Below are 72,089 nucleotides of genomic sequence, written 5' to 3' on the forward strand. Positions count from 1 at the left end.
ATGATGAACACCAACTTGCTTCCCTGCTTGACATGCGCTACAAACCCTGTCTTTCTCAAAATGAACATTTGTTAGTCCCAAAATGTGCTCTCCCTTTAGAAGCTTATGAAGATTCTTCATCCCAACGTGGGCTAGTCGGCGATGCCAGAGCCAGCCCATGTTAGTCTTAGCAATTAAGCAAGTGTCGAGTTTAGCTCTATTAAAATCAACTAAGTATAGCTGACCCTCTAACACTCCCTTAAATGCTACTGAATCATCACTTCTTCTAAAGACAGTAACACCTATATCCGTAAAAAGACAGTTGTAACCCATTTTGCATAATTGAGAAACAGAAAGCAAGTTGTAATCTAAAGAGTCTACAAGAAAAACATTGGAAATAGAATGGTCAGGTGATATTGCAATTTTACCAAGTCCTTTGACCAAACCTTGATTTCCATCCCCGAATGTGATAACTTGTTGGGGATCTTGGTTTTTCTCATAGGAGGAGAACATCCTTTTCTCTCCTGTCATGTGGTTTGTGCACCCGCTATCGATGATCCAACTTGAGCCCCCGGATGCATAAACCTACAAAAACAAATTTAGGCCTTGTTCTTAGGTACCCAAACGGTCTTGGGTCCTTTGACATTAGAAACAAGCACCTTGGGTACCCAAACACAAGTCTTTGACCCCTTGTGTTTGCCCCAACATATTTGGCAACTACTTTGCCTGATTTATTAGTGAACACATAGGAAGCATCAAAAGTCTTAAATGAAATGTTATGATCATTTGATGCAATAGGAGTTTTCTTCTTAGGCATTTTAACATGTGTAGAACGCCTAGAGCTAGAAGACTCATTCTTATAAATAAAAGCATGGTGAGAAACAAAATGAGTTTTCTTAGCATGAATTCTCCTAATTTTATCCTCAGGATAATCAGCAGGGTATAAAATGTAACCCTCATTATCCTGAGGCATGGGAGCTTTGCCCTTAACAAAATTAGACAATCTTTTAGGAGGAGCATTAATCTTGACATTGTCTCCCTGTTGGAAGCCAATGCCATCTTTAATGTCAGGGCGTCTCCCACTATAAAGCATGCTACGAGCAAATTTAAATTTCTCATTTTCTAGTTCATGCTCGACAATTTTAGCATCTAGTTTAGCTATATGATCATTTTGTTGTTTAATAATATCAAGGTGATCATGAATAGCATCAACATTAACGTCTCTACACCTAGTACAAATAGAAACATGCTCAACAGTAGATGTAGAGGGTTTGCAATTATTTAATTCAACAATCTTAGCATGTAAAATAGCATTCTCATCTCTAAGATAGGAAATAGAAACATTGCAAACATCTAATTCCTTAGCCTTAGCAATTAATTTGTCATTCTCATACTTAAGGCTAGCAAGAGATCCATTTAACTTGTCAATCTTAGCAATTAAACTAGCATTATCATTTCTAAGATTAACGATTGAATCATCACAAACATTTGATTTCTCAACCTTAGCAATTAATTTGGTATTTTGATTTCTAAGGCTAGAAATAGTGTTATGGCAAGTGCTAAGCTCATTAGTTAGTTTTTCATTTTTCTCTACCTCCTGAGCATAAGCATTTTTAGTCTTAACATGCTTTTTGTTTTCTTTAATAAGGAAGTCCTCTTGGCTATCCAAAAGTTCATCCTTCTCATGAATAGCACTAATCAATTCATTTAATTTCTCCTTTTATTGCATATTAAGATTGGCAAAAAGAGTAAACAAGTTATCCTCATCATCACTAGAATTATCCTCATCACTAGAGGTTGCATACTTAGTGGAGGATCTTGATTTTACCTTCTTCTTCTTCTTGTCGTCCTTTGCCATGAGGCACTTGTGGCCGATATTGGGGAAGAGGAGTCCCTTGTTGACTGTGATGTTTGCGGCGTCCTCGTCGGAGGAGGAGTCGGTGGAGCTCTCGTCGGAGTCCCACTCCCGGCAAACATGGGCATCGCCGCCCTTCTTCTTGTAATACTTCTTCTTTTCTCTCCTCTTTCCCTTCTTGTCGTTATCCCTGTCACTATCACTAGATAAAGGACATTTAGCAATAAAATGACCGGGCTTACCACACTTGTAGCAAACCTTCTTGGAGCGGGGTTTGTAATCCTCCCCCCTCCTTTGCTTGAGGATTTGGCGAAAGCTCTTGATGATGAGCGCCATTTCCTCGTTGTCGAGCTTGGAGGCGTCGATGGGAATCCTACTTGGTGTAGAATCCTTCTTTTCTTCTTCCGTCGCCTTGAATGCGACGAGTTGCACCTTGGGTGTTGAGGTGGCACCTTGCTCGATGATTTTCTTGGAGCCTTTGATCATCAATTCAAAGCTCACAAATTTTCCTATCACTTCCTTGGGAGACATTAGTTTATACCTTGGATCACCACAAATTAATTGAACTTGTGTAGGGTTAAGAAAAACGAGTGATCTAAGAATAACCTTGACCATTTCATGGTCATCCCATTTGGTGCTCCCGAGGTTGCGCACTTTGTTCACCAAGGTCTTGAGTCGGTTGTACATCGCTTGTGGCTCCTCCCCTTGGTGAAGCATGAATAGACCGAGCTCCCCCTCGATCGTTTCCCGCTTGGTGATCTTGGTCACCTCATCTCCTTCGTGCGCGATCTTGAGCACGTCCCAAATCTCTTTGGCACTCTTCAACCCTTGCACCTTATTATACTCCTCTCGACTTAGAGAGACGAGGAGTATAGTAGTGGCTTGGAAGTTGAAGTGTTGGATTTGTTCGACCTCCTCTGAATCATAATCCTTGTCCCCTTCCTTTGGTACCTGCGCTCCATACTCAACAATATCCCATATGCTTTTGTGGAGTGAGGTTAGGTGATGCCTCATTTTATCACTCCACATAGAATAATCTTCACCATCAAACATAGGTTGTTTGCCTAATGGGACAGAAAGTAATGGAGTGCGTTTTGAAATACGAGGATAGCGAAGGGGCATCTTACTATACTTCTTGCGCTCATGGCGCTTAGAAGTGGCGGATGCCGATTCCGAGCCGGAGGTGAAGAGTGACGAAGAGTCGGTCTCGTAGTAGACCACCTTCGAAGGGCCTGTTTGGTTCAGCTTTTTTCTGACTAGCTTTTCCGAGAATCTAGCTGTGGGGAAAATCTGGCTGTGTAGAGAATCTGAGTATCATTAGGATTACGTGCAGAGGAAGATAAAATTGTCCATGGGGCTCAGGATCTATAAAGTGACAGATTACTACTATTGCGACGACTCAACCGATTATATGTTTATGTTGATTTTGAATGGTTTTTTCCCAAACAAATTTTATAGAAGCTGGCTAAAAAGCTGAGTGTTTGGCAGTCCGCAACAGCTTTTGGTGGCCAGAAGCTGCGAAAAGCCGAAACAAACAGGGGCTTCTTCTTCTTGTCACCCTTCCGTTGGGACTTGATGGAGGAAGAGGATTCCTCCTTGTGCTTGTGGGCAGACTCCTTTGAGTGTGTTCTCCCCGAGCTTGCGGACTTGTCGCCGATCCCGATCTCCCACATGGCGGATGCTCCCGACATCACTTCGAGCGGTTAGGCTCTAATGAAGTACCGGGCTCCGATACCAATTGAAAGTCGCCTATAGGGGGTGAATAGGCAAATCTGAAATTTATAAAGTTTAAGCACAACTACAAGCCGGGGTTAGTGTTAGAAATGTAAATGAGTCCGAAAGAGTACCGAGGTTCGATTCTTGCAAACATACTCCCCGTTGAAGTGGTCACAAAGACCGAGTCTCTTTCAACCCTTTCCCTCTCACACGGTCACCTAGACCGAGTGAGCTTCTCTTCTCAATCAATCGGGACACTAAGTCCCTACAAGGACCACCACACAATTGGTGTCTCTTGCCTTGATTACAATTGAGTTGGAAACAAGAAAGAAGGAAGAAGAAAAGCAATCCAAGCGCAAGAACTCAAATGAACACAATTGTCTCTCTCACTAGTCACTATTTGATTGGAATGATCTTTGGACTTGGGAGAGGATTTGATCTCTTTGTTTGTGTCTTGGAATAAAGTCTAGAGCTCTTGTATGAGGTTTGATGGCTGAAAACTTGGATGCATTGAAGTGTGGTGGTTGGGGGTATTTATAGCCCCAACCACCAAAAGAACCGTTGGTGAGGGCTGCTGTCGAATGGCGCACCAGACAGTCAAGTGCGCCACCGGATACTGTCCGGTGCGCCAGCCACGTCACCAGGCCGTTGGGTTCTGACCATTGGAGCTTCTGACAACTGGGTCACTGGACAGTCCGGTGGTGCACCGGACAGGTCCTGTTCACTGTCCGGTGCGCCTTCTGCGCCTGCTCTGACTTCTGCGCGCAGTCGCGCACTATAGCATTTCACTGTAGCGTTACAGACGACCGTTGGCACGGTATAGCCGTTACTCCGCTGGCACACCGGATAGTCCGGTGCTACACCGGACAGTCCGGTGAATTATAGCGGAGTGGCTCCTAGAATTCCCGAAGGTGGCAACTTTGGAGTTGGGTTCCCTGGTGCACCGGACATTGTCCGGTGGCACACCGGACAGTCCGGTGCGTCAGATCAGGGCAGCCTTTGGGTTGTCTTTTGCTCTTTTTATTGGAACCTTTTCTTGGACTATTATTGGTTTGTGTTGAACCTTTGGCACCTATAGAACTCATAATCTAGAGCAAACTAGTTAGTCTAATTAATTTGTGTTGGGCAATTCAACCACCAAAATTCATATAGGAAAAGGTGTAAGCCTATTTCCCTTTTAGAGACCAAACGACGAATCCACCTCTTCACAAGGTTTGTCTTTCAAATCCACTTCTCATATGTGCTTTGTCGCTAATGGGAGTGACAGTGAAAGCGAAAGTGAGGGTGAGGAGGAGCATGAAAGTGATAGTGAAGATGAGGATGATCTTCAACAATTCTTCGCTCAACTAAGCAAGAAAAATCCGATGAGCTTGTTGTAGCATCCCAAAAATTCAAATCCTGAAATTTTCTCAAACTTGCTCTAAATTCAAAATGAATTTCAAATTTCATTTCAAAATATTTGTTTGCGAGTTGATATCAGCAAATAAAATATAGTGGTCTATATTCTCTCCAAAATCCTCCTCCAAATATCCTACAAATATTTCCCCAGTGACCCCCCTCAAATTCTTTCTAGAAATATTGCCCAAATATTCCACCAATATATCTCCAAGTATTTTCTTCCTAAGAAATACCTTCATAATCATTTTTCAAGTCCCTACAAATATTTTCTTCATAACTTTTCTCATGCTCATACGTATACGTATGCCTCCGGTGTCATACGGTGAGCTCTACAAGCTAATCTCACTTATACAAGACAAATACATGCTAATCTCCCACTAATCCTCTCATCCTCCCACTAATCCTCTCATCCCTCCCCCTAATCCCCCACCATGGCTATAAATAGAGGGGCAAGGGCCTCCTCTCATCCCACCCCAAGCCATTTCATGGCAACTCTCTTCCCCCCACACACACCCACTCCATGTTCCACACAAGCACACACTAGCACAAGGATCATTCGGTCGTTCTTCGATCGTTCGTCCCCCTGTTCTTAGTTTGTTTGTTCGTTCGTTCGATCGTTCGATCGTTCGTCCGATCGTTCATGGTTCGTTCGTCCGTTCGTCCGATCGTGCGATCGTTCGTCCAAATAATCTTTTTCCTGCCGTTATGCTGCCGAAATTCTGATCGTTCGTTCGTTCGATCATTCGATCGTTCATCGTTCGTTCATAGTTCCTATTCATCGTTCATCGTTCGTTCATAGTCCCTATTCATCGTTCTTCCAGATAATCTTTGTCCTGCCGTTATGCTGCCGAAATTCCGATCGTTCGTTCGTCTAAATAATCTTTTTCCTACCGTTATGCTGCCGAAATTCCGATCGTTCGTTCGTTCGATCATTCGATCGTTCATCGTTCGTTCATAGCTCCTATTCATCGTTCATCGTTCGTTCATAGTCCCTATTCATCGTTCTTCTAGGTAATCTTTGTCGTGTCGTTATGCTGCCGAAATTCTGATCGTTCGTTTGTCCGATCATTCGATCGTCCGTCCGTTCGTTCATAGTTCCTATTCATCGTTCATCGTTCGTTCACCGTTACTATTCACTGTTAATATTCATCAACATTATTCACCATCATTACTATTTATTGTTACTATTCATCGGCCATCCGAACACCCCAGATTTCAACTACTCATCCATCATGCTGTCTAGTCCACCTAAGACCACCCAGACCCATATTCTAGTCATACGAACTCCGGTGACTGTGATTTTCCTTCCAGTAGGGAACTTCCCATCTGGTCACCCATCCCAGGTTTCTCCAAGTTGAGCACGCTTAACTTTGAGATTCCTTCGAACCAGGCTCCCAAACTCAGATTCCAATAATTCTTGTTTCTAAATTCTTATCAAACTATTCCCTATCCAACCATGTCATCCCTTAAGCATGGTTCATATCCAGAAAACTCCCAAAATACTCTTGTCCCATATTCTGCATATAACTCTCATGTTCATACTAAGTCAGACGATTCATTCGTCATTATTCTCACCAATAGTGAACTTCACTGTGCTACACCACATACACTCAGCTATAAATACACCCAGCTACCCTCTCCCTCTCCACACACACTCAACACCCTCAGCCAAGGCAAACAACCCACCCACTCAGTTACTCCGCTCTGCCGGCTACACGCATAGTGTCGCTTCGCCTATAGTCCACCCTCCTGGTAAGCACCTCCGCTCCACCACCAGTAATATCACAACACCACATGACATAGATTCTACTCAAGACTCTACCCATCCATATATCGCTATTCTGACCACTATACTAAATATTTGTTGGTATACTTGCTGGTTTGTATGTTTGCTTGTTCATGTTGCATAGTTATCGGAGCATTTGTGCCGTCTCGTGGAGACCAGATCTGCAAGTCTACGCCAGGCGGTGGAGCCAGAAGCCAGTTCCGTGAGCTCTCCTTCCCCCTTCACCGGATAAGCACGGCAAGCTCACTGGATCCCTTTGATGCATAAATTACCTATGATTTTTCAACCACAACCCTCAGCCTATTATTTTATGCATGATATGATTTTGAGACAAGTTATTATGGCCACCCAAGCCGCTTGCCGCAATCAATCCTTGATATATTTGTTCCAAATGATTTGAGAAAAAGTGTGAGTTTTCAAAAGAAAATGCTTTTCAAAATGTGTATGATGAAGGGTTTTCACCCTTATCACCTTGTGAGTGGGATAATCAGGGACTCCCTGGTTTAGGGGAGGGCCTAAGGTGATGGCTCAACTGGTTTAGGCGTGTGCAGAAGGATTGTCCCCTCGTATAAGGACCGGTTTGTCATCTTTCACTACTTGTACTCACACTACTAGAAATATGCTTATTTAAGACATACATCTTAAGACAAATATCAGTGCATTTTATAGAAGTGTCTTTTATCATACGGTGATGAGTAAGGTAAGACGGTTTGTTGGAGATCCGTCTTTAATGAAGAAGGTTTTTGAGACAGATATATGGTAGGAAATGTCTTATATTGATTTAATACAAATTGATTTTGAAAACCGTCTCAAATAAATATACCTTTTGAGGCATTAAGTTTACAAGAATTGTCTTATATTTTGGTTAGTATATTGGACACTTATGTATATGAAACCATCTCAAATAAAGATATTATTAGAGTCATCTAGACTATACAAACTATCTTAGATGTTAGTGAGTATACTAGAAACTTGTAAACATAAAACCATCTTTGTATGATATTTCTGATAAGACATATTATGAAAAAACGTAGTAAATAGTAAATTATGCTTAGATTGAACTAAGTATGTTCCATAGTGTTTATAAAGCGCTAAACATGTTTGAATCATGTTAATATATCCTGTAGAAGTCCCCGTAATTATTCGATTTTTTCGATTAGTTTTTTTATTTTTTAAAAGAAAAAAAAAATCTAATTATGTGTTTGTAGGGATGACCTATCGATCACTAAAAGTTTAGAAATTTAACCACTTATGATCGGTCGCTATAGAGTTAAGTGTGCGACTGATGGTGGGTCGCTACAGAGACATGTTGGATAATAGAAACATCTCTTTACATTTAAAACCGAGAGGATTCTCTGGAGCTGTCCACGTTGCCCCAAAAACCACAGCCGTCCATGCGATTTAATCCATCTCACGCGGCCATTCTTTCACTTTGGAACGAACCCCCGTGAGGCCGCCATCCCCTTCTGTCTCCCTTCTTTCATCTCCCCTCCCCATCCGGATCCTCCGCCGCCGGTTCCCCATTGCTGCCTCCACCGCCCCCGCTTCGAGGGGGGCCACGACGGCCGGATCCCGGACTTGTTGGGCCTCGGCGAGGCGATCCTCGTTGTCGCGCGCCAGGGCGAAGTGAGAGATCTAATCCTTGTTCCCGTGCGCCCGGCGGCCGGCTGCTTGCCCCGCCGACCCATTCGGCTGCTTCCTGCTTGAGTGCTTATCCCATCCGGCGGCCCGGCTGCTTCTGCTTGTGAGCTTGTCCTGCGCTCGCACGGCTGCTTTTCCCGCTCTGCACTTGATTTCCCCCGCAATAAAGGTGTTCTATGAGCCACCTGCAGAACTACTGAAGGGCTCAGGTTCTGGGCAAGCATGTTTGTTGCGTTGGGTGCTTGTGCATTTGTTCTGATTCCAGTAGAATATTTCCTATTCGGATTAGCTGGTGGGAAGCTTATGGAGCGCGTACGATCACTGACATTCCAAAGTTTAATGCGCCAAGAGATTAGCTGGTTTGATAAACCTGAACACTCAAGGTGTGTTGGGTTTTTTTATTCTCATCATTTTTTTCAAAACAATCAAAGATTAATTTGTTCTCTAAGTTTGATATGGATAAGCTTGCTCGGCTCGCGGATATCTATTCTGATGATTTTTCTTTTGATGATTGCAAGACTATAAAAGATTAGATAAGAACTTTTATTATTCATGTACGAAGAATTGAAGAGTATAAAGCTTGTTGTGATCTTGCTACAAATTGTTTTAAACTGTGTCATAATTTTTTTAAACTGTGTCATATTTTTTTTCTTCGTTACGACAGCTACACCTAAATTTTCTGGCGGCCTCTGCCACTGGTCATGAGGACTGCTGTCGATTTTTGACGTGCCCTCCTCTTCAGCGCCTGACCATCGCACGGGTCCTCCTCGTCGCCACGCGTTGCGCAGATGACTCCGTTAGCGACTTCGCGACCGCTGCACGCGAGGAGGCGGAGCGCCGCGTCGCCGAGCCCGAGACCACCACGTCTAGGAAGCGCTCATGGGATATGCTCGACGCCGCCATCCGTGCACTCGAGGTGGAGGCCAGGGATGCCAAGATGAGGCTGGACGCGATCGCCCAGCTCCCACGAAGAACCCAGAGGATGTTGGGGTTTTGCCGTGGTGGCTTGCTGGATTTGCTGCCTCTCCGTCTTGCTAGATGTGCCGTCTCTCCATCTTGATGGATCTGCCGCCTCTCCGTCCCGTCTCGTCCTCTTCATCTGCCGGTAATTCCTTTGTGTGTGAACTGTATGCTACATATATATTCTTTAGTAAATCCAGACTATACAAGTCCAACATGTTGGCTAAGTCCCTTTGAAGCAATAAGAAATGCCTTGCAAGAAAAATATTTGAATTCCCTCCCACTGATTACTTAGCAAGAACTCGTCTCGGACAACTGAGTGGGATGAATTTGAGTGGTCAAAAAGGGTCGTCCATGTGAGTGTCACAAAGCAAACCAAATGGTGAGTTGTTCTTTTGTGTGTTTGCAATGATCAGGCCCCCATTAGAATGCAGGATGCCGCCCCCCTCCATTCTTGTGTTTTTATGGAAATGAACCGGTTCCTGTCATCCTGTGAATTTCCTAAACAATTCCTATAAAATTTCTGCGTTCCAAAGGGGCCCCTCAGTCTTTATGCATTTGTCCATCAAAGGTTGCAAACTTATTTCTCATTTACCCAAGGTGGTATGCCAAACAATTTCTGCATCCTGACATTGTTGCCCGCTACGACTACATATTTATCTGGGATGAAGATCTTGGTGTCGAACATTTTAATGCAGAGGCGTAAGCAGCAGCACATCCTTATTTGTTTTTTTAATGGTGTTCCCTCAAGAAAGATAATCTCAATTCTCAAAGTATCTTCTTCAGGTACATTAAGCTTGTTAGGAAGCATGGGCTTGAGATCTCTCAGCCTGGTTTGGAGCCTGATAAAGGTTTGACATGGCAAATGACTAAACGAAGAGGTGATCAGGAAGTCCACAAGTGAGCTCCTGAATTAATATTGCTTTACCATTGTTTAGTAGCCACACACAGCTATATTGGTTTCTGGAATGGTATTTTGCTTTTTCACAGAGTAACTGAGGAGAGACCTGGCTGGTGTAGCGACCCTCACCTGCCACCATGTGCAGCGTAGGAGTGCAATCATTTATTAGATTATTTTCTTATCGAAATTTCTGTTTTTCACATGTAATCTGATATGCAGGTTTGTTGAAATAATGGCAACTGTATTCTCAAGGGATGCATGGCGCTGTGTATGGCATATGATTCAGGTGGAGTGGTATCTCCTACTGTTCTCTTAACTTCATTTGAAGCCTGTATTCTTACATATTGTTTTCTGCAGAACGACTTGGTCCATGGATGGGGCCTTGATTTTGCTCTTAGGAAATGTGTGGAGGTATAATCATCATCCATATTACTCTGATGAATTGCATTGTACGTGGATACTATCTTGCATAGTTGCAGCATACCTTGGGTTGCTTATCGTATAGAATCAGTTTTTTTAAACTTTATTTCCTTTGGGGATCATGGGGTGGCCAGGTGTGATGTATCGTTAGGGATGGTTAGGTTGGTAGTAGAGAATTAGAGATGAGAGGATGTTCGGTATGGTAGTATATAAACAGAAGCTATTGAAAATATATCGAGCATCGTTTGAGGATGTTCGGTATGAGGGCATCGTTTGAGGATGTTCGGTATGGTCAGATATCGAGCAACATAACTTTCAAACATTTATTGAAAAATTATAGCAGCCTTTTAGATTCACATGATAATAACAAAGTAGTATCAAGGAACTAAATAATGTATCCACCTATAAACAAAATATGCCTGGTCTACTGGAGCACTTGTCTCGGGATATACTCCCTCCGGTGCAGTAAAAGAAGTCATCCTGCGCGTGACCGAGCGTGCACAAAAAAAAGTCATAGCGCGCATGGGTCTGGGATTTGGACGTTGTTGCCCCTAGTAATTGCACAAAAAAAGATGCATTTAAGAGGAATTGAACTTGAGACCTCCAGTCTAGAATACCTTAGAGCTGCTGCAGCAACCAATCAAGCCTAATTGTTTTAGTGACATTAATGCACCCATATCCCTATTTAATAGGGGCAAACAGGGAAAACTCTATGATAATTAATCACTCCTTGGTATGCACAATCATATCCTAAACGACTACCTTTACTGCACTGGAGGGAGTACTGAGGCAAAGTTTGGATCATGATATTGGTCTAGCTATTGCTTGATTAGATAGCAAATGTCCGAGAGTGGTTGCTCGACTTCTTCATGAATGAGGTGATAGACATTGGTGGATCATGCAGGGTTGAGGTTGTTTCACATAACTAAATTTAGAATGGCTTCCTATGTAAGATGTTACATCCATATGACCTTTGTGATATGTCATAATGTGAGGTGTTCAACTGTGTCTAACTACTAATTATTGTCTTCTCCTATTTGTTGTACAGGAGAATATGGAATGGAACTCAAATTTTGGTGGTCGCACGAGTGTGTGAAGACTTGAATTCATATATACTTAGGCTCAACTTTAGCATAAGTTAGCACAAATAGTTGATGATCAAGTTTTTAAATTAGTATTCTAGTTTGGATTTAGAGTATACTTATGCATGAGTTATTTTACAATGCTTATTTATGAGACATTGAATAGTATTTTAGTTTGGATTTAGATGTGTGTATGTGTATTTCTCTTTCAAATCTCTACTACTCTATAAGAGTGTATTGGGGGCGTCCACACTGTTACACCGTGCCTCCGCCTCCATGATTTGCGTCCTCACACTGTTTCCCCTCCATCCGCGTGATATCCTCGCCCCCGCGCCCCGCTCGGTCAATGGCAGGCGTGCCCGCAACCCGCCGAGCCCCCGCCTCCTCATCCCCTCCATCCACGCGCTCCGTGATTCGTGTGACCGGGACCGCGTGACCGACGACCGTCACCCATGCTCCACGCTAAACAGCCCTTGCACTTTCTAAAATCGCCTGGGGAATTTGCACACGCCAAAGTGCCAAACACGCTGCTCCGCTCGGCCGCCCGCTTCGTTTCGCCTGATGTTGAGGTCTCCCTGCGGCGGCTGTCACGACCGTGGTCTGTGGCCTATACCGCGGCGACCAGCACGGGGCGACGGAGTGCGGGGACCTGGGAATCGTCGGCCTCGCGCTCAGCTCCGGCAATGCTCTCTCCAATCTTTTCTCAAACCAGAGTACGAGAGTGTGAAGACCTGTGCTGTGTGAAGACCTGGGCATCACCGGCTTTGCCCTCTGCTCCGATGCAAAACTGTCTTTGATTCTGTTAGGGACCAAGGTACGCCCAATTGAATGTTGTTGCAATACATGCTACTGCAACGTTCATTGGCTTGTGCCACTTTACTGCTGCTAAGGGATATTTCCCCCTCCAAAACATTTGCTTCTATGTACTATAATAGAGATTAGTCATTTGGACACCATCGTAGCAAGCAGATATGTACGAAAGTAACAGTGGCCTTTGCCTGTTGCCGGCTCACGGTTGTATCCACAAAAAAATATAGGGCAATCCATAAACAACATTACCTTATGTGCAACTTTTGAGCTAAGGCCAAATCTCAAATCTTACGACACAATTAGCATAGGTTCATAAAGCCTCCAGGAATCCAATAAATCAATATTGTTGCCCATTTCATTGTTTACCACAAAAGCACTCTCATTGGGACTGCAAAAATGAAATAATCCGAGGAAAACCTAGAGTCCATCAATCCTTAGTGAGCTAACCAAGAGTTCTAAAACTTTAAGGTCCATTAAGTGGGTCTCCATTAGTTTGTAGTCAAACACAGGCCGACAGCATTGTGCCTGAGTACATTGGTGACGACAAATGTGTTTGGGCTCACGGCTCCCCTAGGTGCCTTCTAGACCATGTTGTTGGAACTCTGGTCATGTTTCATACTAATTTTTTACTCTCGTAGCATTGCACGAGCACGCAACTATCTATGCTTAATCACAGATTTTGCCATCACCAATGTACTCACGCCGCCTGTCGTCAGCGGCTTGAGCCATTGCAGGCTCGTCAATTTGTGTTCCGTGACATCGCACGGGCACATACCTATTATTATAATGTGGTATCTCAAAAAATGATTATAAATTGAAGAATGTACTGCCATGTAAGTTATTTCATATATATCTTAATAAGACAGTTTCTAAAACATCGAATATCAGTCTTCTAAATAAGACAGATTCTAAAACGTCGAATACCAGTCTCCTAAATAAGATGGTTTTTCTGTTGTAAGCGTCTATTATCATAGAGTATTCTAGACAGTTTGATAAATACTTTGTGACTTATAACTTTCGTATTCTCGATGGTTCTTTAGAAGAAGTGTCTTAGACAAAAACCAAATTCAAGACGGTTTATCGCACAAAATGACTTAAACAAATACATTTTTAGACGGTTATAAATTAAAAATTGTCTTATATAATATCTTTTAAGACAGTTTACAACCATCTTAAATGTGGGATATTTTTTGCGACTCCATCAAATTTGGACACTTCATAAGTGTCTTAATAACTAAAAATTAACCGTCTTATATAACATGATCTGTAGTAGTGTCATGATAAGTACAACCACTCGAGACTGTGTGGGCAGTCACTCAGTCTGAACTCGTACGGTCTAACCCCAGGGTTATGAAGGCTAGGAAGCACCGGGAGGATAAGGAGGGGGAATGTTTTGTCCGGTTTGGACATGGCGGTGGCCTGACTCCTTCCGGTATAACCGTTAAGGTTAGGACGTGCGGGGAAAGAAAGAGATTCGGATTCGGATCTCATTGGCCATGAGACCGCAGAGCCGGACTAGTGGGTAAAGTGTACCCCTCTACGCAGAGTTCAAACCTATTCGAATAGTCTGTGTCCACAGGAATGGACGAGTCTGGTGTGGTATGGCAATTAGTGTTTTGTTTTCAAAAAAATAGGTGCGTTTGAGAAAAGTGGTTTTTAAAAGGTCCGACGGTTGAGCCGTGAGCTATGGTGGACGGGAAGTCCAGTAGCTATTTTTGAAAATGAAAACCAGTGGGAAACTGCTGAGATACCTAGATGGTTTAGTCTAGGGGATTTTGTTCTATATTGAAAAACTTCCTGCTCCTTTGGGAGAGGATGCGCTTTGAAAAATACAAAATGTTTTTACAAAATAACCCCTGCATAAAATATTGTTGTTTCTGCAAAATATCCTGAGCTCCACATATTCCATGCATTATATCTGTTTTCCCCATTCCGCGGGTGAAGGTGGGCTACTGAGTATGTTTGTACTCACCCTTGCTTATTTGTTGTTTTTCAGAAAAAGGAGATCGGGTAAGAGTTACGACTGTTCCCAACCTTGCTTGTGGCTGTTGGACCGCTGATTTGCTTCGCTGCGTATATCGGACTGCTTCAGCCCCACTCTGATGATATGTCCCGAGTTGTGGACCAACTCTTAAAGTTGATCGCCACCTTTATAGGTTTGTCTCGTTTAAGCGGATCTGGAATCATCTGATGTATAAATGTGTTTACTAGCCTACTGGGACTAGTAATTGTATCACATTTGAGTCCCAGAGGATTGGGGACGCTTCAGGTGGTATCGGAGCTGTTAGGTTGGCCGCAGGACGTAACCCTTAGCCTGATCCAAAAGTTTTTGAGACAAAACTATTTTTTAAAGAAAAATTCTTGCTCTTATCCCTTCATTTGAAAAATGTTTTCCCCTTTCCTTCTCTCAGAAGTCAGATGGAGGTCCGTTGCCAAACCAGCTTTTGCCAGAATGAAGATGGTTTCCCCAAGTTGCTGAGAGCATGCACAGTTCGCCTCGGAATCAGGAGCCAGCCAGAGTATGATGGTTGTGAATTCGTCGAGCATGGCACAGAGAAGTGTGTCATGACTGTATACATTGGATCCAGTCCGCACCATGTGGAATGGAGTGTCACTGCTGCTGGGCACATATTCAAAGACACCTGCCAAGTCGTCGCCCGCAAGGCATTGAGGGCCCTGTGTCAGATCTATGAAGAAGAAGTGGCCGACACCTGTCGGTGTTTTGGGTCCGACCGCACACCCGGGGTTGCCCCTCAAGGTGTTTTTAGGAGTAGGACGGTGTCGACGACTGTAGCAAAATGGTTCGTGCCGATCACACGAGGGACAGTGGACAAGATTTACAGGTTCGGGCCGCTTAGAGATGCGTAACACCCTACGTCCTGGTGAGTATGTGAGCGTGGTTACAAGAGGGCTCTATGGATTGAAGACACAGAGAGTTGCTGTGGGTGGCTAAGTAAGATAGGGTCGATCGTTCTGAAGGGGTGCCCCCTAGGCCTTATATACTCGACCATGGGGCAGTACATGTGGATATGATAACAACAAGTAGCTAAAAGATAGTGAACCTTTTGAGTTTATCCCTACGTAACCCTCGCCGACTTATCCTCGCATGGCTCCGTTGCATGGGGGCTTCGGCGCGGGAAAGTCGGGTCTCTGTTGCGATTTACTCGTTCGACGTTGTGGGCCGTCCGGGTTTGCACCAATCCGGTCTTACGTCTTCTCTGCTTTGTTGGTTGTTTCTCCCTAGGCCCACGAAGGAATGACCTCATGATTTATTGGGCCTTTGGGCCTTTCGTGAGGTCTTTTACTCCTTTAGTGGACTCGGGGGATATCTATCCCCACAAGCCCCCGATCTTTGGGTTAATTTAGAAGTAATCAGCACAAAGATCCCAAGTCCAACTTGCGGGTGTTTTGAAGAAGAACGTCTTCCTGCTGTCTTCTCTTGCTCCGATCACTCATTTGACCGAGGCTTGGTTTCATGCTTGTGCCTTAGAGGTTGGCATTTCAATTTGTAGGATTCTGAACTTCATTGGGTGCACCGGAGGTGCACCCAATGGGTGTAGCCCCCGACCTTTGAGTAGATTTTAGAAAACAATCTACTCGAAGGTCTTTCCCGGAAATTATCTCCATTTGTGCTCCTGCATCTTGGTTGAGGGTTGGTCTTTTAATCTTGTCCCTCGCCTTAGAAGTCGGCACTATCTCGGCTTGGAATGATAATCCATGGGGTGCACCGGAGGTGCACCCAATGGGTGTATCCCCCGACCTTCAAATGGATTTTTTAAGGATAATCCATTCGAAGGTCTTCCTTTCGTTTGTAAAAATTGGCATGAAGCTATTTGCATTATGCTTTGGAGGTCAGCATTATGTCATCAATATTTTGCTGCAGAGGTCAGCACATATTTTGTCTTTAGCAGCCGAGTTTGCAATCCATCCATATCTTGCTAGGTAGTGCAATTTATTTGCTTCTGCGACTGATTGGATGTTTGATGGACGTTCTCTGTCTAGTCTTCACGTCGCTTCTGTCGGCCATATCTTGTACTTTGCTGGCTATATTTGGCTTTCCTCTGATCCTTACTGATATCTCATTTTTGTCTTGAGGTATTCACTGCGTGCTCTGCACGGATGTGACCGTTTTGAAAAATATACTGATAATTCCTGGGCGTCCCCCCCAATGGGTGTGGGCAAGGGACCGCTTGGTACGCTGAGTGTTTTAGTCGGCTGCTTCTGAGTAGTAATGTGATGGGACGGCGAGTGTAATCATATCCTTTGCGCTGTTGACTGGAGTCCCAATGGGTGTAGTGTTGCATGAAACGGCGTCAGTCGTCTGACGTGTCTTCAGGCGGGTGGAAGTGCTTATTGAATGCTTTGCGACTGTTCAGTGACCACGGTTGGAGGTGAGCGGTTGCCTTTCCCTTCTATAAATAATGTCGTTGCTCCTCTGGTTTTTTCACATCTCTTCGCTGTTCTTTACTGTATCTTTCTCTTCCCTTCTGTCTGCTTCCGCCATGGGCAAGAGTAACAAACGCAAGCGCGAGCCGACTCCTCCGTCGGAGGACTTCGGCGACTCGGAATACTCGGAGGAGGAGTTCTCCTCGGAGTCCGAGGGGTCTCCGGCTCCCGTCTCTCCCCCGACGTCGTCTGATGATTCAGACGACTCCCAGGGGATTGCCGCGGAAGTCTGGACGTACATCCGGGTCGTCGAGCGCTCCGGGCTCGAGGGCTCGGATGAGTCGGAGTTCTCCTCGGACGAGGAGGACTCGGACGGCGGCGAGGACGAGGATGACGACGACGACGACGGCGACGACGACGACGGTGGCGACGGCGATGGTGACGGTGACGGCAGCGGCAGCGGCGGGGGCAGCGGCGGCGGCGACGGGAGCAAGGGCAGCACCAGAGGCGGCAGCAGCAAGGGCAGCACCAGGGGCGGCGGCGGTGGCAGCAGCAGCAAGGCCAGTGGCTAAGCGCCACTGGTCTTTAGATATTAGTATAGTGTAGTTAGAATAATGTAGTAGTAATATAGAGTAGTATAGTGTAGTATAGTAGTAGTAGTAATGTAATGTAGTAATAGTAGGGAAGCATCAACTCGCCAAGAGTTGATTTGTAAGCTTATTGTCTTCCTTTAATGAAAAAATGACGTTGGCTCCTTCTCGTTGACTCGCTTTCCTTGATTATAGAACTGATTCTTTTGAGACAGTAGATGAATAACTTGTGCTTCACACTGACGCTTCCAGAAGTAGCTGCCGAGTAATCTTGTAGTCGGTATCGGCGTTTTAGAAGCAACGCCGAGCGATTGAAGGTCGACGTCAGCATTTTAGAAGTAATACAGAGCAATCGAACACGAGATCAGCATTTTAGAGGCAACGCCGAGTGGTTGAAGGTCGACGTCGGCATTTTAGTGGTAATGCCGAACGATCGAACACGAGATCAGCGTTTTAGAGGCAACGCCGAGTGACTGGAGGTCGGCATCGGCTTTTAGAGGCAATGCCGAGCGATCGAACACAAGATCAGCGTTTTAGAGGCAACGCCGAGTGACTTGAGGTCGGCATCGGCTTTTAGAGGCAATGCCGAGCAACTGAATATGAAATCAGTATTTTAGAGTCAACGCCGAGTGACTGGATGGTGACGTCGACATTTTAGAGGTAATGCCGAGCGACTGAATATGAAATCAGCGTTTTAGAGTCAACGCCGAGTGATAGCCGGCTGCATGAGTTATTTTAAGGATGATAACCGAGTGATGAGGTGGCACATCGGCTTTTTAGAAATAACCGCCGGATGACCACGTGGCATGCTGGGGTTTCGGAAATAACCGTCGGGTGATGACTGGGCACTTTTGAAACGGTATCTGGCTCGAGAATATCCCATAAGAGCTGCGCTTTTAGCCGCCTTTGCTTTCCGTGCCCTAGTTCTTGCATTCCTGCTTCCGGATCCTCTCTGCCATTCGCCTCCTGCTCTGTTCGCTGGTGAAAATCGAGATGGCGCCCAAGAGGAAAACTGCGAGCTCGTCTGCTGCGGTGATCCCTCCAATCGACCCCAACAGCCAGTTGCCTTTCGCAGGTAACCATATGTCCGTCATTTTTGAAGCTGAACTTCTCCATCTTGTATCTATCGGGGTTCTTCCTCCGCGGGAACTCTGTTCTTGACGGATTTGCCACGGGACTACTGTCCCGACAGAGGATACCCACGAGTCTGTAGTTTACGCTCCTTTTCTTCTCCGCGGCCTCGGCCTTCCCATCTCTCCCTTTTTCCGCGGCCTCCTTGATTTCTACCACATTAACTTGACCCATTTGAACCCTAATTCCATTCTGCAAATCTCCATTTTCGTCCACTTATGTGAAGCCTTTCTCGGCGTGCTGCCGCATTTCGGTTTATGGAAGTACCTGTATCATTGTCGCCCTGGGATGGCCGGGGGACAACATCAGTTGGTCGGAGGTGCCAGTTTGGAGATGCGCCATGGACGGAAAACTGAGTATCTTGAGATTCCCCTCAAGGATAGCATTAAGGGGTGGCGTCTAGAGTGGTTCATAGTTGATAATTATGGAAATTCTCTCCCCTCCCGGTCGGGAAGACAGCCAGACATTCGCACTCCGAGCTGGACCGAGTCCCCCACAGATCAGGAAGTGGCTGAGGCAGGTGTGTTGCTAGCTGAAGTTGGACTGCTGAAAGAGAGAGGTCTAACTGCTGAAGCTGTGGTCACTGACTTTGTTTTCAAGAACATTCAGCCACTGAAAGGCAGGGCCTATCCGGCATATCTGTATCGAGGGCTAGCCGACTCAACTCGGGTTACCAATAGGAGAATTCCTTCTGTAGACTTGGTAAGCCGACTTGAAATGATCCTCAGGGGTAAGGTGTCAAATGTTGGTGCTCCAGTGGCATACTCAGCCTGGAACCTGCCTCCTCCCAAAGCCTTCACCCTTTTTGTGTCAAATCCGCCTGTGACTGATGGCAATTTGGGCCTTAGAGTGCGACCCTCTGCTGAAGAAGTCAGTACTTTGGTTGCTTCGCTTGGGGAGATTCCTGATGATGAACGGCAGGTTTATTTTGAAGTGCCCCTGAACCCTAGTGATGCGGACATAAATGACATGCTTGATCTGCTAGCTGAGGATTCCTCCGACGCTGCTCCTACTGGTACGTTGGCAGTGGTGCCCCTTCCAGAGGTTGGTACAACTTTGGATGTCCAGAAACCAGTCAGTACTCGCCCGAGGCGCCCTAGCCGAACCAGTCAGCCTGAGCCTTCTGCTGATGAGCAAAAGAAGAAGAGAAGACGCCTCCGGCGAGTATCCAGTTTTGATGAGGACGCCGGTACCTTAGTTCCTGCTGCTGAAGAAGTGCCTGCAACTGGCCTTACTGACGCTGACCCCAATGGGTGTACCCAAACTGCTGCTGATCCCAATGTGGGTGCTCCATCTGTTGCTGATCCCAATGGGGGTGCTCCATTTGTTGCTGATCCCAATGGGGGTGCTGCTTGCGTTGTTACTGTGGAGGATGAGGAGGAAGAAAATGAAGCTCCTTTAACTCGGAAAAACAGTCGGCAGTTCATCGCCAGCGGTGGAAGTAGTGGAGTTCCTTCTCCTGCTTTGTCTGCCCTCATTGGTCTGCAAGAACTGTCCCTGGCCAACTTTGATCAAACTCTTGAGGATATGGTCCCAGAGGACTTGTTATCAGAGCCAGTGGATGATGATGCAACAGAGACTTGCGCTGTCGTGCCCGATGCTGGGTTGAGGTCATCCCGTGCCTCGTCGACCTTAGAGCGCGATCTCGAGGGTCGGGATGCTGACTTGGATTGTCCTGATCCCATGGAAGTGGCTGAAGGCCCGTCAACCTTAGAGGTGGTTACTGCAGAGAGCCTGGACCCCAGGAATGGTGCTGACACATGCCCAGCCCCCGAGGATGTCGCCGGGGATGACTTAGCTCGGGTGAAGAGTGTAAGCCACTGCCCAGCCCCCGAGGGTGTTGCCGGGGATGATCCGGCTCAAGTGGGCAGTGCCAACTATGACCCAGCCCCCGAGGGTGCCCGAGCAGGGTCTCCTTCCTGCACTTCCATGGACGTTCACGCGGGTTCACCTCCACACTCTGGCTGCATGGTGGTAGCCCAAACTCTGGACCAGGGAGTTGCTTTAGAGGGCAGCGTCCCCGCTGATCTGGCGTTTGGCTCTGTTGAAGGCACTGAGCTGATTCCTACTGGTCCGTTGCAAGCTGCTTCGGGTGGTGGTCTTGCACCTGGTTATCAGCTGATTTCTCCTGATTTGGGGATCCCTCCGTTCTTTTCCAACCTCCAGGTACTGTGCTGTACTTTAGCTTGATCTTTACGTTGCATGAACTTTTGTCATTATGTTCATTTGTTCTTCTCGAGCATAGAATTAAGACATAGTGTCTTCGTCAATATACACATTTTGAATTTTTTATATTTAAACGTGTAGATACAGTCGAAAACACAACTCAAAATCTATACTATACTTAAAGCACTAGTTTCAACGGTCTTCATGCGTCATCTTTTATAAATAACCCCTCACAACTATTTCAAATTAATCCGCTGCACGTCTATATATATAGATGGCCAAACGGCGTCCGACACGGGCTAGACGCACGTGGGCCAGAACTATGGCCCAGACACGTCATGCCGGCCTGCTAACTGTGTCGAGCCAACCCATTAGCCCGTCGATCCATTTAATTAAATCAACGTAAAATGTTAAAAAATGGTGCAGGAGGTGGGGTTCGAACCCATGTCCTGATGGAAGAAGGACGGGAGACACTGGGTGAAGCTGTCTAACCAGTAGAACATCATGCTAAGATATTTTTAATATTGAATATAAATTGTATATAGATATATACTTTTTTTTGTAAAATAAAAAACAATCGTGTAGGGTCGGGCCAGCACTACGGGCTGAGGCTACAGTCCAAGCACGACACGACGTTCTTGGCTCTTGCAAACATTAGGTCGTTTCTGAGACCATATTGGCGCAATGGACTACATGGTGTTTGAGGTTGCTGAATTGGAGGGAGCAACAATGATTTGTCACACTAACAACAAAATAAAAGGTTATTTATTGGTTTTAAACGTTAGTAATTGCTACGAAGTAGCATAATTTATATGGAGCGTATCCGGTTTTTATTGATGCCTGACTTTAGCAATCACTCCATATTTTGATCTATCTTTTTTGTAAGTTTGACTTCATGAGACTTATTTTAAAAACTTGAGCTTACAAATTTTGTCTTATTTGGTCCCTGTATGATGGAATTATGTTATTTTATAATCTCTGTTCATTCATCAGTCATTGTGAACTCTTTCTAATCGCTCACTTCATTAGTCGTATTGTACCAAGATATATTGCATGGAGTAAACAATAACATCAATTAGTCAAATCAAAAAAATATTATACAAAGAGCGAAGATAATCAATAAAAAATCTTAAATTTTTTTATGGATAATTTACGTGAGTATTATTGTAAGCCGTCGCAACATACATGCCCTATTGTCCTGGCATGGAATTGATATAGAGTGGACAACACGCGCGCGAAAAAAAAAAGCCACCAACGCAGCTGCTTCTCGGACACGCGCCTCGGAGAGGCTCGCGTTTGCGCAATTGCGCTGCCAGTGCCACCGGCCCCTGCCCTTCCCCAGCCGCTGGTCCCACGCGCGTCCAGCCCACGGGCACCACCGCCGCACCAGGCTTTTAGCTCTCGACGCGTCGCCGCCGACCACAGCACGGCTAGCGTGTCGATTCCTCCCGCTCTCGTCGCCGGATCCCCCCACCCGACGCGCCCACCTCTGAGTCCAATGGTGGCAGAGATCCGTTAGGGCGAGGACTGGTCCCAGCTTGGGTCGGTAAGCAACCATCGCTCACTTTCTTGGATGGATTCCGTCCAATCAAACCCAAATTCTTCTCCCTGTCCATTCGGTGTTATCTCTGGGTATGTGTGGTACTAACCCGATCTGTCCGTTCACTACTCGATTAGGGTCTCCTTCTCCAGCTTGTGAGATCGACACTGGTTGACACTGATTGTAGCACTTCGTGGCGCCTTATTGGGTCGCGGGTGCGGTTTGCGCTCTACAAATTTTGGGTTTGGTTTCGCTGAACCCTCATGACCCAAGCGAAGTCCACTCCTGGGAGGAGGGAGATGGGCCGGGCGCGATCGCCGGAACCGCTCGATTTCTTCATATGGACTGTCGAGGTTCTCTCATGTGTGCCCCCCCCCCCCCCCCCCCCCCCCCCCCCCTTCTGCTTTGCTTCTGGAAAAAATGTTATTGTTGCGGGAAGTAGTGCTCTTTATCTTGTGCATTGCTGCTAAGTAGGCTTTAGTTTGGGAGATTAGCTAGGAGATTGGGAAATCCGTGAGGCAGTGTTCTCCTTCCGTCCATCATTGGCTTGTTGTCAGGCCCCATGGGGAAGGAACCTACTGTATTGTAACATAGTTCTAAATGTTTCACCCAATCGAGTGTCAACCATTTTGAAGTGGATTTGGTGATATTGTTGGTTTACGCCTACCTTTTAAGCTGCTGTTAGAAATTTGGGAAATCAGTAATGTGATTTCTTAAAAAGGGTCTTTGGAACTTGATATTTTATATGCTGGTGCTCCTTCCGTTTTAATGTACTACTATCAGTTCTAGTGACCACTGGATATTGAGGATTCAGTTGTTCTGTGTCTTTTTCTACATGTTATTCATTAGATCATTTTTTCATCTTTTGTGGTCCCTGGATTCTTTCATTCGATGGCTTTGGAACTTGCACATTAGAGAGGCCATCATACTCTGAGTTACCCTAAATGCTAAACAGTAAATTGTCGGTGAACCGTAGTTTACCGTTTATGCCAATTAGTTTGTGTTTGAATGGAGTTAAATGGTCTAAACGGTTTTGTATAGTACCACTTAAAAAAACTAAATCCCACTCCACCTTATATATTTACAGCATTGGTTAGTTGAGTACCAATGTGGTAGTTGTAATCCTTCTGTGACTAAACAGTGAATTAAATAGCCATTTAGACTGTCTCCAACATGACACCCTAAAGGGTCCTCTACCCTATATTTAGAGAAGATCCCGTCCTCTACACGCTCCAACAGTGTCCTCTAAAGCGTTCTCTAAATATAGAGAATGCTCCTACATCCTCTCTATATAGAGACTCTCTTCTATCCATTTTATTCTATAGATTAAACAAAACAAAAATATGTATAAGATATTTGAGAGTATGACAAAAACACACGTACAAAAATCTAGAGCGAAATATGTCTTTAAGGGCTCCTTTGGAACGCAGGAATTTCACATGAATGATATAAGAATTTTACAGGAATTATTTCAAAAACACAAGAAAAACGCAAGATTCAGGAAATTTCCCTTTGTTCCAAAGGGGGCCTAATATGGGTATTTAACGTATAAAGGATGTTGTTGGAGAGGAATGAGATATAGAGGAGAGAATCTTTTAGATGACTCTGTAAATGAGGGATATAGAGGATTTGGTTGGAGATAGTCTTTGTCCATTTAATCATGTCTAACTCTATCTGTTTATGCTACTTGGACCATTTTAGATTGTTTAAACAGGTTCAAACAGTCCAACTGTTTAGGGCCTAAACGGCATGATTGGCCTTCGTTTAGGGGGCAAACAGTGACCATACTATATATCCTTAATTGAATCTTATAAGCCAATGGGGTGCTTATCCTTATTCTGAATTAAAAAACTGTTTCATCCATAGAATTATAAATGGGAAATTTTGAGTTTTTGACTTAGATTGTGAATGTTCTTATGTTCAACCTTACAGCCAAACTCAGTTTAAGGCCTCCTGAAATATTGTCCCACATCAAAGGACCATCAAAGAAGGCACTTGGAAGGAAGAAGATGACACAAACAACATGTGGGAGAAGATGACAACTGCATTTAGAAGGTGACCTCAAAGGTGGGTGGAGTAATTGAAAGGAGTGAAGGTGAAGCTAAAGATACTTGATGGTGGAATGAGGAAGTCCAAATGGCTAGTAAGGAGAAGAAAGAATGCTACAGACGTCTGTACCATGACAGGAGTGTGGACAACATGGAGAAGTACAAGGTAGCAAAGAACATTGCAAAGCGAGTTGTAAGTGTGGCAAATGATAGGGTGTATGAGGACATTTACCAACGTTTGAGTACGAAGGAAAGAGAGAAGGACATATATAGGATGACTAGGGTTCATGAGAGGAAGACAAGGGGCTTCAACCAAGTTAAGTGCATTAAGGTTCAAACATCTTTTGGTGAAGGAGGATGAGACCAGACATAGATGGCAAGATTATTTTGATAAATTGGTCAATGGGGAGAATGGGGACACAACATTTTAGTTGGATGATTCTTTTGATGACACCAATAGAATCTTTGTTTATAGGATCCAATAATCTGAGGTTAGTGAGGCATTGAAAAGGATGAAAGAGGATTATGTGATGGGCTCTGATGGTATCCCAATTAAGGCTTGGAGATGCCTCGGGGACATAGCTATAGTATGGCTAAAAAATAAAAAGTTGTTCAACCGTATCTTTCGGTAGAACAAGATGCCTAGCGAGTGAAGTGTATTGGTACCGATATCAAGAATGAGGGAGATATTCAAAGTTGTACTAATTTTCAGGGAATTAAGTTGGTGAGACATACTATGAAGCCATGGGAGAGAGTTATCGAACATCGTCTAAGAGGAATAACGAAGATCTCTTTGAACCAATTCAGTTTCATGCTTGGAAGGTCAAGCATGGAAGCCATTTTCTTAATAAGACGAGTGATGGAACAATATAAAGAACAAAAGAAGGATCTACACATGGTTTTTATTGACTTGGAGAATGCTTATGACAAAACATCAAGAAATGTTATGTGATGGGCTTTGGACCCTAGTAACCAGGAACAAGGAACTTTACCGCTTTCCTCATTCCGGGAATGTTCATTCCGTTTTGGGAACATGGGAACAATATTGTCCCCACAATGTTAAAATCCTTGTTTAGTGGCGTACCACATACCACATTTCTGTTCCTTAACACTGTCGATCTGGGAACTTTGTTACTTTGCTTTGGACAAACATAAAGTTCCAATGGAGTATTTAAGGGCATGTACAACAATGTTGTGACTAATGTTTGAACCATAGTCACAAGAAACGGGTACAGTGGCAGCGACCCTCGACACGGAAACGTCGTCCCCGACCCAGGTACGCAGGGTCATTTTTGTTCCCACCATGTAACAAACTCTCACAAGTGATGGGGACACATGACTTTGTGACTACGTTCCTTGACCCTATCGATCAGGGAACTTTGTGACTATGGTCCGAACAATTGATGGGGACACATGACTTTCTGATTAGAATACGACTAGATCAAAGATCAACTTTTAGCCCTTACCTTTTTGCATTGGTGATGGATAAGATAACAAGGGACATACAGGGGAATATCCCTCAGTGTATGTTTTTGCAGACGATGTAGTGCTAGTTGATGAAAGTCGGGCATGAGTAAATATGAAACTAGAGTTGTGTTGGGAGATTCTAGAATTTAAAGGTTTTAGACTTAGTAGAATTAAAACAAAATATATGAGATGTGAATTCGACACTACACATTAGGAAGATGTTAGTTTGAAAGGCCAAGTAGTTCCTAGAAAGGACACCTTTAGATATTTAGGATCAATGCTACAAAGCGACAGAGATATTGATGAAGATGTTAGCCATAGAATCAAAGCAACAGAGTGGATGAAGTGCCATCAAGCATCTGGCGTTCTATGTGATAAGAGGGTACCACAAAAGCTAAAAGGCAAATTTTATATGATGACGATTAGACTTGTTGTGTTGTATGGTGCATAATATTATCCTACAAAAGACGACATGTTCAGCAGATAAGTGTTGCGGAAATACGGATGTTGCGTTGGATTTGTGGCCATATAAGAAGGGATCGAGTCTAGAATGATGATTTACGTGATAGACTAGGGTAGTACCAATTGAAGAAAAGTTTGTCTAACATATGGTTTGGACATGTCTAACGGAGACCAGAGATGCTAGTGCGTGGTGGGATTCTAAGATGCGATAGCAATGAGAAGAGAGTAAGAGGAAGATCGAAGTTGACATGGGAAGAAACAGTAAAAGGAGATTTGAAAATATGGGATATACCCAAAGATTTAGCCTCGAATAGGAGCGCATTAAAAATAGTTATTCATGTGTCCGAACCTTGACTTTGGATTCTATTCGGTTTTTAACTCTAGCCTACCCCAACTTGTTTGGGATAAAATGCTTTGTTGTTGTTGTATCCTACCCAACCGTAGGCATTGTAGATCTTGGCCCATTCAAGGACCACCCTGGCCAAAGAATGACCCAAGACCAACAAGCCCAATGTCAAGGACCTCCCGACCTAGGGTAGCTGGCCCCTGACTACGGAGTTCGTAGCCACGGTCCGTCGTCGCCGGTGAGGTTTTTCCCCTCAACCGTCGGCTTGTTTAGAGAGAGATTAGGAAATAATAATCTTGCTTGCTTTATTCCCTGCTGCCATGTGGCTTATAAATAGCCCTATGGCTAACCAACTTCTCCTATAAACTCTCAACTAACTCCTATTTTCTTGGACTTATCTGCTGTCAACTAACTCTCCACAATTCTCTCATCTCAATCTTATTCTCTAGCCTTATCTTTATTTCTGAATCTATCCACTGGTTGTGGCCTCCTCCTGTGCGCGTTCAGCGCGCTCTGCAGCGCGGCGTGCGTCACGACGACGCCTATATGTGCGCCCGCACATGACATCTCTCCCCCCTCGAGACCCAGCTCGTCCTCGAGCTGAAAGTCTGGGTACTTGCTGCGGAATTCGTCGAGGTCTTCCCAGGAAGCAGACTCGGCCGGTTCGCCCCTCCAGTGGACGAGAACTTGACGCACGCCTCGCGCCAAGCGTGCCTGAGTAACCTGCAGCGGCTCAGGGACCACGGCGCCGTTGTGGATGATTGGTAAGGCAGGCGGGGACGCTGGTGGAACGCCGACAAACTTCTTGAGGACACCCACGTGGAACACATCATGGAGGCGCGCCCCTGGCGGCAAGGCCAGGCGAACGGCGATGTCGTTGATGAGCTCGACGACGCGGTAGGGCCCCACAAAGCGAGGCTTGAACTTGCCCGTGGTGGTCCTGGGCATTGAAGAAGCTGCCCGCTGCCGAAGACGAAGGAGGGCCCAATCCCCTGGCTGGTAGGAGACTTGACGGTGGTGCCGATCGTAGTAAAGCTTCTGGGTCGCCTGGGCCTGCTCTAGGCGGTACCGGACCTCCTCCAGAAAGGCCTCACGAGCCTCCATGTCCCGGGCGACGGCTGCCACCCTCGTCTCCCCCGGCTCATAAGAGCGGATGGAAGGTGGCTCTCGGCCATACACCACCCGAAACGGTGTGTCCCGAAGCGAAGTCTGGTATGCGGTGTTGTAGGTGTACTCAGCCCACGGCAACCAACGCAGCCATTGGCGGGGGCGATCTCCAGTGAAGCAGCGCAGGTACATCACTATGACTCGGTTAGCGGCTTCCGTCTGGCCGTCCGACTGGGGATGAAAAGCGGACGTCATGTGAAGCTTAGTACCCATAAGCCTCATGAGCTCCTGCCAGAACGTCGAGGTGAACACGGGGTCGCGGTCGGAGACGATGGACTGCGGAACGCCGTGGAGGCGCACAATGTCGGTGAAGAATGCCTGTGCCACCGTCTCTGCCGTGTACGGGTGCGCGAGTGGAATGAAGTGGCAGTACTTGCTGAAGCGGTCAACCACGGACAGGATCACCGTCTTCCCATTCACGCGGGGTAGCGCCTCCACAAAGTCCAGCGCGATGTCGGCCCAGACCGCCGAGGGCACGGGTAGAGGCAAGAGCAACCCTGCTGGATGGAGATGCTCGGACTTGTACCGCTGACAAGTGGAGCACGCCCGCACAAATTCCTGCACCAAACGTCGCATGTTGGGGAAATGGAAATCACGGCGGAGCCGGTGCAGTGTACGGTGGACGCCCTCATGCCCGTCGCCATGGACGGCCTCCAAAATTTCTTGTAGTAGTGGAGAGGCGGGGGGAATGTATAGGCGCCTCTCGTAGGCGACCATGTCGTCGACGACCGACCAGGGCGCGGTGCGGGTGCCTCGGCGCACCTCGTCGTGGATGGCCACTAGTGCCGGATCGGTAGCCTGGGCGTGACGGAGGCGGCCGATGAAGTCAAAGCGCGACGCAGAAATGGCCAACACGGCGCCCTCCTCAGTGTCACGGCGGGAGAGGGCGTCGGCCACCGTGTTCGTGGAGCCTGACCGGTACTCGACGGAGAAGTCGAACCCCAGCAACTTGCCGACCCAATGGTGCTGCGGAATCGTGGCGAGGCGCTGGTCGAGCAAGTACTTGAGACTATAGTGGTCCGTCTTGATGGTGAAACGCCGCCCCCAAAGGTATGGCCGCCAGTGGCGAACGACCTGTACCAGGCCGATGAGCTCCCGCTCATAAGCTGCGAGGGAGCGGTGACGTGGAGCCACCGGCCGACTGAAGAAAGCAATGGGGTGGCCCTCCTGGACGAGCACCGCGCCGAAGCCGTACGTCGAAGCGTCGCACTCTACGACGAACTGCTTGGTGAAGTCAGGGAGCGACAGTACGGGTGCGGATGTCACGGCCTCCTTGAGAGTACTGAAGGCCCTCGCTGCGTCGTCGTTCCATCGGAACCCCTCCTTTTTCAGGAGAGCGGTGAGGGGGGCTGCGATGATGCCGTAGTTGTGGACGAATTTCCTGTAGTAGCCTGTGAGCCCGAGGAATCCACGCACCGCCCTGGCCGAGCGCGGTTGCGGCCAATCACGGATGGCCTGCACCTTGGTCGGATCCATGGCCACGCCCGACGCCGAGATGGTGTGGCCGAGGTAGGCGACGGTGTCCACGCCAAAAGCGCACTTGGAACGCTTAACGAAGAGACGGTGCTGTCGGAGCACCGAGAGGACGACGCGGAGGTGGCGCAGGTGGTCCGCCCAGGATGAGCTGTAGATCAGAATGTCGTCAAAGAAGACAAGCACAAACCGGCGGAGGTAAGCGCGCAGCACGTCGTTCATGAGAGCTTGGAAGGTGGCTGGCGCGTTGCAGAGTCCGAACGACATGACCAAAAATTCGAAGAAGGCGTCATGCGTCCGGAATGCTGTCTTGTCGATGTCGGCCGGCCTCATGCGGACTTGGTGGTATCCGGATCGGAGGTCGAGCTTGGTGAAGAAGCTGGCGCCATGGAGCTCGTCCAGCAGCTCGTCGACGACCGGGATGGGGAACGCATCCTTGATGGTTATGGCGTTCAGCGCGCGGTAGTCGACGCAGAACCGCCACGAGCCATCCGGTTTCTTGACCAAGAGCACCGGGGACGAAAACGCGGAGCTGCTGCGCCGAATGAGCCCCTGGTCCAGCATAGTTGTGCACTGACGCTCCAGTTCGTCCTTGTGCAGGGCGGGGTAGCGATACGGGCGTACTGCCACTGGCGGTGCCCCCGGCACCAGGGTGATGCTGTGGTCCCGACTGCGTGGGGGAGGTAGGCCGCGAGGCTCGCTGAAAACGTCGTCGAAGTCCGCCAAGAGCTCGTCGAGGAGCGTACTGGTGGCGGTGGTTGTGCTGACAGCAGCCGGTCGGCAGGCCGCGAGCCCCTGCCAGCAGAACGCCCTGCCCTGGAAGGTGAAGGAGATCGCGTGGTTGCTGAAATCCCACATGATCGGTCCCAGCGCTGCCAGCCATCGGGTGCCCAGGACCACGTCGTAGCCCGCCAAAGGCATGACGTATAGGTTAGCAGGGAAGCAGTGGCCGCCGATGTCCAGTGGTGCGTTGCGGATGACGCCCACACACGCGACGCGCTCCCCATTCGCGACCATGGCCGTGAGGCGTGGCCGGTGTTCGAGGGGCAGGCTCGTGCGTGCAGCCGCGGCTTCCGATATGAAGTTGTGGGTGCTGCCCGAATCTAGCATGGCGACGAGGGAGGTGGCCCCCAGCGTGACCTGCAGCTGCATCGTGTCAGTGAGCGCCACGCCCGCAAGAGCTTGGAGGGAGAATACCGGGGTCTCCTCAGTCCCGGCATCCTCGACAGCCTCATCTTCCTCCTCCTCAAGGCCCTCCAGTAAGAACAGCCGCTTACAGATGCGATTGTGGCCCCATGTGAATTTGTCGTCACAATTGTAGCAGAGGCCAAGGCGGCGGCGCTCTTCTTGTTCTGCCTGCGAGAGGCGCTTGATGGTGCGGCCTTCGACGGTAATGGTCCCCGGCGCAGCCGGTTTGGCTCCTGGCGGCGCGGGTAGGGCCAGCCGGGCAGCAGGGGCCGGCAGTAGAGGACGCCCAGGAGCGCGCGCGGCCGGGGCGACGAATTGCTCGCGCAACTCGAATTGGCGCGCCAGACTCATGGCGACGGCCAACGTCTGAGGATTCTGGATCCTGACGTCGATGCTGAGTGGCGGCTAGAGTCCGCCGACGAAGAGCTGTACCCGCTGCGCCTCCTGGAGTGGTCCCGCGCGAGGAAGCAGGGCCTGGAACCGGTCCTGGTACTCGGCAACCGTACCGGTGCGCCTACACTCCGCTAGTTCGGCCAACGGCGCGGAACGCAGGGGCGGCCCGTACCGAAGGTGCAGCAGCTCCGTGAAGCGACGCCAGGATGGCGTGCCCTCGTCCTCCTGGACCATAAGGTACCACATCTGTGCGCCCTCCTCAAGGTTGTAGGAGGCCATCCATACCTTCTCCTCCTCCATGATGCGCTGCTGATGGAAATACGATTCGCACCGACTGGTGAAAATCAGTGGATCAGATTTCCCATCATAGCGGGGGAAATCCATCTTTTGAAAGCGCGACGGTCGATCATTGTGGTGCTGCCCATCATTGGTCCCATGGCCGCCCGACGAGGTCTTTCCCCTCTGGAGCTCGGCGACAGAGGATTGGAGGGCGGCGACCGTTGATGTCAGGGTCTCGATTATCTTGGCCAAATCAGAGGTGGTTGGCTCGGCCATGGTAGAGGTGGTGTCGGCGTAAGGCGGCAAGGTTGGTGGGCTTGGCTGGGATTGCGGCTGGGTGGAAGAAGAAGTCGAGGAACGACTGGATCGCGATACCAGGTTGTCAAGGACCTCCCGACCTAGGGTAGCTGGCCCCTGACTACGGAGTTCGTAGCCACGGTCCGTCGTCGCCGGTGAGGTTTTTCCCCTCAACCGTCGGCTTGTTTAGAGAGAGAGATTAGGAAATAATAATCTTGCTTGCTTTATTCCCTGCTGCCATGTGGCTTATAAATAGCCCTATGGCTAACCAACTTCTCCTATAAACTCTCAACTAACTCCTATTTTCTTGGACTTATCTGCTGTCAACTAACTCTCCACAATTCTCTCATCTCAATCTTATTCTCTAGCCTTATCTTTATTTCTAAATCTATCCACTGGTTGTGGCCTCCTCCTGTGCGCGTTCAGCGCGCTCTGCAGCGCGGCGTGCGTCACGACGGCGCCTATATGTGCGCCCGCACATGACACCCAAGCTCAACACAAGCCCAACCTGCTCTAGCTTCATAAGTCCAAATCTTAGTCTAACCTGGAATGTTTGGTGTTACTTGAATGGACAGATTATTATTGCTTAGTCATTCAATTTTTGTTTTGTTTTATTTTATTGATGATGTGTCAGACAATAAAACTTTAGTAAGATTAATATTCTGCAGCAGGTAGCTCCACTTCTCAAATATATTAATATATTTTGTTCTACTCAATTCTTTATCTATCACATATATTGTTTGTCCAAACTTAAGTCCAAATTGGGCTTCATTGCTATGTCATGTCAGATTATTAAATTAACAGCATTAGTTTGGTACTTTGATTGACCAGTTAATACTTGTATTGGCCTTGAGGTATTCTTAGACATTTTCTGAGCCATCCTCAAACAGAAAGTGGTTTGGGCTGTGTGATTGGTCTTTGTTGGCTAAAGCTAGGTTGGGCCTACAAGTTCAGGTGGTGCTTGAGCTGTGTTATATTAGGCTGCCCATGGACTGGGGTCCAGGTTAGAGTAAACCATGGTTGAGCTGATTGTTAGGGATTGTATTGCTACAATATATGTGTTGTTTCGTTCTCTCATTTCTTGCCACAACAATAGTTGTATTATTATTTACTTCTTTAGATACACACACTAAATCACTTGTAACTGGCTTGATCTTTGAATTTTTTGGTCATTGCGAAATGTATCTGTTGGGGCGAAGGCGAACACGCCACCCTTCGCTCGACGACATCTACCTGTTCGGCCCCCTTCGCTACGGCAAGCCAAGACGAAGGCCCCGCGAAGACCATAAGGCCTCGTCCCCCTCAGAGCAGGGAGGGGCCCGTGTGCAATTCTGTCCATGTAGCAGGGCCCCGTGTCCGGATACTGCGTGGGCAGTGTGGGTTGGGCCGTATCTGTAATAAAGGGTGCCGTAATGACTCACTGTAACCTCCCCTCGGGGGAATATTCGGGGGATAAACTAGGTAATTGAGGGTCTAAATGTCCATGACAGGGTCGGGCAGTCCCTCGATTACCTATAAATACCCCCGTACTGTGCGTCTGTGCCAAAGCGCGGGCATAAAAACATTGTGGCTTTGACACCCCGTGTAAGTGCTACAAACCCTTTTTCCCATTTCCCGTTGGATCTAGCTGTTCTGAGCGGCAGGTGCGCCTAGGCCCCAACAGTATCACTTATTATTTCCCTCATTGCTTGTATATCGAAATGCCAAAATAGCTGTACCATAAATGCATTGTTGTTTTCTGTTAGAAATATGACTTTGTGTTGATCCTTTCTTCTATGCCGACTGGCCTATGTTATGCTCTTTTTCAGTTTCTTAAGTCGAATGATCTGAAACTTGAAATTCTCTGGCTTGTTTGCTATACTGTCATGTCAAGATGTTTGACTATTCACCTAATATGATAGCTATTTTTCAGGATGTTGGATTATGGCTGGAAGAAATAAATCTTGGTGGCTACAAACAAGTATTTCAAGAAAATAGTGTCAATGGAGAATATCTAGAAAGCTTGTCCATGTTTACTACTGAGCAGATTCTGCGCTTTATTAGGCGGTGCCATATGAAATGGGGAGACTTTATCACACTGTGCAAAGAGTTGAGGCGCATTAAAGGTCTGTATAATTATCATTCTTATTTAGCCTTCCATATCAAGGACTCTATCTATAACATGTTTCTTCTATGTTCTGCCTTATAATAGTTGTGGTGCTCCATATATACCCATTTTTTCTTTCGGTTCCACTTGACTTTATAACACACATGCGAAGTAGTTCGTTAGAAAGAAATTCTCGTTTCCTCACTGATGCTATTTTTTTTGGCATTTGCTAAAGCAGCCAAAGTACTAGTGTTTGAAGTGGTAAAAGCTCATTGTTCGGTTTCTCAGTTATCTAGACTGGCTGAGTTAATTCTTTTGCTGAAGTTTTGTGCATGTAAAGTGTCATTGCCAAGTTACTGGCAGAAATTTGAGACTTGAGTTAATCATGACTCCATTACCAAACATGTGGCAGTGGCACTACATCCGGTCTAAACTAGATGTTTTAACTTCTTGCCATCAAACCTTTGAAGTTTTGACCACTATTATACATAAAATACATGTGAAATGGTGATGTTAAGAGTTGCCACAAACACTATTGGATGTAGTTAGAAAAAAGAATTCTGTAGTGGTCCGTTTGACACAATATGAACACCTTAATGAGAACAAGTCAGACCAGGTGGGGTATTGTTCGAAGCCTCGAAGGTCAGCTGTGAACTTTAGGCGGTTAGGCCTCAGTATCACTCACTTCAACAAATGCAGTGCGCCTACCTAGTTATGGACTCATTGATAATGATGACATTGACGCGATGGCACTTTGAGAATAGTAAGGAGAGAATGTAAGCAAATAAGGTCAGCTATTATTTTGGTTATTTCTGTTTGGTATAGTTTCACTATGTGACTACTCTATTACTCTAATGTGTTTAGCATAGTGACTAGCGAGGTTTTGGTAAGTTCAATATATGCTGCTATTCAATATTTGATATCTTTGCCATGAATGCCAAGCACCCTTAAGTGACTTCTTGAGTTTGTTTCGTTTGTATTTTTGATATATCATGCTTTTTTGTTCCCTATATGTAATCCTTGAAAGTCTGCTTGAACTTTGAACGAAGTTTGGTGTGATTAATGCTGAAATGCTGATTGTGAAATCCAGTGGCGTGCCTTAAAGGGGAGCAAGAAGTCCGCAGGCCATGGTGGGCGCCGGCATGCCTCTCCGTAGTTTTCGTGAGGGCAGCCAAGCAGAACAGGAAGTCCCGTGTTGTCTCGTTGAAGCTGGAACCATAATGCTTGTCAAGCACTTCGAACCGTCGTGCGCTAGCCTAAAGTGGTATGGAAGCTGTTTTCGCTCTGGGTGCATCATGCTCAACTAGTCTGTCTTATCCCTTGTTAGTTCTTCATATATAAGGTTTGGAACAGTAATCTGTTGTAGACAAAGAAAGAAACATATAGGTGATTTGACGACTAGGGAATTGGAGGGGATCTATTGAGGAAATCCTCTTGCTATTCAAGGGATTTTCCATGGATTCTCTTCAATTCCTGGTCACCAAACCAGCCCATAATATGCAGATGTTTCCTGGCTCCCTACAAGGTCTGCTCTCTGCTCTTTCAAATGCTCTTTCAAATCTTCCTGAGTCGTTATGGTGCATGCATTTTTCTAAAAGAATAAAAGATTGGTCAAGAAGACCCGTTTCCATTTTTCTCCTAGGTGATGTAATTAACAGAGGATGTTTGGTTTGAAGAATCAATTTATTCTAGATAAGGTGGTGGTGTATCATGAGTCTATTCCACAAATTTGGTGGAATGAACTCATTTATCATATTATTACTAATTTTTAGTCTATAAGGAATGAAATAGTGATAGATCAACTCGTTCCATTACACAAACCAGACAAGAAAGTGAGTGGGAAGATGATGGACTAACTTATTCCTCAAATCAAACATGCTAATAGTATTTCTCAATGGAACAATATGTAACCCATATTTAGTAACATTTTGTTAAGCAATTAAAGAATGTGATGCACAAGAATCAAACAAAATTGAAGCGACTGAAGCAGGGTGTGAGTTCATTAGGAACATACCTAGCAAGACATGTGGAGCTTCTTGAGCCATCTCTATAGAACATGGTTCACCTCACGCTACACGTGTAGCTCTGTTGCTAGCGTCTGGATGTTGTACCTGACTAAGAACATGCCTAGCAAGACGTGGAGCTTCTTGAGCCATCTTTATAGAACATGGTTCACCTCACGCGTGTAGCTCTGCTGGTCGCATCTAGATGTTGTCTAGGTGAAATTGCCATTCTTTTCGATCTAGGGGGTATCTTGTCTCTGCTTGCCATTGTTGTTTTGCCCCATTATTCTTAGGACACTGCCTTGCACAATGGACAAAGTAACTATTCACTGTCCTGTGCACCGGACATGTTACTATTCACTGTCCTGTGCACCGGACATGTTACTATTCACTGTCCTGTGCACCAGCCAACAACACACTAAGTGCTTTTTCCTCCATTCTTTCTCCGTTTGACTTCAACTTTTGGGAGTATTTTTCTGAGACTTAAACAAACACATTTAGAGTATAATCCAATTGATTTAGTCCTAGAAACTTACCTCTTTCTTGTTCTTCTCCTAGCTTTTATGTTTCTCCTCAAGCAGAGATCAGAATGACACTTTCTCCACAGAAAGAGTTAGAGAGCAAACCAAAGCACTAAACTTGCAGTAAGAGGTGTATGCAAAATGGTTGAACACTCAAACCTTACATACTTAACCTTTTTCATCGTTTTACCCAATTTGGCATGTTTGAGGTCGATGTTGGACTCTAAACCATCAAGTCAACTTGACTTGATCTAGATTAACATATCTGAGCTCCAACCCCCTTGTTCACTTCCCGAGCTTGATCTTGAGCCTTATGACTTACACCACATAACTGTAGATGTTACCTCATTGGTTGTAAGTCATGTCCTTATGTAGTGATCCTTGATGCACCATAACTCTTCTTAACTCGATCAACCTTGACTTTGCAAGTCTTCTTCTTCACCCCTGGCTTTGGGTTCCTCGTCTCCTTGACCTTCTCCCGTGCACTCGGTACCTCGAAGCTCTTCTTGCCTCCATCCTTGGCTTGATCGGTTGTCTCTGAGTTACACACATAGAGTCTGTCCATCTTACCTGTGATGTCCATTATCTATAGATAATCCAGTCTTTGGACCATCACACCGTTCACTTGTGTTGAACCTTGTTAGCTTTGCATTAAGCACCTGTTCAACACTTAGCACACTTGTTGGTCCTTTAATTGGGTTGTCATCTAAACACCAAAACCCACAAGAGAGCTTTCAATCTCCCCCCTTTTGGGATCGATGACAACACAATTAAAGCTTACACAAGAATAAGATTTAAAGCACAAATTTTGAATTCTAAGTTTATAGAATGTTCCCCCTAAATATGTGCTTACATTAAAATCTTAACTTTGGCCTTATATGCCAAATTGCACATACTTAGGCTAATTCGAAGCATAACTACACCTTAGCACCCATGGGATACATTGTGTCAATAATTAAACCGTGATGCGTATAACACACAAATGCACAGAATCAGAGTTAAAAACCAATTAAATGGATATACCACAGGAATATCAACCTACCACTATTCACCATTAAGATACCAATTTAAAGCACCAGAACCACATGAAAATCTATTACAGGACAAACACAATAGATACCAATTGATTCATATCATCGGAAGCACACACTAATTATGTATTATCACCACATAATACAACAAGAAGCATATGACCAATACTAGGTATATGCCCGTGCGTTGCAACAGAGGGCACTTGTGCACGCACATGTCATTATTTAGTGATGCTATCAAGCATCAACATAACAATCATAATAAATATCGAAGTCTACCATTTCGAACAACCAAAATTTGGCTCATTGTCACTATTAATCGAAATAGGCAACTCCAAAGTTAATAATACAAGATCGAAATGAATAAGAGATTCCTATTAAAAACATTTATTATTTAGAAAAGAGATTCCTATTGAAGGAGATCATCCTTTAGATCATCTCCACCAGCTTACCTATACTCATACCCATATTCAAACAACACTCTATAAATAATGCAATCTACAATATAAAACGATGCAAAACAGTGTTTTTAGTGATCATATAGGTGCAATGTACAATAGTTCACCCATATGGTCACAAAAACACCTTTTGCACTGTAGATTGTATTGTTTGTATAGTTTGAATATGGATATGGGTAAGCTGCTGGAGTTGGTCTTATTATCTAGTATTATACAACATTCATAGCACACATGATATATAAATACGGACATAGCAAAACATACTCCCAGTACCAATTATACAACGAGACGCCACAATACATCTCGTACACATCACAAATGTCAATGGTCGTCCAGCTCAGAATTAATCAGTCCAAAGAAAAGCACCGACACCGACTCCTGCGCACGCGTGTCACGGCCTACACCATAATCTCCATCCTCCATCAGTACAACTCCTAGTCCGGCATGAGCAGGTCGACGGACACGAGGCTGATATCGGCATCGTAACTAAACTCCACTTCCACCGAGTCTAGCAAGCACCTCGCCGGCTCCCACGAGCAGTAGACGACTAACATAGTTAGATGATCATGCAAAAGGAAAAGACCAACACTAAAAAACAAGTATGTGGTATCCCTCATCTTTTCTTATCAACATTATCTACAATCCCATACACTTATAATCATCATAATCAATTTTATCCCTTTGTAGGGTAATCAAAAGTAGCAAACCAGTTACCAATAAACAAGTGGACTACTTTTCACAGTGGTTATGTTAGGATGCATGCAGCAATCCTAAAAATCGATGTACTGCTTTTGGATGCACAAAACAACTGTGGAACCAAAATATTAGGCAAAGGACAAACTGTAGACTGATCAACTCAAGCAAATAAAGGAAACAAAAACTTAATCAGTGAGGCAACGACCTATAACAGATGATTTTTTTTGTATGAGACACACGGGAGGAGTTTAATTTCTCTCATATATTTTAATAGTGCAATGTTTGTGTGTTGCAACGACATATAATCATATTATCCCCTCGAGATCCACAACATAGTACACAGTGTTGGGCCTCAGCATTGGCCAAACAAAAGGAAACGTTGCACACGATTAAGAAAAACATATACATATCTCATGGTTCAGAGTCTAGGATAAACCATATTAGAAGATCTTAAAGTTAGATAGACACTACATCACATAACTATGGAAATATAAAGATTAGAATTAAATTGGAGTAAACTTGATTTAACTTTTTTAGTTGTAATATAGTAACAGAAACACCATCCGGATCATCAAGGACAATTGAGAGTCCACGTATGCACAATTAGATGCAAGATTTCTTCCGTTAACTAAAAAAATGCGACACCACAATTGCACAACTTGCAAAAACCAAATAAAATACAAAGAAAAAAGGGAACACAATAAGGTATAGATTCCTCCTCACTTGGCTTTCAGAAGTAACACAGTGAGGTATTCAAAAGTAACAATATCTCACCATATCAATACCTTTGTAAGCAGTTACAGTAAGGGAACAATTGCTGAGTAGCATCATCTCCTGCCAATCGACTTCAATCCCGTTGTAATCCAGCCACACCCATCCTTGTCACGTTCCACCTGATAAATCGCGATGACACAAATGCTTAACTGTTGGCCACAGCCTGTTGTACCGACAATTTCATCGAAAAGGAAAAAATAATGACCAAAACAGGGTACTTAAGGAACCCAACGAATTCATGTTCACTTGTTCAGACCTTCATGGAAACAGACCAGACCTCAGATACAGTAATAAAGGCTAAATATATATTAATGTCGAGTTCATAAATACTGATGCATATCCTCAGCAATGATGAATTGAACCTGTAACTCTATAGAATGTGATACTACTTCATGCCATGCTTGCAACATGTATTTTAGACAATATAGATTAAATGATTAGGTTTGATTGTCTAATTGCAATCGGATGATATGATAGTGAGAAGGTAAAGAGAAGATAGAAAATAGTATGAACTGGGGCAACAATGGCGTAATGTGTACAGAGAAACCGAACAAAAAACTATTAATTTTCATGTTATATTAGTGATTATTTGTTGAATTAAATTACATTATACACTCACTGGGCAAATGGTCGCAAATGCTAAATTAGAAAAATTGAAAAAAAACGTTCAAGATTCATACATGTATGATGAATGATTATTATTCTGAAATATTATGCTATACTTGCTTGTGTTAGTTCAAGTCTCCTTTGGTATTTGCAGCTTGCCACTTTGACATGGCATACATACAGAGTATTGTACTTAGCTATTTCCCCTGATGGCTAGGTGAGTTTTGGTGATCTGTTTCTGAGTTCTGTTACACGCACACTCACAGACACACATACCTGGCATATTTGTTCTCACTGCTGATACCAACAGACCATAGTTACTGGTGCTAGTGATGAAACGCTCCGGTTTTGGAACGTGTTCCCCTCTCCAAAGTCCCAGGTACAGAAAATCAATATGAAAATATGACCTCGCTGTGCAAACACACAAATATTTAATTCTTCATAAGGAAAACATTATAGCATAAACCTGGTATATGATTTGCATGCACCGGCTCCAAAACTCAACCCTTCTCCCATTCACTATTTCTTCATAATAGGTGACCATTATATATCACTGCATCGGCAACTTAATTACAGTGGTATTTTGTTGAGGAAGAATAGTAACAATTAGTGACTTGAAATTTGAAAACAGCAAGTGTGTGTTTTAAAGAGGAATAAGTAAGATAACAATATAAAATCGATGATAAGGTAGATTCATAAATACGCATAAAAACATAATACAAACTTGTACATGTATGAATCTAAACACATTTTAGAAATTCCCCATATATTTACGGTGGTTAAGGATTTGTATGAGAAATTCTAAATTATCTTTACAGTATTCGTAACCTGAATAGAAGGTACATAGAAGAAAAAAAATATGTCGATTAAGGAAGGATATGCCGATCATAACTATTTTAATAAAAGTATTCACATTTCATAAAGTAAGTGGTTACATCATTGTGAACTAAACAGGTATGCATAGCCAGCAAATTCAATAGGATATGAGTGTCAGTTTTTCCTTAATTGGGAAGGCAGTGTACCTGTTGTGAATAGACTTTGCAGGTTTTCCAAATCAGCTATCGTTCCTAGACATTACACTATCGTTCGTGGATAGCACCTGGCCCTCTGATCAGTACCTACAAGCTGCAACAAAGTACAGTTAAATATAAAATAAAACATAAATTTTCTTCTGCATAACTTATTCACCAGATCAGAGGGCCAAGTGCTAGAACAAGTATAAGTTACACCAGAGTAGGGCTGTAGCCCTCAAAGAAAGAATTGGTCCATTTTAGGTTTTTATATTGTCCATCTTCAGTAGGAATCAATATAAAAATAGAGGAATCAAGTGATGTTAACGATCAGTCGATCACCATCCCCGTGGTCAGTAGGAATCAAGTGAGCATCCAACCAAGCGCGCAAAGCAGAGGGCAGAGAGCGAGGGCATGTCATCACAGACCATCTCTGGTAGTGTAACACCCCTAGTGTTACGAGAACTAAAACTTTGGCATGACATCATACGCATCCGCATCATCTTGCTTGATATCCCTAGAATGCATTTTACTAGGTCAAAAATTCAACTCAAATATGGTGTGTTATGTTGTTGGGAGCCAGGGAAGATTAAAAACCCTGTTTGCAATCAAGTTTAAGTGCACCACTTTTAAACCAATGGAAATTTGGACATGAGCTACATACACCAAAGTTGGGTTTGAGCTTAAGGTTAACCTTGTTTTTAGTAGGATGCAATAAATTGATGAAACACTTGAAGCAGGTCAAGTCCAATTTCAACTCTAAACTAGCCCAAAAGTGGATTTTAAGATCTAGCTATGTTTTGCTAAAAGTCCATATACCAAAGTTATGGAGCTTAGAAAAGTGAACAATTTTCATGTGTTGAGATTTTCAAGTTTTGAAGAGAAATTTGGAGTAATTTGCAGATTTCAGATTTAATACAGTTTTGGTTCAACTAAAAACAGTTTGCTCTACCTATTTCTGGACCCCTGTATGTTTTAATCTGGGAGCTTTTGGCAAAAGGTTGCTATAGTAAACTTGTAGATTAACTATAGGAGAACAACTTTTATTAAGTATTGAAGCTCTAAATCTATATGGAACTTGTAGAAAAAGGAGCCTAAAGATGCAGTGTTCAGTTTGGAAAATCAGACTTAGATAAAAATTCAGTCCTGCTGATTTTTCAGTCTGAAGCAGATTTGGGATACTCCTTAAGGGATGATCCATGTAATTCTGGGCTATGAGTGCTGTACCAAAGTGGAAGCCCATACTTCGGTGTGCAGATTTGATTAAGGGTAATGCCACTAAAACCAGTTGGAACAGACAGTAACAGTAGTTCAAAGATTCAATGTGCTAAATCTGAATTCAGACTTAGTCTTATTTATGCACACAGACATTGTGTGTTTGGCTCAACTTTGGAGCTCATTTGTGATCAATCCAAGTGGCTTGGGACTAAATTTTCCATAGCAAAGTTGGAGCCCATAGTACAGAGAACAAGTTTCATAAAGAGAGTTAGACTTGGTTCTACATAAACCTAGGAGTAAAGTATCTCCCAATCTTCTCTGTCAGAGTGGTTGTGACTGAACAGTCAACTGAAACCAAAATTTCAGTGCTTGATACCTAGTTTGTGGCGCTAGTGTGACCATTCTATTAAGATTTGGGCTGAGAATCATATAGTGAAATTAGAGACCAAATAAAAAGGTAAAAGTTTCCTTAAGTGAGATGGACCTAGTGCCTTGCAAACTGTGGAGTAGAATGCATCTAAACTCCCTCTGACAGACTGTTTTGGGTTGTTTCAGTTAAGCTGAAACTGCACTTTTCAGTGCTTTTGGGCTCTAGTTTGGTGCCCATAACTTGTGTTCTTTATAGTTGCAGCCTTGGGGTGCTATACCAAGTTGGTAGGGCTGTAGTTGGTGACTAAATTTAGTTAAGGATGATGAGTTTGTTGCTAAGTGAATTTGTGAGATAAAGGGGATCAAACAAAGAGCTGTGCAATAGGGCAGAAATGGTTGATAAAGCTGATTCAGTGTTGGGTTTGAGTAACTGAAGAAGATCCTCTCCCTGCTGATCTCACTTGTGTGTGTAAAGGGAATTATGGACGAGGTACACAGTGAAGGATCTAGATTCTCCTCAGCTCTACTGAAAAGAAAATCAAGTGTGGACTGTTTTGGGGACGAGTGAGCTGGGAGGCTTTATCTGTTGGTCCTGCGATGGGATGAGCTGGACAACAGCAAATTTAGTGGTCTCACGCTGTAAGAAATATCAACCTTGGACCATAGTGTATACCCTCCGTGGAGGCCTTATCTGCTCCCTCCCCTATCTGTTTTGCTGAGCAAAGAGAGTGGATATTTTGGCTGCTAGAAGTGACCAAGTTCAGTTTTCCTTGCCATGTTCAGAGGTCCCACTAGCCCCTGTTGAAAATATCAACTTCAAACCATATGAGCCTGTGTTGGACTGGTGCATAAGAGCCACGTATTGGAGTCCATATGTATTGCTGGCACCATGGGAATACACCCTTGCTGCATGTTGAACAGGTTTAAGGGGCATCTGTCCATTCTAGCTGCTTAAAAGGCAAAATTCAGTGAAGGTCGCCCTCCCTGCCTTGAGTTCCACCTACAGACCACTGCAGGGTGTGGAGCTACTTGTGTTCTAGTTGGTGTAGCCTCTCCCCAGTCATCAAGCTTGGTCTGCCTAGAGCTGGCATGCCACCCTCGCCGTGACCAGGTAACTTCAAGGGTTTCCTTAGCCGAGCTGTACATGTTTTGTGCTCTGCATAAGATAGTGAGGCTCATATGATGGTGAGTAAATCTCCTTAAGACAGTTTTGATGGATGTTATATGAAATTTGGAGTAAAAGCTGGCTAAAGTTGGGCTGTTAAGTTAGCTGTGATTGAGTTTGTTCAGTTCCTGAAATCTGTATTGCAGCACATGGTGCTCAGTTTAGAGCCCTTTAGGCATCAAACCATGTGGTTTTGGACTGAAGTTTCTATAACAAACTTGGAGACAATGTTAGGGGGATAATTCTTGGTAGGGGTCATGCCATTGAAACTACATCAAACTGGGAGTAATGGTGCCTAAATGTGTGCTGTCAGACTTATTTTCTCTGAACTAGATTCAGTTAACTGAAATCTGGAATTTCACTGTTGGTGCTCAGTTTGGAGTTTTTTTGGTGACCAAATCATGGGTTTTTAGGTTAGGAGTTCTATAACAAAGTGAAATACCAAGGTAAGGCAAACAAGTTTCATGTGAATAGTTGGGCTTGTTACTATGAAGAAATTGGGGGAAAACCTATTGTAAAATTCTGTGTCAGACTTGCTATATTGTTGTTTTAGTTAAGCTGAAACTGGACTTTTCAGTAGATTTTGTTCTACTTTAGTGCATCATAGCTATTGCTCTGTGTATTTTTAGTCTTGGAGTGTTATACCAAAGTGGAAGAGCAATACTTAGGGAATAGATTTGGTTCAGTAAGTGGGGTCTTTTGTCATGCGAGTTTGTGAGATAAAAGGTATTGAACAAAGAGGAGAGGGATGGAGCAGCAGGACTGATGAGATCAGATTCAGTGTTTAGTGGGGTTACTGAAGATTTTTTCATCCCTACTGGTTGCACTTGTGTGAAGGGATGGAGATAAGATTGTAGTACATATTTGAAGGTGCTAGAGGTCTCACTCCATGATGAAAGTATCCAAGTTTGGACCGATTTGGGTTGTAAAAAAATCTCCTCTCCCTGCTGTCCTACATTTCTAGGCACCAATAAAGATAAGTCTTGGGTGACGAAAAAGGGTATAGTGGTCTCATTCCCTTCTGAAATATCAAGTGCTGCACCTGTTAGTGCCTGTCCACAGATGGGGCCTTATCTGCCTTAGTTCCCTGTCTACAAAAAGGGACAAATTGGATATTTGGCTGGGTGAGCTCGACCAGATTCAGTGTCCTGGCTCGGCTTGAATGTTGGCGTGGTGTTGGTGCTTGTAAGCCATGTATTTGTGTCCATGTTGTGCTGGCACCCTGGGAGTCTTTCTCCACTGAGTTGTATACAAGTTCAGAGATAATTGATTACATGTTCAGCTACCTTGAGTGCTGAGTTCAGAAAAGTTCCTCCCAGTCCTCAAGTTCCAGCTTTTGTTCACTATTTGTGTGAGGTGTAAGTCTTGTGATGCTTTTTAGTATTTTCTTTTCAAGTTGCATCAGCATAAGCATTCATGTTCAAATCTTTACATGTAGAATTCCCAGAAGAAGAAGATGAAATTCAAGAAGTGGTTTCTGAAGAGGAGTCTGCTTTAGTGCCTGCTCAACAAGTAATGGGAGCCATCTAACTGGGGTTTAATAGAGGGATTTAGACCTCCGTCTCTGCAACAAAGGCAAGCCCCGGTGCATTTGCCACCTTCCTTGTGTGTACAAAATTTTTATCGCTTATATGCTGCATTAGGTTATAGGAGTTGATTGATTAAACCCTTTATGCATTACCATCCTTAAAAGGTTGATTACCACACCTTGTCACCTATTTTATAAAAACTAGAGATGCTTAGTCATGCTGATAGGCTAAGAAAAATGTTTTATGATCTGTGACATGTTTTTACAAAAAGAAAATGGGCTTGGGATAATGAAGGCATCAAGACGTTGATAAATTCATTGTCCAGGCATGGCCCCTCTGTCAGGCGCCAAAGTTTTGAAATAGTTTAAAATGGGACCTGACGTTGAGCAGGAACGGTCGCCCGTCTTTGTCGATTAAGGACCGTACCGATTGTTGGCCTGATGATCTAGGACCTTTTAACTGGCCACATACCTCGTCATGGGTAAGCCTGAACCCGGCTATTCCATACGTGAAAAGACAACCGCGCACTGGGCGTGGGAGATGGTGGGAGTAGCAGTTATCCTCCTGGCAAGAGGCTGGATGGTAGGGTAATGTGCTCCCGGGTAGCGCAGACCAGTTCATGTAGTGGAGGATCCGTGGGAATGGTTGACATATGCAAGGGTTAAGTGCTACATATGTCGTGTGGTTGGAGATCCCCAGCTGGGTATTAATCAATTCGGATCGCCGTTACTTCTCGGATATGAAGACTGGATCGCTGCCCTTCATCGTAGATAACAAGCGAAACAAAATTTGGATTTCAAAAGCAACCTAGTGTAGGTCAAGTGAATGATCTAGATTAGGAAAATGCTAGATTCAGGCTAGAAGATTCAGGTAATAAACTAACTTGTGAAATAAAACTTGGCTTAAGGACCCACTTCTAGTAAGCTTTTCTGCAAAATGAGTCCTTGAACTTTGATGAGCTTTACCTTGATTCCCAAAAGCCAGCATACCCTTGAGAGTCTTTTCTTTAGTCGGGTAAGTCTTGCTGAGTAATTGCGTACTCAGGGTTTTATCCCTTGTTGTTTTTGTAGGAGAAGTTTTATTCACTTATCTTTGGGTTAGTTACTTCATGTGGAGGACTTGAAGCTTAGAATGTTTTTATATATCTCTTATGGAAAGGCTTCACCCTTCCAATTATTGTAATAAGTTATGCACTTCGAGTACTATCAGGACTTGTAATAAATACATCTCATTCTACCATGTAAAACTTGAGTTCTGGAATGTAAAGTGTACTTTGTAAAAGTCTTCCGTTCTATCTCCAATGTGTGTGTATCAAATGTGATTACTGTAATATACCTGTTATGTGCGAGATCCTTGGGATGATGAGTTCCAGTTGGCAAACTTGATAGCCTTGTTAAGTTACCCGGTACACGTGCACAACCATCTGAGGCCAGTAAGGCAAGGATTGGTGCATGTGGGCCTGATAACTTGGGAGGGCTGTCACAGGTAGTGGATGCTAGAGTCAGTGGATGTTGCCCTCGAGGTCGAGGTCGTTGGTGAAGTTGAAGCGCACGCCCTCGGCCTCGGTTGCGAGCGGCGTGGCCAGCCCACCCTCGGGGCAGACTTTGAGCAAGCCAAAGTAGGCATCGATGATGTACAGGTCCCCTGTGTTATCGAAACAGAGCCCGAGCGGGCGGTTGCAGATGTGCTCGCTGGGGAGATACTCCAGCGGCGAGGCCTTTGGCCTGTCGCGGAGCTCCTGCGTCCAGCGTGGGGAGGCCATCGCGAATGGGACCCACCGCTCGCCCGCCCTAGAAGACGACCCGGCTATCGGCGACGCCCGTGTATGGCCCTACTGGTCGAAGGCGACGCTCTCGGGCCCCTGCACCTCGCCGTAGAACCGCACATCGGCTCCACGGAGCCGCTCCCATTCATCCGCGTGCGTCGGCATCTCGGCGGGATCGAGGAGGTCGACGAGGTGGGACTCGAACCCCGGGAAGTCCACCATGCTGTCCGTCCGGAGCGGGTCCATGCTGCAGAATGCCGCCAGCGCTGCCACCAGCAGCGTCGCGGCCACTACAACCGGCGACGCCATCCCGCTAGCCCGCTACCTCGTCTCTCGCCCGCGGCTCACCCACTCGCCTCCGTCTGCCGTCGCCTCGCTCTCGCGGGGTTTCGCTTGGATTTCTCTACACACTCCCCCCGATCTGCCTCACCTTCCATGTAGAGCGTGGATCGAGAGCCGATGTGTCGTCTCTCCTTGCCTTCCACGGATAGCGAGCCCCGGACTCGCATCTAGAGACCGCAGATTCCATCGATCTGGGCAAGCGCGGCGCGGACGCCGTCAATCTGGGCGAATCTGGAGAGCGCGGATCGAGGCCGCAATCCCGTCCGAGCAGTGATCCCGTCGATTTGGGCGCCGACCTCGCCTTCCATGTAGAGCGCGGGAGCAGGGGAGAGCGCAGAGCAGGGATTCCGTCGATTTGGGCATCAGCCTCACCTTCCATGTAGAGCGCGAGAGCAGGAGAGAGCGTGGAGCAAGGAATCAGAGCGCATCAGGGCGAACCTTCCATGGAGTTTATCGAGAGGCGTTGGCGAGGAGAGAGCAGGGATTGCGGTGAGAGAGCATGTACGTGAATCGGGGTCAATGGAGTTGTTTGCGTCTGGATTGCGCCGCGGGTGGGACTGGATGCGGGAGGGACTGGATGAGGGGATTAAGCGCGAATCGGGAGGGACTGGCTGTGACACCGTTGATGCGGGAGGGACTGGATGCGGTCGTTGCGCCGTTGATCGTTGCGCCGTTGATGGTGCGGCCGCGGGATGCGGGAGGGATGCGGCCGCGTGCGGGGCGGGTTGCCGGAGGCAGAACATGCACCGCGCCGCAGGTGTGGACGCCTACATTAGGATTATAATAGTAGTAGAGATTATCAACAAAACTAACACATTCTTCCTTAAGATCATAGGAACTCAAGGAAACCCCTTTGAGTCCTTTAGCACACAAAAATTAATCTTCACCCTTAAGATAAGATTTCCTCTCAGGTCGAGGTAATCTTTAATGCACAAATTCTGCCCCTTTGACATCAAACACCAAAACCATATTCAAGCAAGAACATAGGATGATGTCAAGGGACAACATGGTATTAATCAGGGAAAATGCAACACACTAACATTACTCCCCCTTACACATTAAACATATACAACACAAGCATTGGAGGAAAATTAAGGTATGAATACGCAAAAAGGTCAATACCTCCTTTTGTACCTTTACCATTGTTATGATGCACTTTCCATCTAAGTAGGCGGAGTTCCTTTTGTCATCAATTTAAGATTTCCATCTTGAAAGTTTTATTTCTAGGGAGCTCCTTCACACTTGTGCCTGATCCTTTATCCTAACCTTTTCTTGTTGCTAAGACACCAAACTTAGAGCAAGTTATAGTATTGTGGCACAAGATGAAGTTTATATTCTAGTGATTATCAGAAGATACCAATTGAAGCACACTACCAAGGCTACCAATTGAAAAATCATCACTGTCATAGCTCCATGATATTTAAAGATAATCATCTAGGATCAACAACTATTATAGAGCACGAGCAACCTTTAAATATGCAATTACTCACAACTTTAGATACCAATTACTCGACTTGTGGAGGTACCGAAGTCCTGATTGTTCCATTTCTTGCTCATCTTCCCTTTTCCACCTTGAGACTATATAGGATCACTCAAAAACAGTTAGTCTCAAAAGACACAAGTTATGTGTGCTCCCCCTAAAGTTGCGCATCAAGTATTTGAATGACTTGCACCTTGCACATTCTAGCATCCTCAGAACTAGAGGAGATCACAACATACCTTGGTCTAGGTACAATATATCAATTGCATCACAAAAAGATACCAATTGAATAGATGAGATAATACAACTTATGACTAGTGGAAACAATGCATGCCTCAGGATATATAACATTTAAAAACAATCTAGGCACACTTCACACATGATGATCATTGCAACACATATACCAATTGAAAAACGACAAGATCATGCATATAAAACACAATGTCTAAGCACACCATGATTAAGAAGTATTTTCTTAGGTACACAAAAGGAAACAACATTTTAAAGCATAAAGCACCTAAGCCAAGATACTACCAATTGAAAAGCAAGAACATAGCTATGATCACAATCAACAGAACTTCAAGATATTCAATGAAATTGCATAGTTCCATTCGCCATACCTTTGCCTTTTACCTGAATGCCATGAGATTCATTCTTTTAGGTAGTGTGGAGTGAGAACACCTGTTGTCACCAATTGAGGGCTCCTGTTGCTCATGCACCTCATAGCTCGAGAGAGTGCATTAGAGACATAACATGTATTTCTCGCTTTGGTATACACAGAGTACCAAAACAAAGTAATCATGTGAACATGGACTAAACAAAACTATCATGCTTGCACATAGGTTAATACATAATCATTAAAAACAACACAACATGATTTACAAAAAGATACAAGTTTAGCCACATACACCAAGAGAGTTAATCATGGTAGATATATCAAATGAAAAGCTACCCGTTGAATGATTCAAGAGATATAACCTATAAAGCACATAGTCATGGTTGAGCAAGCATGATTATGATCTTGGAAATCATGGATCATTAATTGAGAGGTATTCGATACAAGGAATCTCAAAAGCATAACTACTCCAAGGATAGGTATAGCACGACGATCCAACTTAAGAGAAATACTGATTGGAAATAATGCACTTAAGATACACGGGTACCGTCCTTTGGAGAGCGAGTTGCAGATTCTCATCAAAGTCCTTTGCTTGATTCACCAATAATGATTAAGGACCTCTACAACTTATTTAACTCGAGATGAACATGGGATTAATATTGCACAATAATTTAACCTTGGGTCAATAAATAGACAATAAAATTGACAGCTTAAGCATAGAGTTTGAATTAACCATCTTAAGCTCTCCCAGGGTCTCTAGTCCATCTCGAGGAACCTGCATGGTCTAGTTGGCACAGTTTGGTACCCATCTCGAGATGGGTCCATAACATTCATCTAAAAGAGCCTTTGGTACCCAAATAGCAGTTGTGCTAGTTCTAGGTGATCTCATTACTGATCTAGCACAAGTGTATGATTTAGGTCTCCTAAGCGAATAAGATTGAGATAAATTTACTTGCTTAGGAACCTTACCCTTCTTACATACCTTAGGTAGGTGACCATGCTCACCACACATGTAGCAGAAGTGTCGCTCAACCTGACATGACACTTGCTGTTTGTCTTTTTTTTCTTAGTGAGGGTCATCTTGGAGGGTGCATGTAACGCCCTGAATTTGGGGGTAGATTTTTTCTTCTTCTTTTCTCTCACCAAATTCAGGCGTTACCCTTTCCTTTTCCCTTTTCTTCTCGCTAAGCCTTGATCTTTTCCAAAAGTTATAGCGAGAATTAGCTCGACATCTCGTGTAAGCAAAACCTACATCTATTTTTGGTTGTTGCATCATGCCAGATTATGCACTCTTCTGCTTGTGGTCAGGTGAATTGGAGAATTAGGCATATAAGAAAATATGGAAATTAGAAAAAGAAAAGCTTTTTCTTTTTCTCTCCCCCCTTCTCCCTTTTGGCCCAGCCGCCCCTCCCCCTTCGCGCCGGCCCAGCTGGCGGCCAAGCCGCCCCCCTTCCCCCCTTCCCGCGTGGGCCCCGCGGTGGCCCAGCCGCCCCCTCCCCCGCCGTGGGCCGTCCTGGCGGCCCAGCCGCGCCTCCCCCTTCCCCCTTTGGGCCCAAGCGGCCCAGCCGCCCCTCCCCACCAGATTCCCTCTCTCTCCTCTCCCGCGGGCCCCGCCCGTCATCCCCTCCCCAAACTCCCTCTCCCCTAACCCTAGACACCGCCGCCCTAGCTCCGCCACCGTGCCCTCCCCCGCCCACGGTGAGGCTTCCCCCCTCCTCCCCCTTCTCCCTCCCCTCCCTCCTCCTTCCTCCTCTCGTCGGCGCCCTCCCCCGCGCCATGGGCGCGCTCGCCCGGCCCCGACAAGCTCGGCCGCCCGGCTCGGCCGTTCCGGCGAGCCCGTCCCGCGCCGGCCCCGCCTCGCCCCCAGCGAGCCCGCGCCCGGCCTCGCCCCGGCCGCCCCCGGCCGCGCCCGGCAAGCCCGCCCCCCGCCTCGCCGCGCCCGCGCCCGCCCCCCTCCGGCGAGCTCGCCCCCGTGTCGCCTCGCCCCGGTGAGCCCTGCCCCGCCCTCGCCCGGCCTCGCTCCGGCGAGCCGCCCCGCCCCCGTGCCCGGCTCGGCCGCGCCGTCCCCGCCCCGGCGTGGTGGCTGGCCGTGTCCTCGCTCGCCCGTGCTCGCTTGCCCCGGCGTGCTTGCCCGCTCGCCCCGCCGTGCCTTGCTCGCGTCATGACGGTCCCGGCGTGGCCTCGAGCTCGGCCCAGCGTGCCCATGGCGCGCGGCCTTGAGCACGGCTCGCGCACGGCCCCGACGTGCGCACGGCTAGTTCGTGGCGTGTGCGTGCGGCCTCGCGCGCGTGCTCGCGTAGTGCGCGTGCCTTGGCACGACCCGTCGTGCCCCCGTCTACCCCCAGACGCCCCGTCTACCCCCCCGTGTCCTATGCGCGCTAATCACGTGTTTATATTAATAAAGATAGGAGTCTCAATTTGGAAATTGGTTACGTTAGTTAATTTGTATAGCTAATCATCTATCTCATTCAATGTTAATCTACTAAAAGTGGTCACGTTTACATTAGTGCATGTAGCTAATCCTTTTGTTAGAACCAACTGGAACTAGAGCGCGTAACGTCTAGTTATTCGCCTATCCGTAATGCGCCTCGAGCATAAGCTTTAACCCTCGCGAGACCTTTCTCTGCCTCTTTCTAACCATGGTAAATTCATTATCGTATGTGATATTCTATGCATATTTACTTTATTTGTTCTCTTGTATGGTGTACTGTTTGTTTCCTAATTTGAATGGATGGATGTATGTATGCTTGCAATCGCATAGAGAACGATCCGGTTGAAGAGCTCGAGGAACTCGCAGGAGAAGCCCCTGAGCAGCAGTCGGTTGGTGGAGGCAAGTGTCCCTTGACCTATCTCTGTCCTATTCATTCTTTAATTCACCTCCTGCTTTACACATTTATGCCTAAGGATTGACTAGTTTTGTTGTCCATGTCCTTTTTTACCTATTTGGGTTGGATTATTATTGTTTAGCTTTATGCTATTGCTCAAACTCTAATCAATGAACATGATGAGATTATCTATGATACACTGTTTTCCCTTCTCTTATTATGATGTTGTACTTGTGGCCTTTAAGGGGGCTCGAGCGGTTTCTCGAGTGCCTCTCCGTAAGGACCTATTCTATGGATGACCGCCCGGGAAAACAGTGCAACCATGAGGGTGGAATGGGATGCCCTTAGCTGAATAATTAGAGGATCCGGGGTGTAGTTCGCTTCGCCGTCGTGCCGTCAATGGGGCTCGGTGTATGCGGCTCGCTCTGCCAAGGTTGATTTGTCCCTTGGGGAGGAGTGCGGTACATTTAGGAAACCTAACGGGTGGCTACAGCCCCGGGGAATCTTTGTAAAGGCTACATAGTGATGCCCTGCTAGGCCACCTAGGTAGTGGTCAATGGGGAGTAGCTCTCTCCGGGCAGAAAGGGAATCACGGCTTGTGGGTAAAGTGCACAACCTCTGCAGAGTGTTTGAAAACTGATATATCAGCCGTGCTCGCGGTTATGAGCGGCCAAGGGAGCTCCAGTGATTAGTGGTACTTGATCAGAGACATTTTGGTTTACAGGTGGCAATGAGATTGATGGTTTTGGTTATGACTATGGTACTGGTAAGTGGTATTCTTTTCGTTTGGAAAGAGTACATCGGGCTAATAACTAGGGTTAATGCTAAAACCTGGCTTTCTATTAGTAAAATAATAATCTGACCAACTAAAAGCAACTGCTTGACTTATCCCCCATGTTGGGGACTCGTTCTCAAATGCTATGAATTAAGAACAAGGCAACATAAAATGTTAAATGTTAATGCCCTTCGTCCGCTGAAGCATTATTTCCTTAAGGATTTAATGAACTTCGGACGAAGGTTAAAGACGGTACAATTACGAAGGTTGAATCTTCGTAATTGAACTCTAATAGATTATATAAAATAATGCAAGATATGAAGCATTAAAGACAAGTAAATTATAAATGAACAACATCATTTTCATATTATACCAACTTGATGTATTCAAATATTAGATACATTTATACCTCTGCCTTGGCAAAGAATAATTCCCGAGTGATGCGATTGCAATTACAGGAATGCATGAACAGTAAAGGAATACTGTTCACTATTTATAGGCACAGGACACAGCCTGTGAGGAATTATAATCATGCCCCTCATAAAAGTTTACAACAACGACTCAAACACTTATGGACTAAAAGGTCATTCTACTTTTAAGTCGGTTAATAATTCCAAAGCTTCATGAACGGCACCCTTCGGCATCACGTGCAGACAGCTTCAGCCGAAGCTGTTTCTTTCTGCAGGACCTTCGGCGACGAAGCATGGTCCCAACACCCCACATAAAGCTAGTCCACTACAGCCAAACAAGATACTTGCTGAGTATGTTGATGTGTACTCACCCTTGCTCTACACACCAAACCCCCCCATCCCCAGGTTGTCAGCATTGCAACCACTGCTCAGGCGAAGATGAAGCTGTGGAAGGAGACTTCCAGGAGTTCCAAGACTACGACGAGTTCTAGGCGTGGGTTAGCGGCAACCCCCAGTCGGCTGCCTGTGAAGGCCGCGGTTATCTACGTTTCGTTTTCGCACTTTGATTTATTGTAAGGACTATATGGACGTCTCAGACGTGTGATGTAATCGACTATTATTTCCCTTTTTAATACTATTTTGAGCACTGTGTGATGATGTCCATGTTATGTAACTGCTGTGTATGTGAATTACTGATCCTGACACGTACATGGTTCGCATTCGGTTTGCCTTCTAAAACCGGGTGTGATAGTGCACGTCTTTAATTCTTCATGAGAGGACATGAAGTGACCATATGGTCCTTATCATTGCATCCAAAACATCTCCTCATTCCTTCATCCTTATCTTTGTGTGGACAAGATGCAATGAAGTGGTCTAATTCCTTGCACTTGAAGCACCACCTTTTTCCTCTTCCCTTTTTGCTCTTGGATGACATAGAGAGATGATCAGTGCAAACAACATGACTAATTGAATCTTTACCTTTTTCTTGTTTCATGTTGGTTGCTTCACTTATTGCCTTAGGAACTTCTTTCTCGTGGAGTTTGACCCTTGCTGCGGTTTCTCCTTCCTCAAGCTTCTTCACCACGTGTTCGTAGATATCTTGAGGAAGTCGAGCATGGCGTCTTCTCCTCAATTGTCTTTGTTTCTTGTTCCCAAGCAATTTTCTTTTTGACCCTACAACTTGTTGCTCAATCAAAGATTGACCTTTCTTGGGGCAGTAGAGGTCAGCACATGATAATATTTTAACTAATTGATCACTTGTGAAAGAATGTGGTTCACATGAGTTTAAACTAGTAATTACTACCTCATGAGCAATATCGAGCATGATATGTGTAACACCCCTGGTGTTACCAAAGCCCTTGCCAAAGAAGCACATTGTGCCCTACTTAAACTATATGCTAAAATAGGAAGTGAAGGAACCCAAGGTTTAGAGGCATGGTTAAGATAAGCATTAACCATGACAAGGAAGAAAACCCTATCCTTCATACAATGTTCACCCACAAACAAGATTCTAAAACCCTAAATCCTTTTTAAGCCCTTAAACCCTAACCATTGGATTAAAGGGGAAAGAGTGGGCAAATGATGAAAATATAAAAAGGAACCCTTACTAAAGATGAAGTGTATTAGTAAAGCTACAAAATTCAGTAAGAGAAATGTTGCAAAAAGGCCCAACAAAAACCCCAAAATAATTCTCCAAGAGGGGAACACACTTGAGCCTTTCAAAATTTTTCTAAGTCCCAAAACCACCCTAGCCCAAAGATCAAAGGTGTTCACCTTTGTGCTGGCGCCAAAACCATTTGGACCAAATAGCAAAAAGTACCCAAATCACCCAAGGCACCTCTCTGAAAATTTTGAATTCAAACCGAGGTCGTTTGACACGGTTTGACATCGGTTTTGTCAATGGTAACAGTGCCGACCGACTTGACTTGGCGCCTGCATATCTCACAAGCTAGGGCATATCTCCCATTGGGACTTACACAAACTAGCTAGCCCTAGGTGCCAGGAAGAGATTTGCACAAGGCCCTTGGTGAGATTCGCACTTTTGTGATCCCTGCAGGCGCTTGAATAAAGGTAGAAACAAACGCCCACGTGTTCGACGCGTTCTGGCGCGCCAGAGCACGCCCTCGGCGCTCCGCCCACGCACGCAGCCCCGCACCGCGCCAACCTCGCGTCCACACCCGCGCATATAAAAGCCATCCCGGCCTTGACCGTACACCCCCGCACGTCCCTGACCCAACCCGAGCTCGAGTTCGCCGGCGTTTGCCCTGTGAGCGAGGTGCCAGCGGTCGCGCAAGCCACGACAGCCGTAGACCGACCAAACCAGCCACTCCCCGCCCCGTCCGACCCTCGGGATAGCCTCTATGGACCTCGGTAAAGCTCCCAGAGACGAGGATTGAACTCTACCTCACCGGAGGCACCGGATCGACGTCGCCGGACTTCACCCGATCACCGGTGTACGTAGACCGAGCTCCACGGTAAGCCTTCTGTCGATTCCTTGCACTGGTAGCATCCTTAACACCCCGTGAAGCTCCTTGTGCCATTTGATTGAGCCCTACCGCCGTGAGCAGGCCGGAGCGTATGCCGCCGCCGAGCCCGACCGCCTGCGCACGTGGCCCGACCGATTCCGGCCATCACCGTCGACGAGTCGCACCTCAACGTGACCGCTAGGACCTCCCGGATCTAACCCCGCCCTTTGCCGGACCTTCCTCGTCGCCGGTAAGCGGTGCCACCCCGTTTATTCCCCACAGTTACTGTTTCAAGGGGGTGGGAGCTTAGGGGAAAAGAAGAAGAAGCCGGGGTTTTTTTTGAATAGTCAGTGACTCAGGTGAATAGTCCAGCAAGGGTATGGTTTAAACGACTTAGTTAAGGGAAAGCCCAGGGGTCTCGGTGTAAACTGGTTTTTCCTTAAACCTTTTAAACATTATTCATTTAAATGCAGACAGAGCTTACAAAATTCATAACTCCAGTTTTATCCAACCAAATTTGGTCAAACTAATTTTTCTAGGTTCTAAATAATATGAACTACTTAGGAAAAATACCAAACACCCTAAGTACTACAGAAAATTTTAAAGTTTTGATTTAAATAGTAAACTAGGCAAAAGTTAAATAAAGAAGGGAAAAATAGCTATACTATTAGACTGAGGTTAAGAAAAATTAGAGAGATACTTAACCACTAAATACCCTGTTTAAAAATAATAAACTCCTCAGTGCACCAGATTAGGGAGGATTTTACCATTATAACTTGCTTTGATTCAAACTTGAAGAAAATGGAAAAGGGAGTTTAAAGTAAGAACCAGGGGGGAACCACATTTTTGCTAGCTTACTTTATTAACATAGTTCACTTGAAAATTTTGTTAAGCCCTCTGTTAGTACAAAATAAATGCACCACATTTTATTTTATGGAATCCATGAAAACTTAGAAAAACCCTAGAAAATTAACTCCAAGGAGAACCCACCCCAATCCTTGGGATATCTAATAATATGCTGATAAGAATCTAGGAAAAAATATAGGTTCTGTTGTTTGACATTTTTCAAATAACAAGTTAGTTATAAGTACTGTCAGTACCCTGGAACAGGGGTACCCCTTACTATAGTATGAAGGAGCGGTGCCCGCGCGTCTATCTCTAAACGCGCGATAAATAGCGCCCGACCCCACCACGTAGGCGACTCTGGGGTTGCCATGTGACCAGAGAAGGTGACGTATGCCATGATATCGTCAGTGGATTCGGACCCTCATGGAAAGTGCTGGACCCCAGCATACATGGCCCGGACCTCCGGGTACGACCCAGGACCTCCACGTTCCCCCGGATGGGACCCGGACCCCTCTAAGTGAGGTCCGGGCCACCCACAGCAAGGTTCCGGGACGGAGAATACCCTGGCCTAGGTCGGGGACGTACAAGGGTCCGGCGCAGACACTTGTCAGGGCTTTGTCCAGTGCGCTTCCGCTCCCCGCTCAGGCGAGGACCCGATGCTACCACGTGGCCTATTGCCCGTGACGTAAGCCAGCGGGCGGAGCCTGATGGAAGGCCTTTAGGCCGCGCGACCTATACATTTATTACGGACAAGATGTGCCGCTTGTCCACCCTGCTGACAGGCGATGTGCCGTCTCGGTATTTAATGTGCCCCGTCCAATCCGCTGGCAGACAACGACCAGACCGCCCTACGGGCGGCGTGCCTGTCCAATCAGACAGTGGGCGGTACGCCCGTACCGCCGCGCGCGCGCCATGGTCATCATGACTTGTACGACGCCAGGGAAGCTTCTACTGCACGCCAATGCTACACAAGCAGCGGGTATCGGGGCACAGGGAGAATGCACAAGGTGGTTGACATTAGTTGCTCCGGGTATTCCATCCGTTAGCAGGACAGGCAAAACGCTTAAGCCCCTTCCTCATCTTAGGATTAAGGGCGGGTGCACTCCGCCACCCGGCCGGAGAATTCTCTCTCCGACATTTGGCGCGCCAGGTAGGGGACAAGGCATTAGTTTTTTGCTTGTTTACTCGCTCAACATGATGGTGCAAATCATTGAGCACCACGCCGAGACTTCAACGGATTTCATGGTGGAGGAAGAAGTTGTTTCTTCCACGCCACAGGTTTCCAACCGCCCAGTGCCGGGCACTGCTGTTGTGCACGCCGCACGACAGCATACAACAGCGCAGACATCCCAGACTCCGTCGAGGACGGCTCCGGCAGCATTGTCAACAGCCAGGGAGTTGCTGCGTCACCCTCCAAGCTCCATGGCCTCACCGGGGGCCATGAAGCATTGGCGGGACGACGTCGACTGACTGCTCGGCATGGCACACTCTACCTCGACCAGGTTGAGGCCACGGTCACCCCGGCGCCAACATGAAGCGTCAGCGTCTGTGCGCTCACCCTCAGTGAGGGGCGCACAGACCAACAACCTTCGGGCAGAACTCAACCGCAGGCGTGCGGGAAAGGACGCCCGGATCTCTTTAGAGAGGGTGCGCGAGCGCCGACAAAACATTGAGGGTCGCAACCTCGATCAAGACTTTGCTGCGGTAGCACCTCAGGCCCTAATGGGCACCTGGTCCCAAGCAGGTGTCTCCTTGGCTGGCGTAGGCTGCGCCGCTCTCGCGGATCATCTTCGCGCGGCGTCATGGCCATCCAAGTTCCGGCCGCACCTACCGGAAAAATACGACGGTACGTCAAACCCGTCGGAGTTCCTGTAGGTGTACGCCACCGCTATCACAGCAGCAGGTGGAAACACCGCTGTGATGGCGACATATTTTCATGTCACCTTGTCTGGGCCTGCCCGGACTTGGCTCATGAACCTCACCCTAGGGTCAATCTACTCCTGGGAAGAGCTCTGCGCATGGTTCGTTGCGAACTTCGCCAGCGCTTACCAGCAACACGGTGTGGAGGCCCACCGCGTCTATCTCTAGACGCGTGATAAACAGCGCCCGACCCCACCACATGGATGACTCCGGGCCACCCACGGCAAGGTCCCGGGATGGAGAATACCCTGGCATAGGTCAGGGACGTACAGGGGTCCGGCGCAGATACTTGTCAGGGCTTTGTCCAGTGCGCTTCCGCTCCCCACTCAGGCGGAGACCCGATGCTGCCACGTGGCCTATTGCCCGTGACGTAAGCCAGCAGGCGAAGCCTGACATAAGGCCTCTGGGCCACACGATCTCTACATTTATTGCGGAAAAGACGCGCCGCCTGTCCGCCCTGCTGACAGGCGATGTGCCACCTCGGCATTTAATGTGCCCCGTCCACTCCGCTGGCAGGCGACAACCAGGCCACCCTACAGGCGGCGTGCCTGTCCAATCAGACAGCGGGCAGTACGCCCATACCGCCGCGCGCGCCATGGTCATCATGACTTGTACGTTGCCAAGGAAGCTTCTGCTGCACGCCAATGCTAAACAAGCAGCATATATTGGGGCACAGGGAGATTGCACAAGGTGACTGGCATTAGTTGCTCCGGGTGTTCCCTCCGTTATGTCCCTAGGCCCACATGTCGGGGTTCAGTGTCTTTGTATGTGCCCCCCTTTAGCTATAAAAGGGAGGGCACGCAACGGACACACTTAGACTCAAGCACACTTAGACCTAGCTCAGGCTCTCAAGTTCATACAAGCTCAATACATTACACAATGGAGTAGGGTGTTACGCTCCGGCGGCCCGAACCGCTCTAAACTCTTGTGTGTTCCTGAGTTCATCGTTCATCTACCAACAGACAAAACGCCTAAGCCCCCTCCTCATCTTAGAATTTAGGGCGGGTGCACTCCGCCACCTGGCTAGAGAATTCCCTCTCCGACAATGACCTTCGTCTGAATATCATTATATCCTAAGAGAAATAATGCTTCGAAGGACGAAGGTCTTTATCCATTAACATTTGTGTTGCCTTGTTCTTAAGCCGAAGCATTTGAGAACAAGTCCCCAACAGGTGGTGTAGTCGCAAAGCGAGAAGTAAGTTTAGTATTTTTAAACGGTTAGCTGATAGCACCTATCGGTGTCGTCATGGTTTCTGTTGTATGGCGGATCGATGCTTTGCTTTGTCAATCATTGCATTCCATGCCCATTGGATAAATAAATATCTTGTTGATTGATTAGAGGTCTTATATGAACGTGATCGCAGCCCAATAATTATTGGAGGCGAGTAGCATTCATAAGTCGATCCTTGTTAAAATTGAGGGACAATCCGATAAGATATGCACATAAGTGCTTTAGGTCCTTCAGTAGCAAATGTAGTCTTATGGAGTTTTATGCCATATGTTAATACCTCTATGTTAGACCCCCTAAAATGTGCTATTTTAGGTGACCTGTGTGTTAACTAATTTAAGTTGAGCAATGGTTAAGAAACACTGATTAATCTGCTCCAACCCATGTTTTTGAGTTGCGATGTCAAAAAATAGTTTGCTAAGTTTTATACTGTGTTAGCCAACTCCTGTTAAGTCAGAGTCAATTGCGTTAAGTGATTGTTATATATATGTTGTTGTGTCTCGGATTTTGATAATAATAGGCAAGCCGACGTGTATGTCGTATGGCGGGCTATGCCGTTCCTCTGGTTAGCCAACTTGCTAGATGGGTTGGGTTAAGTTCGTAAACACGGTGAATTGCTTGTTATGGTCTAAATGCGTATGGTTATGGTCGCGGGTAAAAATTAGTAGTGCTCAGGTCATGTCCAAGTTAAAATGCAAATTACTATGTGAAGAGCGCACCGACATATATGTATGCCCGGTTTGATTATTGTGGTGACTGCGTTGTTACTTGTGTATGGTAATTCTAGCGCACAAAATAACTTGGATAAAATTAGTAAGTCGACTTGTTGATCCTAATTTGATTGTTTTAACTATAATAAATGGTTAAGTCTAGAGTAATTCAAGTCTCTAGAACAAGGTAATTCTTGAAGTGAATAGGAGTTGAAATTTATTAGTTGTTGTTTTGGGCTGCACGCACTATTTTCACCGTGCTGTTTGTTTAATGAACCAAATTATGTTTTCTGTAGAAAAGCCATATATAAAAGTTGTAGATAACTTTATTATCTTACTTATGTTAAAATTTGACAGCCATAAGTCTGATCTTTTAGAAGTTATGCTTTTCACAAATTCAGTAACTGAATCTGTCCAATTTCTGTACAGATTTCAGAAATTGAATTGTTTGCTTAAGTTAATGTTACAATCAGTTCATGGTCGTTATAAGAAAGCTGTAGATGCATTTCTTATATTGCTTGTGTTAAAATTCCATAACTATAGGCCTGATAGTGTAAGAGTTATGAATTTTACAAACTGGTTGCTGTGTTCTGTCCACTATCGGAACAGATTTTAAAAACTGTATTGTTTGATTTAGTTAAACATGGAATCACTTCTTGGTGATTATAAAAGTTATGTAGTACTTTTTCTCAGCTTTCCAAAAAGTCTTGGATCACTCTTTTTGGTGGTCTGAAGATTAAGTTATAGGTGTTTAAAGTGTAAAGACTGAATCTGTTCAAATCTGGACATCAAAGCCTTCTAGTGTCTCTTATACTTATTTGCATATTGAATCACTTTGATATGTTTATAAATGATATGTAGAAAATTTCATTATCTTTCCAGAAAGTTGAGGACCACCTGTTTTGGATGCATGAGTCTCTGGTTATGAAATTTTGAAACAAAGGGCCTGAATCTGTCCAACCTGGATAGAGCTGTTATTTTTGCACAATTCGACCTTGCTAAGAGTCTAATCATGATGAGGTAAAAATACCAAAGTTGTAGAGCACATTTTAAGCTTTCCAGAAAGTCCTAGTTTTCTATTTTTGGATTAATATTTGAAGAGTTATGATTAAAACAAGAAACTGCTGTGCTGCTGTCCAAATTTTGTTATGTTTGGCGGATTGCTCTACTCTGTTGTGTTTGACTCGAGTCGACTATTCCTCGCTTTGATTTTGGTTAAACACGTAGTAATGAAATATAGCTAATATAATTAAGCCTAAGTATATAGGTAACTAGTACACGTCTCGCTAAATTAGTGAACTAAATTGGTTAAGGTCTAATAAGTGTTTGCCTAGTGAATAATTGTAAAGCCCAATTAAGTGTTTAGTTCCTTTTCAACTAAGTCTGTCTATATATAAGTCGTAGCAAACTTATGGACGTAACTAATTTAATGTTAGGTAACTAACGGATAATTAATGTGAACGTGGTAAATGCGTGTACTTATGATGTCGTATTTGTGTTGCGTGAATATATAAAATGTTTGTCGTCTTTTTAGTGGTGTTAATGTTCGACGCTCGATGAAGTGTAGATAGCTAATACTAGCACATGGTTGTTTGCGGTGTCTTCCAATTTAATGTTTAGTTCGCCACTGTGTCTTTGTATATCTTGTGATTTTTCATTATATTCATACATATGCATCTTGTATCTCATTTAGGACCGAGAGATGATGATCTTGCAAGTGATGTGGTGCCAACCACAAGATGCAGTTGGTGGACGACCTAAGGAAGGATGGACAAAACCAGTGGATGCTCGCCAAGCGAGTACCCTCTAGAAGTCGAGTGATTTTTCTAGCACTCGCGCGAGGTAAGGAATTGATTGTATCCATTTTTATATCGGAATGATGATGGTCTGTGGACAACGATCCATGGGGATGTGTTGTCTACAAGACGGAAATTGGAATAAGAATTAAGGTATGGTACCGTGTGTCAAGCGTTTAAACGTACTAAACACATGACGATAAATATGGTAAATCGGCAAGCCTAGTACCTGAATGAACCTGCTCGCGGATCGATCTCCTCACGCGACCTGAGACATGGTCTCCCATTCCGGTTATGGTGGGTACAAGTGTGGTCACTGCACGACGGCAGTCAGGGTCAGTGAGGCATTGTACGCCAAGGCGGTGGGCCTCTTTCTGTTGCCAGGGAATCGATGGGGACGGTTGATGTGTGTGGGGACAGAGTGCCTCGCCACGTCATGTGTTTAGGTTTACCTTGCAAGGTTTAAAAACTCGATTCGAATCATCTGCTTCTCGCAGCTAATGAGACTGCTTGATCCATGCTGCTGCATTGAGTAATAAGTGGAAATGAGATGACTGGCAAAAGATGTTGATTGAGATAATGTTTGATACCTTGTATGAATAGCTAGGTACTCATCTAGTTTAAATTATTATTCTAGAACTTGAAAAGATAAAACTTGATTTTAGATTCAGCTAGTGCTTTTGGCAAACCAAACCCCTCAGCCAAACAACTGCATGGTCTAGAGGTAGAGGAGTAGACTCCTCACACTGGGCAAGTCTAGCTGAGTATTAGTATACTCAGCCTTGCTTGTGGCATAATTTTTACAGGTACTCCTTAGGATGATTGGTTGATGGTGTGACTTGGCCTTCATCCCCGCCTTCGGGATAGACAGTCGAGTGGGTTACTGCTTCCGCAGGAGAGGATCAGGAGGAGTAGCGTGGCCAGACTTCACCATGTTACTCGGTTTTCTCCGTTAGTTATTTCGACTGCATTAAAAATTTTGGTTACTGTTTCTGAAACTTCGATAATGTAATCACTAATGATACTTATTAAATTTATGGTATTATGCTTTATTGTATTTCTTTGTGCCTCACCTTCGAGTGAGCTAGTGGTATTTGATCCTGGATAAGTCGCTTTATCGGACTAGATCTGAGGGACTGACGGGTTATTCCGTTTTAAGTGTGTTGCTGCCCTTAAGGGTGTGACTTGGGCACTTAAGCTGGAATAATTCGGGCGGTTCCGCCACACATACCTGAAGAAACACATTCGCTGGACATTTTTGTTGACTGCATCTACTGCAAAGCAAAGAAGTTTTAGTATGAACCACCTGGATTTTGTTGTCGTAATGGACAGATTGATCTAGCCCCGTTAGAGACACTACCCCAGTTTAGGAGGTTGTGGGAGTGCTCAGATGCTGATGCGAGGCACTTCTGTGATAACATTCGATTTTTAACGGCCATTTCTCTTTCACTTCTCTATACTGTTGCCTTGACAGTATGACTACAAACATGGATTGTGGTATTTACACGTTCCGTGCACATGGCATGATGTACCACAATGTAAGGTCGTTTGGTAGGGAAGCTGGGACGGAACATAAACACCTTGAACTTTACTTCTACGATGATGATTCTAGCCTCGAGCATAGATATAATAAATGTCGTCAAGATCATCTTGAGAAAGACAAGGCAGCTATTACACAGTTGGTTGAAATACTTAAGGGAAACCCATACTCTGAGCACCTTAGGTATATGGGGCACATTGATAACGTTGAAGACTACCATATCGCCTTGAACCTTGACCAGACGCTGAACCAGAAACTATATAATGCACCTATCACTTTGGAGGTCACTACAGTTTGGATTGAGGGGAGTGAACGACGTGGTCAATTCAGTAATAGTGTTATGATGCATGGGAAGGATAGGTCAAGCCACGACATCTGTTCATATCATGGATGCTATGATGCACTATCATACCTAATGTTCTTTCCTAAAGGTGAACTTGGATGGCATGCAAATATTCCTAAGTCCAATGTTTCCATAGACGAAGTAGACGCGTACCGTGAGCAACATAGGACAAGGGATGCAAACGATGACTATACATGTTAGTTGCTTCTTTGTGTTTTATATAATCCTTTGTTAAATATGTTTTTAGAAACACTAATTAATAAACCTTGTGGCTACAGAACGACCTAGCCATCTATGTGTGTCTGTACACGACTATTACTGTTATAGATTCCAAATTCGACCAGGTATATTCAATCCAATACTTCATGGGAAGCGGCTTTTCCAACAGTTCACGGTTGACACCTACATCAAGATTGAGAGCTCTTGTTTGGATTTCATACGTAAAAACCAAGACAGATTAAGGGCAGATCTATACAAGGGTTTGGTAGATAGCTTGCATGAAGGCGAGAATAGAGCAGACAAAATTGGAAAGCGAACTGTGCTGTCTACATCATTTATCGGTGGTTCTCATGACATGAGACGGCGGTATATGGATTCTATGGCCCTTGTGCGGAAGTTTGGGAAGCCAGACATATTCCTCACTATGACGTGCAACCCCAATTGGGATGAAATAACCAGAGAGCTTCTCCCTATGCAGTCACCATAGGATCGTCTAGACCTTGTTGTTCGCATATTCCGTCCAAAACTAGAGGAACTGAAGAAGAGATTGACTAAGCATCATATTCTTGGAAAAATCCGGGCTTATGTCTTTGTCGTGGAGTTCCAGAAGCGAGGTTTGCCTCATGCCCATTTCCTACTCATCATGCAAAGAAAGTACAAGCTAACTTGCCCCGATCAGTATGATCTCCTTATCTTCGTTGAGATCCCTAACAAGAAGAAGTACCCCCAACTGTACAAGATGGTTATCAAGCATATGATGCATGGACCGTGCGGGTTGCTAAATCCTAAATACCCATGCACTAAGGGTCGTGCTTCATGCAAAAACCATTATCCTAGAGATTTTAGCGATGCAACGTTGCAAGGAAAGGATTCATACCCTATTTATAGGTGTCGTGATCATGGGAGTAATGAAAAGGTTAGAGGTTATGAATTGGACAATAGATGGGTCATCCCTTATAACCCTTACCTCCTCCGGCTCTTCAACTGTCACATCAATGTTGAGGCTTCTGGGAGCATCAAGGCTATCAAATACCTTTTCAAATACATATACAAAGGCCATGATCGTGCGTCTGTGGCTGTGAGAGATGCAAACAATGCTAATGGTGACGTTGATGAGATCAAGCAGTATAGAGATGCTAGGTGGGTGACCCCTCCAGAAGCCATTTGGAGGATATTCAGCTTTGATCTAAGTCAAAACTCTCCACGAGTGATGCAACTGCAGCTCCATCTTGAAAACATGCACATGGTATCATTTCACGAGTGTGCTAAAGTAAATCCTGTTGTCCAACATCCAGGTGCCGATAGGTCAACGTTACGGCATATTTTGAGGCAAATAGGCCACACGAGGAGGCTCAGGGCATCCTTTATCATGACTTTCCTGAGTGGTACACTTTGCAGCAAGGCAAGGTGTGGCAAAGGAGGAAATGAAACATGGGTGGACAGGTCGGTATAATAGTCTCTGCTCATCTAGCTGAGGGGGAGCGCTTTTATCTTCGACTTCTCTTAAACCATGTGACGGGTGCTACCTCCTATGCGGATCTAAGGACAATAGATGGTGACACACTACCATCTTTTCGTGAGGCAGCACAAAGGAGGGGACTGCTTGAAGCAGACGACACAATAGATGAGTGTCTCAACGAAGCCGCTCTTTACCAAATGCCATCAACGCTACGAAGGTTGTTTGCAACAATACTGGTATACTGCGAGCCGAATGATGTGGCAGAATTATGGCAGAGATACCTTGACGCAATGTCAGAGGACTATCACCGTAGTACTCAAAGCAAACCGCATGTGCAACATATGGTCTTGATTGACATTAGAAACATTTTGCAGTCAATGGGTAAAGACATAAAGACATTCCATCTCCCTGCTATCATCGACAGATATGACGATTCACATGGTACTGATAGAGAGGTTTACGAGGAGGAAACTATCGAGCCGACGACAAAAGACGTTGCTATGAAAGAAACCCTAAATGAGGAGCAGAGGTATGCCTATGATAAGATCCTATCTATCATTGACACCAATAGCGGTGTAGTGTTCTTTGTGGATGGGCCTAGTGGGACTGAAAAGACCTATCTGTATAAGGCACTACTTGCGGCACTACGCAGCTAGTACAAGGCTACAGTTGCAACAACTACATTTGGTGTTGCGGCTTCCATATTGCCTGGGGGAGGACTACCCATTCGCACTTCAAGATACCACTTACTATTGATGATGGTGATGTATGTAGCTTCACGAAACAAAGCAGGACAACAAAGTTGCTACAAAAAGCATCGCTCATTATCTAGGACGAGGCATCAATGACTAAGAGACAAGCAATTGAGGCGCTAGACAATAGCATGTGTGATGTAATGGGACGGCCTGGGCTGCCCTTTGGTGGGAAGACTGTTGTGTTCGGGGGTGATTTCAGACAAGTACTCCCTGTTGTACGCAAGGGGTCAAGGGCTCAGATAGTTGTTGCCTCTCTATGGAGTTCTTACCTCTGGGAATCCACGTGCCACCTAAAGCTTGTTCAAAACATGAGGGCATAGAGCGACCCATGGTTTGTAGAATATTTGTTGCGTGTCGGAGGTGGAACTGAGAAAGCGAACACCGATGGTGATGTTTGTCTTCCAAATGAAGTATGTGTGCCATATACTGATAATGACTATGACCTTGCCAGACTGATAGATGACATTTACCCCAATCTAAATGAAAATATGTCTAACACAAGCTACATCACTTCAATAGCAATATTGTCTACACGGAATGACTAGGTGGATATGATAAATATGAGGATGATCGATTGTTTCCAAGGGGAGCAGATGATGTACCATAGCTTTGACACCGCGGTGCATGATCCTAATAACAATTACCCATTAGAATTTCTAAATACGCTAACTCCTAATGGACTACCCCCACACGTTCTGAAGCTCAAAGTTGGATGCCCAATCATGTTGCTTAGGAATATAGAACCTGCTAATGGACTTTGCAACGACACGAGGTTGGTGGTTCGTGGTTTCCAAAAAAACAGTATTGATGCTGAAATTGTCCTTGGCCAGCTTGCTAAAATGCAAATTTTCTTACCTCGTATACCCCTGTTCCCCTCTAAAGATGAGATGTTCCCTTTCCAGTTTAAAAGGAAGCAGTTTCTGATAAGACTAAGTTTTGCCATGATGGTTAACAAGGCCCAGGGCCAGACGATTCCTAAGGTTGGTGTGTACTTGCCGGAACCAGTGTTCTCTCATGGCCAGCTTTATGTTGCTTTATCAAGGGCCACCGCTCGATCGAAAGTGAAGATACTTGTCATTCCAGTCACTGATGAGATGAAGAAGAAGAAGGGGGTTGAAAGGAACTCAACGATAAATGGCACAACATACACGAAGAATATCGTTTATAAGGAGGTCCTTACGCCGTAGCTGACATTGATGAATGCATGACAATTAACAACTTGTAATGCACTTGATTATTTTGGTTTTTAGGTGAAGATATTTTTGCCTTTTATTTATCTATTTTGGCTCCTTTTTTAGCTTCCTATTGTTTAGTGGTCATGTGGCTGATACGATAAAGAAAGCAGATGAGCATTGGATAGATGTTATCGGCCTCTTTTCATTATGTTTCATGTATTGTTTAGTAAATAGTCTTGGATCTTTGGACCCAACTTAACTAGATATAGATAACTGCATCTTACTTAAATAGAAGAACAATGTTCAGTATGCAAATCTCGTTTATAAGGAGGTCCTTACCCCCGCACGTTCTGAAGGTGTGGAGGGACATCACGACTCCAGGTTGATTGAATCGAGGCTTGTTGAATCAGATGCAAACCTCGAGTTTGTAACTGGGATTCTTGGCTCACTGACTGATAAACAGGACACGGAGAAAGCAAACGGGGTGGTATCTGGATGTGGTGTTGGATTTCAGAATGGGAACTATCACTTGGATGCTCTATATTCAGAGCTTCTAATGTCGAACTCAAAGTATGATCCTAGAGTTTGTGTTATCAATGAAATCCAAGAACCTGGTTTGGGAGCCTGTAACTTGATTTCACAGGAGAGGAAAGTAGCAGCAGGACATTCTGCATGTGCAACCCCTGAAAATGTGACTGTAGAGAACAAATCAAGTGCACCTGAGGCTTGTAAGGGGCAATGCCACTTTGATTCATCTGCATCAAAGCTTCTAGAATCCTATATGATCCATGACTTTGAAGTTTATGGTTGTGATAATTTTGAGATTGGGACACAACTTAGTGAGCTCATTAACTTGTGTATGAAGGATTCCATAGAGGGACAGTCAAACTTTGGTGCAGCTCCCATGGAACAGAACACGATAGACTCTAAGAGACTCAGTTCAGACCATGAAGCGAAATGCCCTCTATGTGGATCGGATATTTCTAATTTAAGCGAGGAGCTCCGGTAGCTCCATACTAACAATTGTCATTCATGTATTGTTCTTCTATTTAAGTGAGATGCAGTCAAACTTTCATGTATTATTTAGCAATTAACAGTTCACAGAGCACCAGGACAGCAAGACCATTGTGTTGGTCCTCACAGTTCATGGTGCTAAAACAGCTGAATCTCACAAGCACCAGTTTATACAACTACAGTTCACAAGCATCTGTTTTATTGTGCTGAAACAGCCAAAACAGATAAATATTAACAGTTATGTCATAATGCAATCTGAAACATGGCGGTAATATCTCACTAAAAAAGGTGTACATCTTGTGACTGTTTTTTGCTTTGATCCTTCTATTTTGCTCATGTTCTGATCTGTTCCTAGCCACTATTCTTCTTGGCAAATATCCATGCTACTAAAGGTAACACTTGACTGCAAAAGATTGACATAGAAATCTGGGCCACACTTGACTGCAAAGGATGTCGCTGTTGTGACACACTTCGTCAAGAAATCTAGACCACACTTGACTGCAAAAGATGTCGCTGTTGCGACACACTCCTTTCTCATCAAGGCATGAATGTACCTTTCCCCCTCTTTGATGAGTGTTCTTAGCTATTTTTTGACTGCTAATGCATCTTTGTACTGTTGGCAGGGTCCAATTTTGTGAAAGGAATGATGAACTGTTGATGAGTTGACAGGTTAGTTCATGTGGATCGACTTAGATTTGTAAGTAAGTGAAGTATTTATTCATGTTTTATTTGGACTATCATATCTTGTATTAGGTGTCATTGGATAGCTGCTTTCATTCTGGTTGCGTTTTCTACAAGAGGAATCCAATGGGAAGCAGTGTAGATCGACCAACGAGTGCGGTGGCACGGAGGACAACCCGATAATGGTGGAAAGAAGCAGGGGAAGGACACCGCAATGAAGCCCCCCTAGCTGCCCAAGGACTACATCCATGTCCAGGCAAGGCATGGCGAGCAAGGCGTGGCGAGGTGATGGACAGTCACAACCTCGTGGAGAGGGTACATTTCCCTAAGGCTCTGTTGCACTATTATTTCTTTGCATCGTCATCCTTGCTGGCTACAGAGATTCGTGTGTTGATTTTTTCCTCGTTTCTTATGGAGAATTCATGTGAGAAGGGAGAAGGTCAGCTAGCGAATGAAGCCACTGCAGGATCTCATGCCGGGTTGCAACAAGGTAACCGAGAAGACACTCTCACTCACTCACTCAATTAACATCAGGCACTTGCTGTCACTCGAGTAGTTTGGTGTGCTGCTCAGGTTTGAATTCAGGGAAAAATGTTTCTCATTTTGGGTGGTTGGAAAGGCAGTTATGCTCGATGAAATCATAAACTATGTGCAGACCTTGCAACGACAAATCGAGGTTAAGCTCCATATCGATGCTTTTTTATGTTTTTATGTTTAGAGTTCTCATTGAATTAGCAAATAGCAATAACTTGTGTTTGCCCGTTGCTTGTCTGTCTAATGTTGGAGGTCCATAATGGGTTTTATTCTGCATATCATAATACAACTCTGCTATATGAGATCCTGAAGTCTATTAAATGAGCAAGAAAAATGTATGGAAATCTACCTATAAATGTTGTGGGACACTCCATGGGAGGGGATCTAGCTTCATTTTGTGCCCTTGATCTATTTGTAAGTATTTTTAATGTACTTGATTTATTAAACCAAATTTCAATATAATGCCCTTGATATGTTTGCAATTCGCATCCCTGGGTAGGTAGTCCTTGCACTAGAAGTCCAGAACAAACTCCCCCTGTTTTTGTTTTTGCCCAATGGTGTTAACAGCTAGCGTTGGTTGTTTCATGCGTGTTGTAGCTCCATGAACTTGCATTCACACATCAGGAAGGTCTTGAGGAAGCTACGGTTGATGATGGTCCTCACCGACATAACCTTTTCTTTGCACACTAACTGATTGAATTGACACATCTTGTGTACCATTGAAATCTGACCACTTCTTTTGCCAACCCCTCTTTTGTTAAAAATAAAATTAAAAATTAAATTGTCAATCTTGAGGCCACAATGGAGTTATTCATGGAGCTTCGAGTTATTGGAGGTCGAGCTGTAAAAAGCTAGCATTTTTTGCATATTGTACACAGTATCAGGAAGATGAGCCAGAAGCACAAGAATGAATCAACAAATCGTAAACTGCAAAACACCCTTTTAAATTCTTATAGATTTGCGACATATCGTGAATGCATTAGTTAGTGTGGTACCAGGCTTTAACATATTGAAAAACATATACAAATTTGTTTTCCCCTAGCTCATTTTGTACACCTGTTTGTCAGGTCGAAGAAGGGTCACCAACAAAGAGGACATTTACTATCCTTTGCGATCTTCACCGTTGGAAGCTCTGGTTTGATGAACACACAACAAATGCAATATGTGATGCTTGTTTCCACCCTTCCTCTAGGTACATGTTGCAGATCATTTTTAAAAAAATCTATTCACTGCTCCCAACCTAAAAAGATTGTCATTACACACAGGATTATGATAACTGCTATTTCATTTCTTCTTGAATATGAAAATGCTCCACAAGAGGATGAGACCCCTCTCTTCGCCATATGTATAGGTATCTCTTTGCCATATGAGAACACATCTACTGTGGATTAATATGCAACATTTGTTAAAGTGTGCGAATTAAAACCTTCATTTACCCTTGTATCATTGATGTAGTCATGTTGTGATAACTTTCATATTATCGAGCTATTGACTACATCAATGATACAAGAGTAAATGAAGGTTTTAATTGGAACACTTTAACAGATGTTGCATATTAATCCACAGTAGATGTGTTCGCATATGGCAAAGAGATACCTATACATATAGCAAAGAGAGGGGTCTCATCCTCTAGTGGAGCATTTTCATATCCAAGAAGAAATGAAATAGCAGTTATCATAATCCTGTGTGTAATGACAATCTTTTTAGGTTGGGAGCAGTGAATAGATTTTTTTAAAATGATCTGCAACATGTACCTAGAGGAAGGGTGGAAACAAGCATCACATATTGCATTTGTTGTGTGTTCATCAAACCAGAGCTTCCAACGGTGAAGATCGCAAAGGATAGTAAATGCCCTCTTTGCTGGTGACCCTTCTTCAACCTGACAAACAGGTGTACAAAATGAGCTAGGGGAAAACAAATTTGTAGATGTTTTTCAATATGTTAAAGCCTGGTACCACACTGACTAATGCATTCACGATATGTCGCAAATCTATAAGAATTTAAAAGGGTGTTTTGCAGTTTGCGATTTGTTGATTCATTCTTGTGCTTCTGGCTCATCTTCCTGATACTGTGTACAATATGCAAAAAATGCTAGCTTTTTACAGCTTGGCCTCCAATAACTCGAAGCTCCATGAATAACTCCATTGTGGCCTCAAGATTGACAATCTAATTTTTAATTTTATTTTTAACAAAAGAGGGGTTGGCAAAAGAAGTGGTCAGATTTCAATGGTACACAAGATGTGT

At 45.1% G+C, this 72,089-nt stretch overlaps 2 protein-coding genes and 1 pseudogene across 6 annotated transcripts; all 3 read left to right on the top strand.

Annotated features, from left to right (window-relative positions):
- Nucleotides 1–7,425: 7,425 nt before the first annotated feature.
- LOC118472289 (uncharacterized) lies at nucleotides 7,426–10,653 on the top strand. Its single transcript, XM_035960269.1, has 7 exons — nucleotides 7,426–7,434; nucleotides 9,040–9,365; nucleotides 9,936–10,037; nucleotides 10,122–10,235; nucleotides 10,326–10,382; nucleotides 10,456–10,522; nucleotides 10,594–10,653. Exons 1-7 carry the CDS (start codon nucleotides 7,426–7,428, stop codon nucleotides 10,651–10,653), a joined length of 735 nt encoding a protein of 244 aa, XP_035816162.1.
- Nucleotides 10,654–22,032: 11,379 nt separating this feature from the next.
- On the top strand, nucleotides 22,033–46,299 carry LOC100275340 (Sterile alpha motif (SAM) domain-containing protein). Of its 5 annotated transcripts, XR_002748523.1 has the most exons (6): nucleotides 22,033–22,367; nucleotides 22,499–22,714; nucleotides 33,394–33,586; nucleotides 34,658–34,831; nucleotides 39,811–39,873; nucleotides 39,967–40,157. XR_002748523.1 is itself a non-coding variant. In XM_008649404.2 (5 exons), the coding sequence occupies exons 2-4, from the start codon at nucleotides 22,625–22,627 to the stop codon at nucleotides 34,786–34,788; spliced, it is 414 nt and encodes a 137-aa protein (XP_008647626.1). In that variant the 5' UTR covers nucleotides 22,033–22,367; nucleotides 22,499–22,624; the 3' UTR covers nucleotides 34,789–34,831; nucleotides 46,018–46,299. The 5 variants fall into 5 exon arrangements, 4 of the variants coding, with proteins under 4 accessions (XP_008647626.1, XP_008647625.1, XP_020394456.1 ...); XM_008649404.2 differs by lacking the exons at nucleotides 39,811–39,873; nucleotides 39,967–40,157 and adding an exon at nucleotides 46,018–46,299; XM_008649403.3 differs by lacking the exons at nucleotides 39,811–39,873; nucleotides 39,967–40,157 and adding an exon at nucleotides 44,857–44,875.
- Nucleotides 46,300–46,575: 276 nt separating this feature from the next.
- On the top strand, nucleotides 46,576–47,652 carry LOC111589558 (uncharacterized; annotated as a pseudogene).
- Nucleotides 47,653–72,089: the final 24,437 nt, after the last annotated feature.

This window comes from Zea mays, chromosome 6 (genome assembly GCF_902167145.1).
Source record: "Zea mays cultivar B73 chromosome 6, Zm-B73-REFERENCE-NAM-5.0, whole genome shotgun sequence".
Classification (NCBI taxonomy): Eukaryota; Viridiplantae; Streptophyta; class Magnoliopsida; order Poales; family Poaceae; genus Zea; species Zea mays.

Bases quoted from the DNA above. Each gene is read 5' to 3' on its own strand.
- LOC118472289 (XM_035960269.1), top strand. The intron at 9,366-9,935 runs GTTTTGCCGTGG...CATTTACCCAAG, and splicing joins AGAACCCAGAGGATGTTGGG to GTGGTATGCCAAACAATTTC. The intron at 10,523-10,593 runs GTGGAGTGGTAT...TGTTTTCTGCAG, and splicing joins GTGTATGGCATATGATTCAG to AACGACTTGGTCCATGGATG.
- LOC100275340 (XM_008649404.2), top strand. From the start codon at position 22,625: ATGACCCAAGCGAAGTCCACTCCTGGGAGGAGGGAGATGGGCCGGGCG. The intron at 22,715-33,393 runs GTTCTCTCATGT...GCTATTTTTCAG, and splicing joins TCTTCATATGGACTGTCGAG to GATGTTGGATTATGGCTGGA. The intron at 33,587-34,657 runs GTCTGTATAATT...TGTGAAATCCAG, and splicing joins AGAGTTGAGGCGCATTAAAG to TGGCGTGCCTTAAAGGGGAG.